The sequence below is a fragment of the Elephas maximus genome, chromosome 3, assembly GCF_024166365.1.
Source record: "Elephas maximus indicus isolate mEleMax1 chromosome 3, mEleMax1 primary haplotype, whole genome shotgun sequence".
Lineage (NCBI taxonomy): Eukaryota > Metazoa > Chordata > Mammalia > Proboscidea > Elephantidae > Elephas > Elephas maximus.
Window position 1 is genome coordinate 136010312 of NC_064821.1, and position 72089 is coordinate 136082400.

General features: G+C 39.4%; 1 protein-coding gene across 1 annotated transcript; it reads left to right on the forward strand.

Annotated features, from left to right (window-relative positions):
* The first annotated feature begins 12943 nt into the window (after positions 1-12943).
* On the forward strand, positions 12944-49568 carry CLCA1 (chloride channel accessory 1). Its single transcript, XM_049875982.1, has 14 exons — positions 12944-13124; positions 16754-16894; positions 17064-17211; positions 27002-27107; positions 31377-31554; positions 34361-34579; positions 35367-35594; positions 38887-39061; positions 40927-41033; positions 43198-43413; positions 43984-44245; positions 45316-45486; positions 47657-47896; positions 49042-49568. Exons 1-14 carry the CDS (start codon positions 12963-12965, stop codon positions 49452-49454), a joined length of 2766 nt encoding a protein of 921 aa, XP_049731939.1. The 5' UTR covers positions 12944-12962; the 3' UTR covers positions 49455-49568.
* Positions 49569-72089: the final 22521 nt, after the last annotated feature.

Genomic DNA, 72089 nt, shown 5'->3' on the forward strand with positions numbered 1-72089 from the left:
AGTCAATTCTGACTCATAGTGACCCTATGTTGTTGCTGCTGTTAGGCGCCATCAAGTTGGTTCTGACTCATAGGGACTCTATGAACAATAGAACAACACACTGCCCAGTCCTGCAGTATCCTCATAATACTTGTTATGCTTGAGCCCATTGTTGCAGCCACTGTGTCAATCCATCTCCTTGAGGGTCTTCCTCTTTTTCACTGATCCTCTTTACCAAGCATGATGTTCTTCTCCAGGGACTGATGCCTCCGAATAACATGTCCAAAGTATATGAGATGTAGTCTCGCCCTCCTTGCTTCTAAGGAGCTTTCTGGTGGTACTTCTTCCAAGACAGATTTGTTCATTCTTTTGGTGGTCCATGGTATATTCAATTTTCTCCACCAACACAATTCAAAAGCATCAATTCTTCTTCAGTCTTCCTTATTCATTGTCCAATTTTCACATGCATATGAGCTGATTGAAAACACTATGGCTTGGGTCAGGCACACCGTAGTCCTTAAAGTGACATCTTTGCTTTTTAACACTTTAAGAGGTCTTGTGCAGCAGGTTTGTCCAATGCAATGCATCTTTTGATTTCTTGACTGATGCTTCCATGTGGGTTGACTGTAGATCCAAGTAAAATGAAATCTTTGACAGAGTATAACTGCCCCATAGGGTTTCCAAGGAGCAGCTGGTGGATTTGAACTGCCAGCCTTTTGGTTAGCAGCCAAACGCTTAATCACTGCACCACCAGCCCTCCTTTAGTGGGATAATTATGGTAAAATGCTAAGATAGGGGTGTGTGGGTTTCAAGTCCTCAAATGCTTTTCTCATTTTACAGAGTGGAAATTGGAGGTTAAATGAGTAATCCAAAGTACTGTGCTAATTAATGGCAGACCTCAGACTAGAGCCAGGTTCTCCAACTACTAGTTCTCCCCAATCTATTTAAGAAGATGCAAGGCATATGCAGGGGATTACACCTAGAAATAGTTCTTTCAAAATCATTTAGAAGGAGAGCATGTCTGGCTTTAAAGGATCTAAATTTCTCTGTCTCTTGGGTGCAGGAATGGAACAAATGAACTTAAGTCCAGAAATTAGTGAATTGGAAAAGGTAAAACTAGGGGATACTAGGATGTTAAAGTGACAAACTAAAATATATTTTATAGGATAGGACAGTGGTCTCAATAAAGTGGGTAGGATGAACAATGTGCAGTGGTCGTGAGGGCGTGAAAGCATTAGATAACAGGAAGAATATGGCAAATATGGGCAAATATTGATTTAGAGATATAGACAACCAATAGAAAGAGCTATTATAAAGTGAGTGACTTGATTCTCAATAAATGATAACAAATATAAACAGAGAACACTTGGGCCAAGGAAAATGAGAAACTGTGGAGCTTTAATCACTGGCAGAATGCTGCATGAGTAGTAACATGATTTAATATTTAACCCTATATTGCAAAAGAAGGAAAAATATGAGCCATGTTGTCTGAGAGAGGGAAGATAAATCTAAGAAATGAAGAAAAACTTTAGGGCTCAAGTCCCTCCAAGTTAGAAGGGCTTGGTAAAAACCTTGGGTTTCCATTGAAGTTTCAGAAGGACCACATTAGGGTTAAAGACCATGTTCTCAGACTAAGAGCTAACCCTAGAACCAAAGACAAAACTGAAATAAATACATCTGCTCTCACAAAGCCTAAAATTAAGTCTTTGCAGGATCAAGCTAATTTAATTGCTGCTAGGACCAGAGGAAGATAATATAATCCAGAGTCTCTACAACATACCATCCATATATGCACAATAAAGACTAGCATACAAGCAAGAAACTGTGCCTATAGTTAATAAGAATAAAAATCTGCCAATAGAAGAAGACCTAAAAATGATCCAGATCTGGAATTAGTAGACTTTACAATAACTATTATAAACATGTTAAAGAAAATTATTTTAAAAATATGAATATAAAGGATAAAGAGAGGAGAAATTTCAGCAAAGATGTGGAAATTCTTATGACGGGAACCAGTGAGTACCCTAAAATTGAAAAAATACAATTTATGAAAAAATTTTTTTTGGATAGGATGAGCAACAGATTGGTGCTACCAAAGAAAAGATCATTTCAAGGCAAGCCAATAGAAATCATCCAAATTAAACCACAAACAGATAAAAGGTTTTCTTAAATGGACAGAGCCAAAATGACATGTGGGACAATATGCATGCAAATGAATCCCAGAATTGGAGAAGAAAGAAAATGGAACAAAAAATTATTCATTGAAATATTGGCTGAAATTTTTCTAATTTGATTTAAGCTCTCAACTCATGGATCCAAGATGATCAGTGAACATAAAATAAGATACATATAAAGAAAATAATACCTAGGCCTGTCATCAGACTGATGGCGGACGATTAGAAGCATTGGCAATCAGAAGACAATAAAATGACATATTAAAGTGCTAAAAGAAAAACCTGTCAACATAGAATTCTATACCAGGAAAAGTATCCTTCAAAACGAAAGCAGGTAAATAAAAGCTGAAATAATTTTTTGCCAGAAAGAAATGCCAAAAGAAATACAGATTTACAGGAAGGAGAGAAGGTCACCGGAAGTGGTAAATAGGTGGGGAAATATAACATATTTGTTTTTCCTTCTGTTGATTTTTTAAAAAGACAGTCAGCTGTTTAAAGCAAAAGCAGTAAGAATGCATGACAGCATTTATAACATATAGAGAAGTAAGATATATGCCAATAAGAACACAAAGATGATAAATGAAATTATACTGTTGAAAGGTACATACATTATACATAAAGTGGTATAATGTTAATTAAAGGTAAACTGGAATAAATTAAGGATGCAAATTGCATCACCTAGAGCAAGCGTTAGTAATACAGAAGTGCACATCTAAAGAGCTAATAAAAATCAGCTGCCATCAAGTCAGCTCCAACTTACAGTGACCACATGGGTGTCAGAGTAGAATTGTGCTTGGTAGAGTCTTCAATGGCTGATTTTTTGGAAGTAGGGCACCAGGACTTTCTTCCAAGGCATCTTCTGGGTGGACTCAAATTTCTAACCTTTTGATTAGTAGCTGAACACATTAACTGTTTGCAACACCCAGGGACTCCTAATATAGAAGATAAAATGAAACATTAAAAAAATACCCCATTAGTCCAAAAGAAAACAGGTGAAGAGAAAAGAGCAAAAAGCAGAGGGGACTGAAGTAAGTCAACAGCAAAATGATATGCTTACAGCCAACCAAATCAATAATTATATTAAAAATAAGTAAACAGTGCAACTAAAAGGCAAAGATTATCAGACTACATAAAAAGAAAAGCAAAACTCAACGATATAGAATTTACTATAGATATACTTTAAATATAAATACAAAGAGGTTGAAAGTTAAAGCATGTGAAGGTAGGGAGTTGCTTGAAACAGGCAAGAGAGAGCTTTCTAGAGACACGAACATGGCTTATCTCTTGATTAGGTTGGTGGTTACATGTGTGTACACATTTATCAAAACTCATTTATGTACACTTGATCTGTGCAATTTTACTCTATGTAAATTTTGTCTAAAAAACTTGGTACAAATGAACTTTTATATCCTCACCTGCTAACAATATTTATAGCAGTGGTTCTCAAATCCCTCAGGGGACATCGGGCAATGTCTTTAAATGTTTTTAATTGCTGAAATTTGGAGTGGGGGCGGGAGGGTTGTGTTACTGGCATCTAGTGGGTAGAGATCAAGGATGTTGCTAAACATCCTACAAGTCACAGGAGAGCCCCCACAAACAAAGAACATGCAGCCCAAAGTTTAAATAGTGCTGAGATTGAGAAATCCTGCTTTATAAGAATATTTGATGCCTGAATGTAAGGAAAAATGACTTCACTGAGGACACAAAACTGGAAGACAGCCATCATTGGTTTGAGGGAATATTTGACCCTTGTGAGAAGAGCCAGATTTAAATGAAGTTAAGAAGCCAAGAAAAGAGAACTAAAATTAAAGTGATCCATGATGGGAGTGGATTTATAAGACTGGTAGAAAATCTCAACTGAGGAAAAAGTAAAGAAGGAGATATAAAGTTTGGGTGGATACTGCATGATGAGTTAAGATCTGTGAATGTAAAATATAGGGAAACAGAATTAAAAAGAGCCCAAGGGGAAGTCAGATAAGTAGTGGGCTCTAAAAGAAAGGAGAATCTGATTTCTTGTGTAAGTATCATAGGAAGTAGAAAAAGCAGAAATTCGGCACAAAGACAGAGACAAGATAGGAAAGTTAGAGGTGGAAATTACGGAATACATGAGGAAAGGGCACTCAAGAACATCATGTTTATATTAATGAAGGTAATAGAGCTTGTCCCTAAAGGCCAAAGGAATGCTTCCCTCTATAAATCCCTCCTGCACTTAAAACAGATAGCTCTTATCGGCAAGTCAGTTTCTGGGAGGGGTGAAGAGTGACCTATATGGTGACCAATTTTTTTTCCTACTCCCTCTCAGCTCCAGGCTGTTGAGTCTTATCAAAAAGCTGCCTTCTGAGAACAATGGCCTCAAGGGCATAGGAAAGAAGTTATCTGGTACCACAGGCAATTGCTTTCTATCTTCCTGGCTATGTGGAACAGAAGCAATATAAATTAACAAACATTCAAAAGCAATACTTTTTAAATTGACATGAGCCCTCTTGGCTTAGTGGTGAAGAGCTCGGCTGCTAACCAAAAGGTGGACAGTTTGAATCCACCAGCCACTCCCTGGAAACCCTATGGGGTAGTTCTAGTCTGTGCTATAGGGGTTGCTATGAGTTGGAATCAACTTGACAGCAACGGATTTTTTTTTTTTTTTGGTACTTCATATCAATACAGGAAAGAAGCAGCAAGAGTATAAAGAAGATAAAAGGAAAAGAAGATAGTGAAACAGAAGGATAAAGTTAAAAAAAATACTAGAAATCAAGAGTGGAGAAGACAGGGCTTCCTCTCATATGTTAACATGTTAGAATTTCAAAATAAGGATCTGAAGTCCAACATTCTTAGTTTTATTTATAAATTTATTTCAATTACTATAGTAATACATGCTATTATAAAAAAATTAAAAACTATTTAAATTTTTTATAGTAAAAAATTTATTATATTTAAAAAAACAAAAACCAGTTCCCGTCAAGTCAATTTCGACTCCTGGCAGTACCAGGTATGTCAGAGTAGAAATGTACTCCATCGGGTTTTCAATGGCCAATTTTTCAGATGTAGGTCACCAAGCCGTTCTTCCGAGATGCCTCTGAGTAGACTCGATCTGCCAAACTTTCAGTTAGCAGCCAAGTGCTTAACTGTTTACCCCACCCAGGGACTCCTATAAAAAGTATACCAAAAAATCCAAACTGTCAAGTCAGTAACAACTTACTGTGATCCCAAGTGTTTCAGAGTAGAACTGCTCCAGAGGTTTTCTGGTGGCACTGTGGGTAAGCTCTTGACTGCTAACCAAAAAGGTTGGTGGCTCGAACCCACCAGCTGCTCCACAGGAGAAAGATGTGCAGTCTGCTTCTGTAAAGATTTACATCCTGTTGGGGCTGTTCTACGATGTCCTATAGGATCGCTGTGAGTCAGAATCGACTTGATCTCAATGGGTAATCTTTACATCAGTACTTTATTCCACAGAACCACTGGGTGGGTTTGAACCACCAACCTACTGGTTGCTGTAGTTGATTGCAAACTGTTTGTGCCACCCAGGGATCCATTAAAAGTATACATATAAATAAATAAAAATATGTTTAAATAAGATGGATGTTAAATAAGTAATCTTACTTTTATCTCTTCCTTATTAATTGAAACTTGGGTTATTCAAGTTCTTGCTATATAACATAGGCTTTCAGGGTTATCCTTATACATACAATCTTGTGCACCTGTGCGAGTATATATGTAGGGTAAATTTCTAGGAGTGCAATTTCTGTGTAAAAAGTACATACACTTAAATGTCTGTGTTAAAAGATGCATACAATTAGAAGTACATACACTTCAATATTGCCCTCCAAACATTTGTACCAATTTTTCTTCCATCAATAATGTATGAATGCCTGTTTCCTCACCCTCTTTTTACCATTACTAAAGCGGGTACTGGTGATGCAGTGGTTAAGAGCCACGGCTACTAACCAAAAGCTCGGCAGTTTAAATCCACCAGACGCTCCTTGGAAACCCTCTGGGGCAGTTCTACTCTGTCCTATAGGGTCGCTATGAGTCAGAATTGACTCCAGAGCAATGGGTTTTTGAAGGGGGTAATGAATAGGAGGCGAAAGCAGGAGTCTTATTGAGGCATTGCATGGAAAACAGCTTAAAATTGACTCAAACATCCAAGATCTTAAAATCCACCTTAGGCATTCTTATTTGCTGTCACCTGATTCAAAGCCCTCAGCTTTCCCTGCGTTGTTGACTCTTCTCCAATTTCTTCCTCCAAGGCTAAGGTTTAGGTACAGGGCTGGAGAGAGGAAGTAAAAAGATACTTTGTTTATTGAATAAATACAAAGTGCCAGGCATTGTGCTAGCTGTGTTGTATTTGCTTTTTAAATTGTTTTCAATATTCAAAATGCAAGCATAGCATAGCTATGATCATAAAAAGTAAAATTTGAGACAAAGGTATTACTAGAGATAGAAAAGACATTTCATAATGATAACTCTATAACAATCTTATATTTGTATGCACCAAATAACATAGCTTTGAAATATATAAAGCAAAAGTTGACAGAACCGGAAGAGAGCAAGAGACAGAGAGAGAGAGGGAAAAGAAACAGACAAATCCATAATCACAATTAGAGATTTTAACACATTTCTCTGTAACTAAAAGAACATGCCAACAAGAAATTGGAACAAAAGAAGATACCCACTGTTTCCACTTATATTCAGTATTGTGCTGGAAGTTCTAGTTTGGGCAATAAGAGAAGAAAAATATATAAAAGACAGAAGATTGCAAAGGAAGAAGTAAATCTGTTATTAGCAGATGACATGCCAAAAGAATCTATAAACTACTAGAAATGACACGTGAATTTAGCAAGCTCACTGAATACAAGGTCAATACATAAAAATCTATATTTCTATATACTGTCAATAAACAATTAGAAAATAAAAATTTGTAAAAATGTCATTTACAATAGCACCAACACACACACACACACACAAACACACACACATACACATACTCCTTTGAATAAATCTAATGACAGATATGCAAGACCCCTACCTTGAAAACTGTAAAACACTGTTAATACAAATTAAATAAAACTTAAATAAAGACATATACCATGTTCATGAATTGAAAGACTCAATACTGTAAAGATATTTATTCTACCCAAACTGATCTATAGATTCAATGTAATCGCATCAAAGCCCAGCAGGATGTGTGTGTGTGTGTGTGTGTGTGTGTGTGTGTGTGTGCGTGTGTAGAATCCTCAGATGATTCTAAATTTTATATCAAACTGCAAAGGACCTAAAATAGCCAAAATAATCTTAAAGAAGAACATATCTGGAGTGCTTATATTATCAGATGTCAAGCTACAGTAATTAAGACAGTGCACAATTGAAGTGTGGATAATCAAAGAGACCAATGGAACAGAATAGAGAGTCCAGAAACAGGCTTTCACATTTGCAGACACCTCATTTACAACAAAAAAGCAACTGCGATTCAGTGGGGGAAAGTATGGTTTTTTTTTTAATAAATGGTACTAGGTCTATTGGCTATCCATAGAGGAAAAAAATAAGCCTCGAATTGTACCTTTATGGAGTGAATGGTGTCCTCAAAAAATATATATTGAAGGCCTAACCCCTATATCTATGAATGTGATCCTGTTTGGAAATAGGCAGGAGTGGATGACCCAGTAACCAAGGTAAGCACAGGCTTATCTGTGCTTACCTACTAATCTGTAGTGAACAATTTCACAGGAGTTTCAGCACGTCGTGTTTACTGGGACATCTGTCCCTGTCAGGGATTGTAAATTTGAAAAGAGGCTTTTATTCTGTAGCAAGGTGCTGTGGGGTTGGAAGAGAGAGAAATTCGAGCCATACCTAGAAGCAGAATCTTTGATATGATGAAAAAAGGTGAAATTGTTCACTATAGATGATCTGGTAAGCAAGGCAAGCACTGTGCTTATCTCGCCTGCTAGACAATGCACCCCCAGAAATAGGGTTTTTCTTTTGTTATCAGTTAAGTTAAACTGTAGTAGGGTGGGTCCTTATCCTAATCCCTTCTGAGTGATATAAAAGCGGACAACAGACATGAAAACAGGTACAAACAGACAGGAGAGTGACAGACACCATGTGACAATGGAGGCAGATACTTAAAGATACGAGCAACAGAGTGATACCAAGGACTGCCGGCAGCCACAAGAAACTAGGAGAGGCATGCAAGAGTTTCTCTCTCAAAGCTCGCAGAGGAGTAAATACAGCTGAGACCCTGATTTGGACTTTTAACCTTCAGAACTGTGAGAAAATAAATTTCAGTACCACGAAGTCATCCACTTTATGGTATTTTGTTATGGCAGCCTTAGGAAACTACGATAGCTACCTTACAGGATACAAAAACAATAACAATAATAATACAAGATAGATCATAGACCAAATGTGAAAGGCAAATCAATAAAACTTCTAGAATAGAATATTACATAATGTCTTCATGAACTTGGGTAAGCTGTCTTAAATACGACACAAAAAGCACTACCTATAAAAGAAAAGATTAAATTGGACTCCGTTAAAACTAAGAACATCTGTTCATCCAAGGACACTACTAAGGCAAGCCATCAACTAGGAAAAGATATTTGCAATACATATATCAACAAAGAACTCATATCTAAAGCATATAAAAACTCCTATAAATCCATAAGAAAAAGACAACCTAATTAAAAATTGGGCAAAAAGCCTTGAACAGGCACCCAACAAAAGAGAACATCCAAATGACCAGTAAGCATGTGAAAAGGTACTTAAGAACATTAGTCATCAGATTAAAATTAAAACCACTGTACGATATGAATACACTCCCATCAGAATGGCTAAAATTTTGAAGACTGGCACTACCATGTACTGGTAGAAATGTGAAGCAACTGATACAGCCACTTCAAAATTGTTTGTCAGGATTAAAGCAAAAATATTCCCTGAAGTCTTCTTAAAACCAAACAATAGTTTAACTTAACTAGTAAAGAATGTCTGCCTTCAGCATTGTGCTCTTTTAAGATCTATCTACATAGGATCAAATTGACAACAACAACTTGAAAGATTAGATAGGAAATTTAGTGGGCAATGCAATTATGTTAATGGGGGGGAACAACTCAGAAAAGGGGGATAAGAATAGTTGCAGAACTTGAAGAATATAATCATTATTACTGAATTGTATGTGTAGATATTGTCGAATTGGTGTATGTTCTGCTGCGTATATTCTCAGCAACAAAAGAAAAGGTTATGTGAAAATAGCCAGACGCAAAAGAATACCGGTTGCTGTTGAGCTGGTTCTGATTTATAGCAATCCTATAGGACAGTAGAGACCACATTAAATTAGGCCCTCTCCCTGGAGGAAGCTGAGAAGAGCCAGTGGTTGTTAGGAGATAAGGCAACTGTGGCAGCAGGCAGGACTTTCCATTGAGCAAGAAAGCAGCCAAGGCCCGGTTGGCAGGAAGGCCACACAAATCTGGGAGGGCACATAAGCTGAGTCCTTCACTTCAAGTCATGGCTGTCATGGCAACTCCAACAGCCACAGCCCAACAAGAGCAGAACAGCTAAAGGCTCAGATCTCTCAGAAGTAAAGGGCTGGATTACCTCAACAGACAAGCAACACAGACCAGCCAAAATGCTGGCTAAGGGAAATCTAGAATAGGTAGGGAAGGAAGGCAATACCTATGATGGCCTTAGACCAGCTTTAGCAGTGGGCACTGAAATTTATTTCAGTAGCTCTCTTGTCTTAGGTATTTTAGGAGATTGCAGTTGGCTACCACTTCAAAGTAGAGCCTATGACTGGTTGGACTTGTATATTCTCTCAGGGAAAAAGTGAGTTAATTTGCACTCACAAAAAAAAAAAAATGCAAACCCAAATTATAATATTGGAGCTTGATATGATGAAAGGGCATGAGTGGATCTGAGCAGCTCAAGGAGTGAACTGTATGGGACGCACCTTATTGAACTTCCTCAGATTTTCTTGGCTCCATCTGCTCCTAGACGCTCAGTCACTTGCTGGACCTCCAACACCCTGTTGCTGTCTAGTTGATTCTGACTCATAGGGACCCTATAGGACAGAGTAGAACTGCCCCACAGGGTTTCCAAGGCTGTAAATCTTTAAGGAGGCAGACTGCCACATCTTTCTTGTACAGAGTGGCTGATGGATTCGAATCACTGACCTTTCAGTTAGCAGCTGAGTGCTTAACCACTGTGCCACCAGGGCTTCTTTGCTTGACCTCAGTCACTACCAATTCCTTTCAGCCCCAAGTGGTTCTGCTGCCTGAGGCCAACCAGGCATCACCTGGAATCCCTGGTTCTTCCCACACCACAGGGCATGGGATATCTCTTTCCAAGCAGTTGCTGAAGGGGCAAGAGAACACAGCCAGGAAGTCCAAGGGAATTGATTCCAAAAAAAACAAACCTATTGCGGTTGAGTCCATTCTACCACATAGTCCATTCCAAATCATAGAGAGCCTATAAGGCAGAGTGGAACTGCTCCATAGGGTTTCCAAAGCTGTAAATCTTTACAGAAGCAGACTGTCACATCTTTCTCCCACAGAGCAGCTGCTGACCTTTCACTTAGCAGCCATGTGCTGTAACCACTGTACCACCAGGGCTCTGGGAGTTGATTAACTGTAGGGAAACAGGGGATGAGATGGTACCAAACATTCTCCCTTCTCCCCTCCAATGGGCTGTTCCAAGTCACGGTTTCCTTGTGTAGTCTTTCAGAAGATATCCACACAGTAGGGCAGGTGCATCTGTGGGGTGACCTGCTGGCTGTCTTCATTGGGTGGCAATGGTCAGCATAGCAATGCTTCTTCTTTAATTTTTTCCCTGGCTTTCCCTGACTTGTTTCCCCTTTCCCTCACTCTCATTACTCTAGGATGATTAAGCTCCCAATTAAATCAGTAGCACATAAGCTTGCCTTGTTGTTGTTAGATGTACAACAGCACAAAACACCGCCTGGTCCTGTATCATCTTTATAATGGTTGCTATGTGTGAGCCCCTTGTAGCAGCTACTGTGTCAATCCCTCTCATTAAAGGTCACCCTCTTTTTTGCTGACCGTCTATTTTACCAAGCATAATGTCCTTCTCCAACAATTGGTCCCCCCAATGACATGTCCAAAGTAAGCAAGATGAAATCTCACCACCTTCACTTCTAAGGAGCATTCTGGTTGCATTTATTCTAACACTGATTTGTTCATTCTTCTGGAAGTTCATGGTAGATTCAATGCTCTTCATCAACACCATAATTCAAATGCTTCAGTTCTTCTTAAGCCTTCCTTTTTTATTGCCCAGCTTTCACATACATATGAGGTGATTCAAGCTTCCGTGGCTTGGGTCAGGCACATCTTAGTCATCAAAGTAACATCTTTTCTTTTTAAGATTTTAAAAAGGTTTTTTGCCACAGGTTTCCCCAATGCAATGTGTCATTTGATTTCTTGACTGCTGCTTCCATGGGTGCTGATTGTTGATCCAAGTAGAATAAAGTTCTTGACAACTTCAATTTCTTCATTATTTATCATGATGTTGCTTATAGGCTCAGTTGTGAGGATTTTCATTTTTTTCACATAGAGGTGTAATCCATACTGAAGATTGTCTTTTACCTTGCCTTAGGCTCTGTTGTTTAGGAAACCCAGGTGAAAACACAGACACACATAGCTGGGAATCTGAGATTGTATGCTAAAATATTTTTTTGTTCATAAGTATAATAAATGCATGCATGTTTTTATATATAAAAGCATATTTGGGGTCATCTGGACAATCACTTTATAACTGAGTACTTCCACTCTATTTTTGATTGTTTAAGATAATGTTATCAATAAGTACTAATTTAATTTTTATGAACCAATGTCAAAGAAAAGGGACAGACAAGATAAAACTGATGCATACCACCATGTGAAGTCAAAACAAAGCGATAGAATGAAGATACATTTCAAGTAATTTGAAGACAGGATAGTGGTGGACCAACTTGAATTTTCATCCGAGATTGGGCAAACTGGAGAGAACCTGTGCAGTAGCTGACAATCCGAATTCATATTATGAGTAAATTTAGTTTCAGAAAAATAATTTAATGGTGTTAACTTTAGTTTTATTAACTGGCAAGGGTCATGGAATAGAGGAAGCAGAAGTCTGAAGAAGAAAGCTGAGGGAGCTTGCTTTGAAAAAAAAAAAAGTGAGATATAAATTTTATCTTCTCAGTCCATTATAACATCTTCAGTAACATCTACATTGCTAGTCAATGCTTTTGGTGTAACTGAATTGTCTAAGGGGAATGCCATGAGGTGCTGGGGTTTATGTCAAGGTCGAAGAGGAATAAAAATAAAGACCATCATGGGGGGATAACTGGATATATGGGTTACATTCAATGAATGCTTATTGAATACAAAAATCGGTCAGGCCTCCACTAGGCGGGCAGGTGTGCAGGATGAGGTTGGGTGGGTCTGTGCCCATGGTTGGGCAAACATTTGTAAGAAGTAAACAAGTCTTTCAATGTCTAAGCTGCTTATCACCAGTGAGTCCTTCCACTGAACAGGGTGTAGCCTCCCCCACCCTCACTTCAAACATCTGGCATAGCTGAAGGCAAGATCAATGCTTCTTTCAAAATAAATATTTAAAAGTACACAGAGTTGAAGACTCAGTTACAGTTCCTCATACTGAAGACAAACATATAGTGAAACAATTTTGGGTCAAGGAGTTGAAGTCTTGTGACAAACCGTCTCTGATAACATGGGAAAATGTGTGTCTATGTATTCATATATATAGGGCAAGGAAAGACACCTGCAAAACCAACATTTTCCAGAGAGAGGAATCAAAGGGAGATGTGCAGCAATGGTGCCATTTAAGACCTCTGTTTTCATCTTGGCCCTTCACCTTCTGGAAGGGGCCCTGAGCAACTCGCTTATTCAGCTGAATAACAATGGGTATGAAGGCATTGTCATTGCAATTGATCCTAATGTGCCAGAAGATGAAGCACTCATTCAACAAATAAAGGTAAACCCAAAAGATAAGCATCTGTACTTTTCTTAAATAATTAAGCATCACGTTGTCATAGAGACAACATGAGTTCTTGAACCCAAACTGGGCAAACCTGGCAAGTTATTTTCATGTCTCTGAGTCTCAGTTTCTTTTTCTGTAAAATGGTAACAAAAAATACTTAACCATTTGGAATGCTGTGAGGAATGGCATGATAAATGCAATGCACATAATCCAGGCCTTGATAAGTTGTTGGTGCTCATTGAACGGCGTCTATATTTATTAGCTGTGTTTCATCGAAAATTACGTAGTTCTGTACTAGGGCAGTCAGCTACACTTAGCAGTTTCTGTGAGATTCCTGATTTTACCATTGGCACATACCAGATTCTCCCTTTATTCTTATAATTGCAGCTCGCCTCCCTGTGATCCTAGTGTAGGAGCTAAAATGCAAATCTCTGACTTAAAGGTCAACACTGATCCTTCCAACAGGGAGAGCCTGCATTTTATTACCCTCAGTGCAGAGGATCTTCTCAGGGCTGCCAAGTGGCAGCATCTCCCTTGCCCCTCCCTCCATGGGAATAGGGAAGCCTTGGGAAGAAGACTCTTCCTATCCGAGCAAAGGTGTTTAACTGTTACAAAGGTGGGAAGATTAGAGAAGTCGTAGTCAAGAATGGAATACTTTTGAGGTGTTCTTGCAGCAAACAGCTAAAAATGAGAGGGGAATATTCTATAAAAGACCACCCTGGAATCTGGTTGTAACATATCCAGAGCTAGAATTGTGTAATGACTAAGAGTACTGATCTGTGAAATGAGGGTAATAATAGTACCTTCTTCACAGAATTTTGTGAGGATTCAATTTTCAAAAGCATGTACATAAGGGGAAGGAGGAGGTGAAGGTATGTGGAAACTCTATGTGTAATGCTTACAAACCTTCTGTAAGTCTAAAATTATCTCAAATTAAAAACAATAACTAAAAAAATGCATGCACAGTGCCTAGCACATAGTGAGGACTCAATAAATGGTGGACATAGTCATTGGCCACCAATGCCCCTTTAGATTCCTCTCCGACAGAAGTGGCCACTCTTCTTAACCACGCCAATGGAATGATAGCTGTTTTTGGGCAAAGCTCGTGAGTGTGTAGCCCAGAAGCTGATAGATTTCTTGCTCTAAACAGGGGCAAACCAAAAAAGGTCAGATTTGGAGAGAACCACCTTTACCACCAGGAGGCAGTGGTGGTGGTGGTGGGAAAGTTTACCTGTTTAATCCGAAGATTGTCAGATACTGCTGTCATTGGTAAAACGGAAATTTGTACCTTTTGAAATCCCTCTCTCAACAATCAGAAACCTTGGTTTAATTTTTGATTGCTTCCAAACTTTGGAAATAACATCATCAAAAATGAAGTAGCCACTTAGAGCACTAGACAAGCAAATGGGAGAAAAAATGTGCCCAGTATGTTGCTGTCCTTGACCAGACAATCAGTGGGGTTCAGGAACATGTCAGAAGGAGACCATTGATGCTTGCCTCTAATGACAATGGTAATATAAATGTAATTGTATGGTGCTTTAGAGCTTTCGAAGTGCTTTAACCTCATTATCTACAGGGTTTTCATCATGAGAAATGTACTTCTGACTACAATTATTAAGTTGGCTTTCTAGTATGAGCCCTAAATGAGTTGAGTGTGAGGTAGGTTGGTTTCCACCATTGCCTTCTTTGTAACAGGAATATTTAAAGATTTAGGTGCAAAAACTGAGTAACGTAGGAACAGTGAGCTCCTTCCCATTCAATGCTCCAGATCTTCAGAGTTAAGGGACCTCACCATGAGCTTTGCCTCTTTTCCCAACCACCACTCAATTTCTGATCCAGTAACCTTCTTTTTGTGGATGTTGTGGTCGTCTAGTATCCTTGTGAGGTCAGAAGCCTCTAAGTCAGTTCTTAAAACAGTTCCTAACTTGCCCTGCAGCTCTCCATCAACAACTGCCTCATTTCTCCATTTCCCTTTAATTTATGGCAAAGCTTCTTCACCCCCTCCATTTTCTCATCTCCCACTTTCTTTGAGCTTTTGCCTTCATTCCACTAAAACCACTCATCCATGTTGCCAAATCCATTGCCTAGTTTTTAGTCCTTATCTTACCCGATTGCTCAGCAGCACTTGACACAGTTGATCACTCAGGAGCGGATTAACCTGTAAGCACGGTATGCACAGGCTTACAGCAAGCAAGGTACGCATGGGCTTAAATGTGTTTACTTACTAATCTGTAGTGCACAATTTCACATGGGTCTCACCATATCAAAGATGTGAAACTGCGCTACAGATTAGTAAGTAAGCACAAGTAAGCCCGTGCATACCTTGTTTATTGAGTAATTTGTCCCTGCTCTTCTTCCTGAAACACTCTCATCCTGTGGCTTCTGATTTCCTGGCCATGCACTGGCTGCTCCTTCTGAGTCTCCTTTGCTGGTTCCTCCTCTTCCCGCCACTAAATGCTGGGGACCCCCAGGGTTCAGTCTTCGGCTCTTCTTTCCTCTGTCTACACTCATTTTGGAAGCCAGTGCATCTCAGTCCTAACAGACTCAATGCCCCTTCTATAACATTATCTTGGATTAGTCTCTACTATCTTGTTATGATGTGTCTCAGGGAACCTGCACGGGCATTTATAATTTAATACCGCAGCTCTCATTTTGGACAAATAAAGTTAGGTGGCATTTGAAAAGAAATTATATAATTGTACCACTTCCTTATATCTGACTCTTAGTACTGTATGAGAAATAAATATTACTATACATTTAGTAAGCCACGGAATTATTATAGGACTCAGTGGGCGTTGGAGTCATATTCTCTTTACTTTGAGTTTCTCTCTAGTTCTACTTGCTTTGCGAGCTTGAGACTTATACTCTCTAATTCTGTTTCTCACTGAAAGGTTTACCAATCTTCAAAGGACCAAATGAAATGAAACTAAAATAGCTAAAATTTTTTTAATATGCTAAGTTGCCATGACTCAGGGTCAACTCCAGGGAAACTAGCAACAGCAACAACATGTGCTAAGTGCAGTCAGTGTGTGGTAAAAATGGGTAAACACTACTAACTGGAAGGCTGGCAGTTCAAACCCACCCTAAGGCACCTCAGAAGAAAGTCCTGACGATCTCCTTCCTAAAGATCACAGCCACTGAAAACCCTACGCAGCACAGTTCTCCCCTGAAACAAATCGTGTCATCATGAGTCAGAATCAACTCAACGGCAACTGGATGTGCCAAGTAAATATGACTCCAAGTACTTCACATGCTTAATTTCATTTGACCCTCACAGCAACTTTACGAGCTAGTCATCAAATATTTTCCATTTTATAAATGGGGAAACTGAGGTTCAGGAGAGGTTAAGAAAATTGCCTGATATCCACAATAAGCTGCAGAGCCAGGATTGGTGTCTGACTCTGGAGTCTGCGTTGCTAACCCTTACACTCTGTTGCAGAGTACGTGGTAAGTGCTCGAAAACAAAAAAGACTAGCTATTACTTTTAATAAAGCTATTTCCAAATTTCCTCTTCCCATCTTAGTGAATATCTCATTTTTGAAAATGTGAAGTACAGATGATTGGTGACTTAGTTCATTTTCAGCCATAACTGTGTTTGTTATGCATGTTTCCTTTCTTCCCAGGACATAGTGACCCAGGCATCTCCATACCTGTTTGCAGCTACAGAAAAAAGATTTTATTTCAAGAATGTTGCCATTTTGATTCCTGAAAACTGGCAGACAAAACCTGAGTATGTGAGACCAAAACTCGAGACCTACAAAAATGTGAGGATTTCAAGTTCTTTTTTCAAATTTATTTTTCTCCTGTAACCCAGACTTTTAAATCAAAATATTCTAGAATCAAATGAAATTATTTGAAAATACTCCAATACGAATCAGGTTAATTCATCGACTGAAATTCTCTGATATTAAAAGTTTTTTTCTTAAATTTCAGGCTGACGTTCTAGTTGCGGAACCTGATACTCCGGGTAATGATGAACCCTATACTGAGCAGATAGGAAACTGTGGAGAACAGGGCGAAAGAATTTACTTGACCCCTGACTTCTTAGCAGGAAAGAAGCTGCATGAGTACGGGCCACCAGGTATGGTACTAGATGAAATAGCCTCCTGTAGGCCTCGTAATGTCATACTGTTATGTTCATGTGGGTCAACGGTAGCATTATTCTTGTGTAAGGACATATAGGCCAAATAAACTACAGTGTTTTTACACTATATTGTATTTTTATGGTACCAGACAACCATAAATAATTTAATATAGATATATCATTATTCAATTGTAAGGTAGATGTGATCATAATGTTAAAATGCAGAATAACACTGAGTCAAATTCCACATGCTAAAACTTCATCTCATTCCACATCCTGAGATAAAGGATACTACTGGTCAGCCAGCAAAGCAGTTATTCTCCTTACTGTTTTCTAGAACATTTTTCGTTTTGTAAGATGTGACAAAACTGAAAAAATATATATATTATCCTTTATGCTGAGGAACATGTTAATGCCACTTATATCTTTTTAATTTCCTTATTTTTTTTTAACAAGTTTTATTGAGCATTGCAATTATCTTGGGTTTCATATCTTTCAAATTCATTTTTGAAAATTGAACACTTTCTAAACAGCAGCCACTTTGCTAGGCATCGAGGTTATAAAGGTAAATAAAATACAGCACCTGCTGTCAAGGAGCTATAGTGTGGGAGTTAGTCAAATAAATGGACAGAAAATTTAATTAGGCTTCTACGGATCTTTGAGGTGGCGCCTCTGAATGAATGGAACCTCCTGTCTGCAATTCAGGTGGTAGCCACCAGATGGCGAAGATGCACAATGCTCTCAGACTTTTTTGTGCATTCATATTATAAATCTTGTTAATAACATGCAGATTCTGAGCCAGTAAGCCTGGGATGGGGCTCGAATATCTTGCAGAACCCCAAGAAATAAGATTGCAGAGAGGAGCAAGGCTCAAATCATGCCCCGTTAAGGAGTTGGGCTTAACGCTGAGCACCATACGGGAACCACTGAAGACTGGATACAGAGAGAGGACTATTGGGTGGCTGTTGCAGCAATTCAGAAGTTAGAGGTGGGTAGCCCAATTAAGTGGCAATGGTACTGCTAGGACAATGATAGGTCAAAGCAAAAAGGCAGAGGTGGAGTAGGCAAACCTGGAGATTTTATTAGATATGAGCTACGAGGAAGAAGGACTTCTTGAGGATGCTGCCCTGGCTGACCTGTGGAAGCCTCTGACTCCCACAGCAGCCTGTGCTGACCTCCAACATTGCAGTTGTACTGCCAGGCCCTAGACCATGAGCTATGTGAGGACAAGGCTGTTGTTTCATATTTTTATGAATAACTATCTGGCACCTACTAGGTGCTCACTTAAAATTTGAAGAGCCAAAATAAGCATTCCTACTTTATACTTTCAGTTTTCATATTAGATTTTTCTAAGGAAATCAAATCTTCAATTTTTTTAAAATTGTGCTTGAGGTGAAAGTTTACAATTCAAGTTAATTTCTCATATAAAAATTTATACACATATTGTTGTGACCCATTCAACCAGCTCCTATCCCTTTCTGCCTTCTCATCCCACCTCCGAACAGAAGCTGCCATTTAGTCTCATGTATCTACCCAAACTAAGAAGCACACTCTTCACAAGTATGTTTATAGTTTATAGTCCAGTCTAATCTTTGTCTGAAGAGCTGGCTTCAGGAATGGTGTTAGTTCTGGATTAACAGAGAGTCCAGGGTTCCTCTAGTCTCAATCAGACCATTAAGTCTGGTCTTTTTCCATGAATTTGAGTTCTGCACCACAGTTTTTTCCTGCTCTGTCAGGGATTCGCCTGCTGTGTTCCCTGTTAGGGCAGTCATTGGTGGTAGCCGGGCACCATTTAGTTCTGGTCTCAGGCTGCTGGAGTCTCTGGTTTATGTGGCCCTTTTGTCTCTTGGGCTAATATTTTCCTTGTTTCTTTGGTGTTCTTCATTCTCCTTTGCTCCAGGTGGGTTGGGACCAACTAATGCATCTTAGATGGCTGCTTACTAGCTTTTAAGACCCCAGATACCACTCGCCAAAGTGGGATGCAGAACATTTTCTTAATAAACTTCGTTATGCCAATTCACCTAGATGTTCCCCAAAACCATGGTCCCCAGGCCCCTGTCCCTGCTACCCTGTCCCTTGAAGTCTTGGCTGTATTCAGGAAACTTCTTAGCTTTGGGTTTAGTCCAGTTGTGCTGATCTCCCCTGTATTGTGTGTTGTCCTTCCCTTCACCTAAGATAATTCTTGTCTACAATTCCCTCCCCACTCTCATAACTATCAAAGAATGCTTTCTTCTGTGTTTAAGACTTTTCTTGAGTTCTTATAGTAGTAGTCTCATACAATATTTGTCCTTCTGCAACTGACTAATTTAACTCAGCACAATGCCTTCCAGATTCATCCATGTTGTGAGATGTTTCAAGGATTCATCATTGTTCTTTATCATTGCGTAGTATTCCATTGTGTGACTATACCATAATTTGTTTATCCATTCATCCGTTGATGGGCACCTAGGTTGTTTCCATTTTTTGCTATTGTGAACAGTACTGCAATGAACATGGGTGTACATATAACTATTCATGTGACGGCTCTTATTTCTCTAGAATATATTCCAAAGGAGTAGGATTGCTGGATCGTATGGGACTTCTATTTTTAGCTTTTTAAGGAATTGATTTCCAAAGTGGTTGTACCATTTTACATTCCCACCAGCAGTGTATAAGTGTTTCAGTCTCTCCACAACTTCTCCAATGTTTATTATTTTGTGTTTTTTTGGATTAATGCTAGCCTCGTTGGGGTGAGATGATATCTCATTGTAGTTTTGATCTGCATTTCTCTAATAGCTAATGATTGTGAGCATTTCCTCATATATCTGTTAGTTGCTTGGATGTCTTCTTTGGTGAAGTGCTTGTTCATATCCTTTGCCCAGTTTTTAATTGGGTTATTTGTCTTTTTGTTGTTGAAGTTTTGCAGTATCTTGTAGATTTTAGAGATTAGATCCTGATCAGATATGTCATAGCCAAAATTTTTTTCCCAGTCCATAGGTTGTCTTTTTACTTTTTTGGTGAAGTCTTTTGATGAGCATAAGTGTTTGATTTTTAGGAGCTCCCAGTTATCTAGTTTCTCTTGTGGTATTTGTGCATTGTTAGTTATGTTTTGTATTCTGTTTATGCCATGTGTTAGGGCTCCTAGCATTGTCCGTGTTTTTTCTTCCATGATATTTCTCATTTTAGATTTTATATTTAGGCCTCTGATCTATTTTTAGATAGCTTTTGTGCATGGTGTGAGGTATGGGTCTTGTTTCACTTTTTTGCAGATGGATATCCAGTTATGCTAGCACCATTTGTTAAAGAGACTGTCTTTTCCCCATTTAATGGACTTTGGCCTTTGTCAAATATCAGCTCCTCACAGGTGGATGAATTTACATCTGGATTCTCAATTCTGTTCCAATGGTCTATGCATCTGTTGTTGTACCAGTAACAGGCCATTTTGACTACCATGGTAGTGTGAGGTAGTCAAAACAGCCTAGTACTGGTAGTGTGAGGCCTCCCACTTTGTTCTTCTTTTTCAGTGATGCTTTACTTATTCGTGGCCTCTTCCCTTTCCGTATAGAGTTGGTGATTCGTTTCTCCATCTCATTAAAAAATGTCATTGGAATTTGGATCAGGATTACATTCTAACTGTAGATCGCTTTGGGTAGAATTAACATTGTCACAATGTTGAATCTTTCTATCTATGAGCAAGGAATGCTTTTCCACTTATGTAGGCTTTTTGGTTTCTTCAAGAGTTTCTTGTAGTTTTGTTTGTATAAGTCCTTTATGTCTCTGGTTAAATCTCCTAAGTATTTTATCTTCTTGGGGGCTATTGTAAATGGTATCGATTTGGTAATTTCCTCTTCGAAGTTCTCTTTGTTGCTGTAGAGGAATCCAGCTGATTTTTGTATGTTTATCTCGTATCCTGATACTTTGCTGAAATCTTCTATTAGTTCCAGTAGTCTTCTTGTGGATTTTGGGGGGTTTTCTGTGTATAAGATCATGCCATCTGCAAATATAGATACTTTTACTTCTTTGCCAATTTGGATGCTCTTTATTTCTTTATCTAGTCTAATTGCTCTGGCTAGGACCTCCAGCACAACGTTGAATAAGAGTGATGATAAAGGGCATCCTTGTCTGGTTCCCATTCTCAAGGGGAATACTATCAGGCTTTCTCCATTTAGGATGATGTTGGCTGTTGGGTTTGTATAAATGCCCTTTATTATGTTGAGGAATTTCCCTTATATTCCTATTTTGCTGAGAGTTTTTATCATGAATATGTGTTGGACTTTGTCAAATGCCTTTTATGCATCAACTGACAAGATCATGTGGTTCTTCTCTTTTGTTTTATTTATGTATGGATTGCATTGATTGTTTTTCTAACTTTGAACCATTCCTGCATACGAGGTATGAAACCCGCTTGGTCATGGTGAACTATTTATTTATTTGATATGTTGCCAAATCCTATTGGCTAGAATTTAGTTGAGGATTTTTGCATCTATGTTCATGAGGGATATGGATCTGTAATTTTCTTTTTTTGTGGTGTCTTTACCTAGCTTTGGTATCACGATTATGCTGACTTCATAGAATGAGTTTGGGACTATTCCACCCTTGAAATACTGTTAGTAGTACCGGTGCTAACTCATCCCTGAAAGTTTGGTAGAATTCTCCAGTGAAGCCATCAGGGCCAGGGCTTTTGTTGTTGGTGGTGTTGGGAGTTTTTTAATTACTTCTTCAATCTCTTCTTTTGTTATAGGTTTACTTAGTTGTTCTACCTCTGTTTGTATTAGCTTAGGTAGGTAGTATGTTTCTAGAAATGTCTCCATTTCCTCTAGGTTTTCAAATTTGTTGGAGTACAATTTTTCATAGTATTCTGTTATGATTCTTTTAATTTCAGTTGAGCCTGTTGTGATATTGACCATCTCATTTCTTATTCACTTTATTTGCTTCCTCTCCTGTTTTTCTTTTGTCAGTTTGGCCAATGGTTTATCAATTTTGTTGCTCTTCTCAAAGAACCAGGTTTGGTCTTGTTAACTCTTTCTCTTTCAATTCTTTTTTCTATTCTCTATTTCATATTTATCTGCTCTAATTTTTATTATTTCATTTGGTGCTCGAGAGCTTATTTGCTGCTCTCTTTCTATTTGTTCAAGTTGTAGGGTTAATGTTTTGATGTTAGCCCTTTCTTCTTTTTTGGATATGTGCATTTATTGCTATAAATTGACCTCTGAGCACTGCTTTTGCTGTGTCCCAAAGGTTCTGGTAGAACATGCTTTCAATCTCTTTTGTTTCTGTGAATTTCTTTATTCCATCCTTAATTTGTTCTATAACCCACTAATTTTTGAGCAAGGTGTTGTTCAGTTTCCAAGTGTTTGATTTTTTTTCCTTGCTTATTCTGTTATTGATTTCTACTTTTATGGGTTTATGATCAGAAAAGATACTTTGTAATATTTTGATGTTTTAGATTCTGTTAAGGCTCGCTTTGTGGCCTAATATGTGGCCTGTTCTGGAGAATGTTCTATGTGCATTGGAAAAGAAAATATACTTGGCTGCTGTTGGGTGGAGTGTTCCGTATATATCTATGATATCAAGTTGATTGACTGTGGCATTTAGGGCTTCCGTGTCTTTACTGAGCTTCTTTCTGGATGTTCTGTCCTTCACCAAAACTGGTGTGTTGAAGTCTCCTACTATTATTGTGGAGCTGTCTATTTCTCTTTTTAATGCTGTTAGGGTTTGTTTTATGTATTTCGGAGCCCTGTTGTTGGGTGTGTAAATGTTTATTATGGTTATGTCCTCCTGGTGTATTGACCCTTTAATCATTATATAGTGTCTTTCCTTATCTTATCCTTTGTGGTGGATTTTGCTTTAAGGTCTGTTTTGTCAGAGATTAATATTGTTGCTCCTGCTCTTTTTTGATTATTGTTTGCTTATATATTTTTTTCTATCTTTTGACTTTTAGTTTGTTTGTGTGTTTGAGTCTAAGGAGTGTCTCTTGTTAGGCAGCATATAGACAGATTGTGTGTTTTTAATCCATTCTGCCACTCCCTGACTCTTTATTGGGACATTTAGTCCACTTACATTCTGTGTAATTGTTGATAGGTACGAGTTTAGTGCTGTCATTTGATGTATTTGCGTGTGCGTTGTTGACAGTTTCTTGGTTTCACTGAATTTTCTGTGCTGAGTCACTTTTCTTTATGTATTTTCTTTTCATCTTTTTCATTGTTGTTGATTTTTTATTTGCTGAGTCTTTATGTTTTTCTTCTTCTTTATTCTGATGTGTAGAATTGTTAGTTTCCTTTGTGGTTACCTTAATATTTACCTGTATTTTTCTAAGTTTTAAACAATCTTTGATTTCTTGATATTGCCTTGACTTCCTCTCCATATGGAAGTTCTATGACTACATTATTTAATCCCTCTTTTTTGTTTTAATATTGTCATCTTTTACACATCAACATCTCTGTTTCCCTATTTTCAGTGTGTTAGCTTTGATTTATTTTTGTGATTTCTCTACCTGGGTTGATATATGGTTGTTCTGTCCTGTGTTCTAGTCTTGGGTTGTTATCTGATGTTATTGATTTTCTAACAAGAGGACTGCCTTTAGTATTTCTTGTAATTTTGGTTTGGTTTTTACAAATTCCCTTAACTTCTGTTTATCTGGAAATGCCCTAATTTCACCATGATATTTGAGAGACAGTTTTCCCTGATATATAATTCTTGGCTGGCAATTTTTCTCTTCGGATTTGTATATGTCATCCCATTGCCTTCATGCCTGCATGACTTCTGCTGAGTAGTCCGAGTTATCTTATCAACTCTCCTTTGTAGGTGACTTTTCGTTTATCCCTAGCTGCTTTTAAAATTCTCTTTATCTTTAGTTTTGGGACTTTCTTTTTGGATCTACCCTGTGTGGGGTTCAATGAGCTTCTTGGATAGATATCGTCTTGTCTTTCATGATATCAGGGACGTTTTCTGCAACAAATCTTCAACAATTCTCTCTGTATTTTCTGTTATTCCCCTTCCCAATTTCTGGCACTCCCATCTCTCATAGTTTATTCCTCTTGATAGAGTCCCACAAAATTCTTAGGAATTCTTCATTTTTTTAGTCTTTTATCTGATTTTTCCTCAAATAAATTGGTGTCAAGTGCTTTATCTTCAATCTCACTAATTCTGACTTCCATTGCCTCAGTTCTGCTCCTCTGACTTTCTATTTCATTGTCTAATTCTGAAATTTTATTGTTAATCTTTTAGATCTCTGTCTGCTGTCTTTATGGATTCTTGCAGCCTGTTAAATTTGTCATTATGCTCTTGTATAACCTTCTTGAGTTTCTCTGTTACTTTGTCTGTATGTTCCTTGGCTTGGTCTGGGTTTTGCTTGATCCCCTTCCTAATTGCTCAAAGAGCTCTGTATATTAATCTTTTGAATTCTACCTTCAGTTATTGTAAGACTTTATCTTCCTCAGTGAGGTTTCTTAGTTCTTTGTTTTGGTTGCTTGCTGAACCCAGCATGGTCTGCCTCTTTATGTGATTTGATATTGACTGTTGTTTCTGAGCCATCGATAAGTTATTATATTTATTAATTTTATGTTTGCTTACTGTGTCCTAGCTTTGTGTTTTGTTTTGATATGCCTAAATAGGCTGGTCACGTGAGCTACTTTGATTAATGGTGTCTTTGAAACTCTCACGTGCTGTCACCAGATGGTTAGAGCTGTTACTAGGTATGTGAGCCCAAGAATCCATTTACTTTTCTTGTGTGAATTCCACTTAGGTGTCCAGGTCATCGCTCACGGAACGTGTGGTGCAGGCTGTCACCTATAGTCTTAGATGGGCAGGGCTACATAGGGGTGATTGGAGTTGGCACAGGTATCTGGTTGCAGTATGGGATTATGTGGTGAGCAAGGTAGGAGGCTGACGGCTGATCCTGAGTGCCTGAGTGGAAGGAATGTCCCTGTTCCCTAGAGTTCATAGGTGGGTGGGTTTTGCAGCCAGACTTTGGGCACCCAGTGCTGTTGGCTGTAAGGACTGGGAGGCACCACTTATTCTCAGACCTCTGTCATGGGTAGCTAGGTGGAGTAGATGGAGCCACCATCCTCAGACCCTGATGTGGGTAGGTGAGGACCCTGCTTAATGGCCAGGGTGGTGTCAAATGTCATGAATCTGCCACCCCTCCTTAGCTGTTGCAGTTGAAAATAGGCTTCAGGTATTGTCTTAGTCATCTAGTGCTGCTATAACAGAAATGCCACAGGTGCATGGCTTTAACAAAGAGAAATTTGTTTTCTCACAGTCTAGTAGGTTAGAAGTCCAAATTCAGGGCATCAGCTCCAGGGGAAGGCTTTCTTTCTGTTGGCTCTGGAGGAAGGTCCTTGTCATCAATCTTCCCCTGGACTAGGAGATTCTCCACATAGGAACCATGAGTCCAAAGGATGTGCCTGCTCCTGGCATTGCCTTCTTGGGAGTGTGAGGTTCCCAGCATTCTGCTTACTTCCCTTTCTTTTTTATCTCTTGTAAGATAAGTGGCAGTGCAGGGCCACACCCCAGGGAAACTCCCTTTACATTGGATCAGTCATGTGACCTGAGCAAGGGTGTTACATCCCTAATCCTCTTTAACCACAGACAGAGAGTATGATTTATAACACACAGGAAAATCACAAAACAGGACAATCACACAATACTGGGAATCGTGGCCTAACCAAGTTGACACATATTTTGGACGGACACAATTCAATCCATGACAGGTATACATACCCTGTTGTACTGTACTAATGAGGGCCTACACTGTTGAAATGGGCCCACACAGGTCTAAGCAGGGGTGAATGGCATTCAAAGTCTGTGGACCCCTTATGCCTGTGCTTAGGCAAAGGGCTGTGCCTGCCCTGAGTTCGCAGCTTAGGAGAGCTGGCAGATAATTTTTTTCTGTTTGTTAATTTGTTCTCTCTTCAAAGCATGGAGAATGCCTGGGAGCATGCAATGGGCCTACTTCCAGCCCAGGGATTGTGGCAATCGCTGAAGCCAGACTGGGACCAGAGCAGAGCAGGGAGAGGGAGGGTAAAGGGGGAGAGAGGTACTTCCCGGGGTAGCGGGGGGGAAGGGTTTTTTTGGTCCCACACTACAGGTTAGATTCTTGCACTTAACTTTCACAGATTCAGCACTGCTTCTCCCTGGTTTCAGAGGCTTGAGCAGACTCTGGGCCACTCAGTTTCTTCTGAGATGGAAAATGCATCCGGAGCACTACTGCTTGCCTCAGTTCACGCATGCCGGCCAATTCAGCCTGTAGGGTGCTAGCCAGGTCAGGTCTGGCAAATCCTCGCTACTTTTGAACTGTCTCTCCCTCCCCTGCCATTCAGCCGGAGTCCTCAACTTTGTCTTTGGTGTTCATGGCTTCTAGATTGTCATATATAATCAATTCACTTGTTTTTTCAGGTCTTTGTTGTAAGAGGGACCACAGGAAGCATCTGACTACTCCACCATCTTGGCCCCACCTCAGATCTTTAATTTTTTTAATGAACATAGCAAAGCATAATAAATGTTCAGAAGAAATGTCTCCTCCCAGTGTGACAGGGTGATTTTGCCATTGTTACTATAATTATAAGGAGCCCTGGTGGCACAGTGGTTAAGTGATCAGCTGCCAATGGAAAGGTCAGAGGTTCAAACCCACCAGCCACTCCATGGGAGAAAGATGTGGCAGTCTGCTCATGTAAAGATTACAGCCTAGGAAACCCCATGGGACAGTTCTACTCTGCCCTATAGGGTCACTATGAGTCCCAATTGTCTTGATAGGAATGACTTTTTGGTTTTTGGATTGTCATCAGGTGTTTAAACTATTTTTCCACAGGTAGGGCATTTGTCCATGAATGGGCTCATCTACGATGGGGAGTATTTAATGAATACAATAATGACCAGAAATTCTACTTATCCAATGGAAAAAACAAAGCAGTGAAGTATGTATATTTTGACTTAACTTTTCCCAAACTATTTTCAATTGTAACCATTTCTCAAATTGATTACTTTTAAAAATACCAGTCTTCTATCTTATTTTCTATCTATAATTCATTTTCTCTAGTGCCTTCTTTTTGTATTTATTGTACCAACTATAAGAAATCGACAATTGCGATGTTCAATGTCTCCTGGTGGCCTGTACTTAAAATTAAAGCCAGAATCAGGGATAGAAACAGAGCTTATAGGACTTCTTCAGTGCCTTGAGGGCAGAATGATATCTGTGTGGGACACTATGAGCGTATCTGGAAGGGACTGTGGAGTTTACCCAAAAAACAAGCCAACTATTAAAACAAAACAAAAAATTTCTCACAGTTTAAGTTAAATCCAATGTGGTGTCAGCAGAAAACTAAACAACTGGGTAGCACTTTTGGCTCCCATGGCTTCACGGGAGTGTTCTTGCAACACAGTTTCAGTATATATATAAACTGTTTTAGTTAGTACAAACATAAAAAAAGGGAACTTATGATTTTATTTTAAAAAGCTAGCATGATTCAGGTAGTAAAACCTGTTAGAGGCACAATTCTGGGGACACAGTTCTCTGAAAAGGTAAAGGCAAATTTTTTAAAATAAAAGGATAGTAAACTAGATTTGGCAGAATTAAGGGAATAACAAACATACTAAGGCCAAGTAGAGTGTCTTCCAGAAATCCACAAATTTTGTAATTACAGGTAAGCAATTTTTTTTAATTGATACAAAATATCAAGAAGAAAAATGAATGATTATGCCAACAGAGTCTCAAAAGGAATTTGATAAAATTCCACACTTATTCTTGAGTTAAAAAAAAAAAAAAGACTATTTTCAAAGAGGTATAGATGTTGCTACAGCACCCCTCTGTACTTCTACTTCCAGTCCCGCTCATCTGCTGGCTCTTAAAGGAGATGGGCTCAGCTTTGGTTCATTTCTTTATTTCACGCAATTGCTTCCCCAGGGGGATAAGAACTCAGCCTTGGTTTCACATTTCTCCCTCAAGAGCATTACTTCTCTTTACTTTTCCCTTTCTTTATTACATCAAACTCTGTCAGCTTGGTCCACTTGCACTGTATCATCCCTCATCATTGGATCTCCTTAGGCACAAATAGACACCAAGTACATCACTGATGCCTAAAGCCATGCACAGCCTACCAAATTCCTTCAACTTGTACGCTCCGCACCACATAGACCAGAGTCTAGGGTCACATCCCTGATGTGATCATGTATTGGGTTGGTCTCTCAAATCTCCATTCCAAACCTGCCATCTACCTTTCTTGTTTCTCTTTTTTAAGATTCCAAGCACCTAGATACTGTATATTTTCCTTGAAGGAAAAACTGATTAGTACAAAGTCCTTTCTAGAGATATTCTAGAAGCATCTACATACATGGCATGTTCTTCCTTCCACTGATAATTATGCATACCACATTAGCAAAGCTGACATGATTGCCATGTCCTAAAGACATATTATTATTATATGTTAATAATATGTATTGCCTCTTACCTTCCAAACTTTATTATTATTATTATTAAGGCCTGCAAGCAATTGCAAAAATGGCAGTATTGCCCATGACAGATGGTTACTTCTTTAAAATTATACAGAACATCTATTGAAAGCCAACAGCCAATATAGTATTTAATAGTGAACCACTAGAGACATTTCCAAGAATAAGATAAGAAGGGCCACTATTACCACATTTATCTAACCTTGTTTAGGAAGTTGTAGCCAATGCAACAGCACATGAAACTCGGGGTGGTTGGAAGGGGGAATAAGAAAAAGACCATATATAGATGATACATGGTCCAGTTACAAGACCCAAGGGAATAAATTGAAATTAAAGTTAATAAGAGAATCAGTAAGTGGCCAGATACAAAATTAATAGTCAAATTGCTTTTCCATATATTAATAATACCCACTTCAGAACTATAATAGAAAAAATACCCCATTCAATATTGCAATTAAAGGTATAATAAAAGTAGGAATACCTCTCAGGAAAAAGGTGGAAGACATATTAAACTATAAAACATTTCTAAAGGATTTAAAAGAAGACCAAAGTTCCTTGAGACTTTTAATTTATTGAAAATACAAATTCAATCGAAATTAATGTGTAGGTCTCATTTTAAGAATACTAGAGTTCATTCAGTAAGGTAGCTAAGAACATTTCTGAAAAAGAAGATTAACAAAGGGGGGATTTACTTATCAAATTTTAAAATATACTGTAAAACTACATTAATTAAAATAATTTGGACTAATAGACACTTGCCTACATAATAATTTACTATATAAAACTGGTAGAATCACAAATCAATAAAGAAAGAATTTATTAAGGTATCAGGACAATTTATAACTTTGTGGGAAAAAAATAAAAAGACTCTCTTCCAGTTGGATAAACATGCTAAGCAAGAAAAGAGAAAACATAAAAAAAACTAGAAGAATATTAATAAATATTGGATCCCTATGTGGTAAAGGTCTATCTGTGCACTGAAGAACTGGAAGAAAACAGAAAAGTATAACTAAAAGAAGGCTAAATTTGGCTATATATGACTTTACAATTTTGTTGTACACAAACCAAATATAAGCTAAATAAAAAGGTAAACAACAGACAGAAAAAGAATTTTGCAAAAATAAAAAAGCAAGCATTCAAAAACTTAATATTCTAATATATAAAGAACTTTTACAAACCATTTAGGAACCAATAACACCCCAACAGAAAAATAGACAAAGAATAGATAAATCACAAAGGAAGGGATAAGAATGGCCAATAAACATATTTTAAAAAGTTTGGACTTATTAGAAATGAAAGAAACCCAAATTAGACAATAATGAGAATCATTTATCTCCTCGTTAGTTACCACCAGTGGGATGAGAGCTCCCACAGATGGTTGTTAGAGGTATAAATTGGCCTAACTTTTCTGGAAAGCAATTTGGTGACACATCAAATCTCTAAAGTTTTTCCTATTTTTTGACTAAGTAATTTCATGTTTAATCTATTCTAAAGAAATAACTGAATGAGCTGTATGAACAGGCTTCAAAATATTCAAACTTTTGGATCTGATACTTCCGCTCCGGGAATAGATTATACTTGAAACTACAGTCAGAATTTTATGTGAAATTTTGTTTATTCATTGAAGTGTTACTTTTAGTACTGACAAATTGGGGAGAGGGGAACTAAATTAAATAATCAAACTAAATTTATATTATAGTATCAAAGAGATAAATTTATTAAAATCTTGTTCTGAAAGAATATTAATAAACTAGATTTTTAATACTAAGTTTGTAAAAGGAAGAAAAGAACTATGTGCACTGTCATTTTGATACATGGAGAGAGAAGGAAATACTTTAACATGTTAACAGTAGTCTACTTCTAATGGTGGGAGATGATATTTTTCTTTTATTCTTTATACTCTTCTGCTATTTTCCATTATTCTCTATAGTATTCATGTATTGGTCATATACTAAAAAAATAAGTACAATTAAAAAATAAGACGTGGGGAAAAAAGTATTCTATTTACAATAGCAACAAAACCTGTAAAAATAAAAATTTAAAATATTTGTGAACATACACAGGGTCACTGTGAGTCGGAATCTACTCGAGGGCAGTGGTATGAACATACAGCAACTATGCAAAAGCTGTATGAACTAAACTAATGAGCGGGGCCGGGGTGGGGGGAGGAAGGACAAGAAATGTCAGCCAATTATTGAAACTCTTTGCCTTTGAGTCAATCGCTACCCTGTATGGCAGAATAGAGCTGCCCCATAAAGTTGCCAAGGAGCACCTGGTGAATTCAAACTGCCAACCTTTTGGTTAGCAGCCTAGCGCTTAACCACTGCGTCACCAGGGCTCCAACAAACTGTTAAAACCAAAAAAAAAAAACCAAACCCAGTGCCCTAGAGTCAATTCCGAGATAAAGGGCAGCAAAAAGAGGGCTCCTGGTTTTCCAGGAATGAGGGGCATGGATTAGTAGGTGACTGAAGACTGTGGTTTTTATTAAATCTAAACCATAAACCAGATTTAGCTTTTCTGCTGCAGAGAAACAAATCTGGATACCATCCGGGAGCCCTTCACATACTTCCTGGCAAACTGAAATGACTCTGATGAGAACTTAACAATTTCTCTATTTGAAGGGGACGTATTTGTTTCTTGAATTATGAGAGGAAATCATAGAAAAGGCCGTCTGTCAGAAATTGAGCAGAGTCTGACCTTTTGAAATGCCTGAACATCTAACCTTAATTTATTTTCAGGTGTTCGGGAGCTATTACCGGTAAAAATTTAGTAAACAAGTGTCAGGGAGGCAGCTGCATCACGAAAGCATGTAGATCCGACAGAGTAACAGGGCAGTACGAAAAAGAGTGTGAGTTCATACCTGATGAACAGCAGACCGAGAAGGCTTCCATAATGTTTGCGCAAAGTATTGATTCTGTAAGTACTTTGGTCTTTTTTTTTTCTTCCCTCCCTAGACTCTTGTGAATTTAGTGAGATTTTTGCTCCAGTGCTGTGAGAGAGGATCCAAATTTAGGGAAACCATCAGTGGGCAGCTGATTCTCTGTGAAAAACCACCGATAAAGTCTTATCTTCTCTGACCCCGCCCCTTAGGTCAATTCTTCCAACTCCATCACCTCCCTCCCACTAGCTTTTAGTTTAAGTGCTTAGAATTATAGCCCTGGTGGCTAGTGATTAAGAGCTATGGCTGCTAACCAAAAGGTCAGCAGTTTGAATTCACCAGGTGCTCCTTGGGAAACCCTATGGGGCAGTTCTACTCTGTCCTACAGGGTGGCTATGAGTCAGAAGTGACTGGACTACAACGAGTTTTTTTGATTGTTTGTTTTTTAAAGGTATACAGGCACAAAAATTCTTGTGCCTGTATAAAAAAAGAAATTTACCCAAGGTTTAGATAATTCAGTAGCCCTTAATTTAACTTTGAGAGAGTTCTTTCCAGCCTGCGTATTTGTTTTTGGTTGTTAACTGTAATGTTCTGACTTTTTAAGAGTGTTGATGTTCTTAAAGAATTTGTACTTAGTTATAGTGGCTTTAAATAGTTTCTAAATGGCTTTTTAATGGTTTTGTTTATGATCAACTGGTCCTAAAGTCGCTATGAGTAGGAATCGGCTGGAGAACAAAGGGTTTGTTTTTGTTTTTCTTTTTTGGGGGGGGTGATCCTAAAGTGAGTTTGACTTAATTATCCATGTTAATGCTAAATACGTATACCTCAGCAAATTTGCACAAAATAAGATTAAAACTATCAGTTAACTGACTTTAGTTAGGAGTCCCTCTTCCAGTTTATTTACTTAAAATTATGTTTTTCTTTTGAAATAAAGAGTGAAATAACTTGCAAAAGTCATAACAATGTGGCATGAATTTTAAAATTTGATGTCCTTTCCCCAGAACTGTTCAGAAACTTCTAAGAAAGGGCTCAGATTATTTTAAATTAGTCAGAGTTAAATTTTATGTACAGTCTGGTTTGGAAACTTCTGCCTAGGGGTTACACGAGTTTTTCAGGTTCCTTGCCTGAGAAGGAGCCCATATTAATAATATGGAAGCAGTACCAAAATAAATGACCTGAAAATGAAAAGGAAAAAAAGAAATGTTTTATAGCTGATGATTACCATCCAAATTACTAGACCTCTAGACATTTTTTTTTTAGACATTTAGGATTTTTAATGGAATAATAATACTGTAAAGTCACTGAGGGGAGGAACTAAGAAGAACATACTTTCTTTGTAGATTGTTCCTCTTTTGTAAATCCCCTGTGAATGCATAAGAAAGAGAAAGTAACCATCATTATTGACCGTATTGTATATGTTGTCATTTAATTTTTATATAATAATTATTCTCATTTTACAGATAAGACAACTGAGATGAAGACAGATTAAGGTTACTCAAAAAATAACAACAAATGTATTTTGAGCTTTTATTATATGTCAAACACCAGGCTAAGTTTTGAAGAAGAAAAATTTAATGGGAAATGTTTCTGCCATAGTTGGATTTACAGCCTAGTAGGTGCACTACGAAGTTAAAGGGACCTTATTAAAGTCTCTACAGAGTGCTGTGAGGGCACAAAGCGTGGAGTGAGAGTTCTCTGGGGAAAGGGGAGGAAATGATAAAATATTTTGAAAGTGACCTTTTGGCTGAAACATGAAGGTAGAGTTCACAATACAGAGTATGGAGAAGGAAGAATTTCTTGACAATGCAGGACTCATGAGCAAAGACATCGAGATATAAAACAATCTGACAAGTTTGGAGGTTTATAGGCTACAGCAGGGAGACTAGAGTTGGGAGATTAGCGGGCTGGAAAGCACAGCTAGAGTAAGGGTGGACAATGAAGTAAAATTCAGATCCCGGAGGTTGCTGTTTGCTATGTGAAGGAGTTTGGATTTTACTGTGTGAGCAATCATGAGTCACCAAGAGGTCTTAAGGACAGGTGTAAAATGGAAAATCCCTCTGGCAGCTGTGAGATAGACTACTTGGAGGGAAGCAAGATGGGGGAGTCATATAGGAGACTGCAATAGTTTGAGAAATTGCAATGGCTTGAATGATGGAGATTCCACTGGAGAAGGATGGACTGAAGAGATAGTGAAATGTATTGATCTCGGTTAGGAGGACTTGGGTGGCTAGGTGGATGGCAGTGACATTTATCAAGCTAGGAAATACACGAGGAAGAACAGAGTTGGAGGAAAGGTGATGAGTTCAATTATGAACACTTGGAGTTTGAGGTGCCTGTGGGACATCCAAGTGGAATTTGGAGACAGCTGGAATGTTGGGTGTTGAAGGTTGGAATACAGGGGCTTGGTAAATGAGTGGGAAGTAAGGAAGTGGGGTTTGGTGGTAAAAGAATGGAGAGATACGATGGCACCAAGAGAGGAATACTGGGATGTGGGTGGCTTGAAGAGAGTGGTGGTGGTTTGAAATTGCAAATTTGAGGAATAGGAAAGAAGCCACCTAGAGGAGATAAATGGATTGCTGAGGAGCACTAGGAGTCCAATGAGGCTGAAGACATCGTTTTGATTGGAAGCCTGTGAATTAGAGATTCTGGGGTTTTCCCCAGCAGTGCTCTGCAATCTGAGTATGGATTGAACCAAGGTTATGTGTTAGAAAGGCAGATTGGGGAGAAGGGCAAGGGGGTTAAAATATTTTTTTTAATGTGAGTTTAAAATATTTTAAAATCAAATTGGTAAAGATTTTAGCTAGTGGTTTACTGTTATCTTTATCATTTTATTGACAATTACAGGTGGTTGAATTCTGTACAGAACAAAACCACAATAAAGAAGCCCCAAACATGCAAAATGAGAAGTGCAATCTCCGGAGCACATGGGAGGTGATCAGCGATTCTGAGGACTTTAAGAAAACCACTCCTATGAATACACAACCACCCAAGCCCACCTTCTCGTTACTGCAGATTGGACAAAGAATTGTGTGTTTAGTACTTGATAAGTCTGGAAGCATGGCGGTACGTTCAACGAGTCTCGTTCTTCTGGAGGCTGCTCACAGATATGCTTACAATATGATAGAGCAGAACCTGGAACTGGCTGGGAATAAACACAACCCCAAGGGTCAGAACACTTACAACAACACTGCCATCGGAAACATTCACCTTAACTTTATTAAACAAAGATTCAGCATCAACTGTTTTATTTGCCAATTAAATTAGCTTTCAATGTATAAGCAAAGATCTAATGAATTACAGAAGCTTAAATTTTTTTTTATATTGTATTGAAAAATATATGTATAGGTCTAGAGAACTATTAGGAGTCCCTAGGTGGCACAAACAGTTAAGCCCTTGGCTACCAACTGAAAGGGTGGAAGTTCGAATCCACTCAAAAGTGCCTCAGAAGAAAGGCCTGGTGATCTGCTTCTGAAAGGTCACAGCCATTGAAAACCCTATGTAGAGTTCTACCCTGAAACACATGAGGTCACCAGTAGTTGGAATCAACTTGACAGCAAAAAAAACAAAAAACAAAACAGCAATGTTACTAAAGCATTGTGCTAAGGAGTGCCTAATTTGGTTTATCATTTGCTATTTATACAACACAACGTTGTTTGTGAAGAGCTCTAAAATTCTACACAAAGATGCTGCTAAATATAAATGAGAAATATTTCCCCATAGAAGGATATGCATCCTGTAAGCTTGTCCGTTGCATCGAGGCAGCCACTTCCAGATTCCCTCTAGCCTGTTCTGTTGTTAGTCTGTCTATCTAAAACCAATCTGACTGTTTTTCTTCTGTTTCTGCATTCAGATTGGTGACCGCCTTAATCGACTGAAACAAGCAGGCAAACTTTTCCTGCTGCAGACGGTTGAGCAAGGGTCCTGGGTTGGAATGGTGGCATTTGACAGTGCAGCCTACATAAAAAGTGAACTACTGCAAATACACAGCAGCACTGACAGAGCTGCGCTCGTCAAAAGCTTACCGGCGGCAGCTTCAGGAGGCACATCCATCTGCTCCGGGCTTCGATCGGCATTTACCGTAAGTCACACTCCCCTATTACAGTTTGCCAGTGGTTACGGTTTGTTTCCTGAGTAATTTTCATTTCCGGTGGTCTCATACATGTATAGGGCCTAATTTGAACATTATTAGTCCAAAAATGTACCCTGACAGGGCAGGGCAATGATTCAAATGATGCAAAGACACAGGTCTCTAAAGCTTTCTAACTAATTTGTTCATGTTTGTGTGCTTTCATGCATCTGTGCATTCATGTTTTTCTGCACGCATGCCTGCATCAAGGTACGCATGGTGTGCCTTCTACATGCCAGATACTATGGTAGGCATTAAAATACTATGAGGGTCAAACACACAGCGTCCCTCCTGTCACAGAACTTATAATCTTATTAGAGGAGACACATTGATCACAGTTACGCAAATAAGTGTGTACTCATAAACCATAACGAGTGCTATGAAGGAAAGGTACACAGAGATATGGTAGTCTCCTAGTGGCAAGAAAATAAGCTGTGAGTTATGGTTATACTTTGGGGCAACTGAACACTCTAAACTGGATGTTAGACATCCTTTTGAGCAAGGAAATGGTTTATTTATTGAAGCAGGAGGCCTCAGGAACTGTAGACTATGCTTGCATTGATTTGAAAGATCTCATCTGAGCAGTCCTGTCATCCCTCTACTTAGATATCATCATCAACAAAATTAAGAAAAAATCCCCCAGCTAATATTTAATTCTTCCATAATATAGCTCTTACCTCTCTTTCCAAACTTAAACACTAGGGATTCTTTTCTAGGTATCTTATGATTAAGCAAATTGAATCTCCTGTCCTTAAGAGCTTCCACATTTTTGCCAGGTTAGCTCCTCACCTAGAATCTCTCTTTATGCACCATACTCTCTCTCTCTGTATATGTATACATATAGCCCTGGCGGTGCAGTGATTAACAGCTCGGCTGCTAACCAAAAGATCAGCAGTTTGAATCCATTAGCCATTCTTTGGAAACCCTATGGGGCGGTTCTGCTCAGTCCTATAGGGTCGCTATGAGTCAGAATCGACTCAACAGCGAAGGGTTTGGTTAATACATGTTGTTGTTCGGTGCTGTTCCATCAATTTTGACTCATAGCGACCCCCTGTGACAGAGCAGAACTGCCCATAGGATTTTCTAGGCTGCGGTTTTTATGGAAGTAGATCACCAGGTCTGTCTTCCACAGAGCCACTGGGTAGGTTCGAACCATCAACCTGCCGAGGACTTAACCATTGGACTTAACCACTAGGGTTCCTTATGCCGTGTATGTGTGTGTATATATATATATGGAATACAATCAGAGAGCCTCATGAAAAAAGAGCAAGAGGCTAAAAGAAGTTGACTGGCTTAAGATTTCAGAACCTCCACTGTATCTTGGGCACTGCTGCTCCCTCTGCCTGCTTGTGCACACAACACACATCAATGAGGCAATTCCAGATTCCCAAGCAAACAGTAGGAACATTTAATTTCCAGTTCATGCTGTTGGATGTAAATTCAACCATTTCCTCAAATTCTGTCTGTTCCTCTGGCTATTTTCTTCCTCACTGAAGGTCCGTTCCCTAAAGGCACCTCCTGTTACATCCACAGTCAGCCGCAAACCCCTTCTCCAGATGCCTGTGTGCATCTGGGTTTTATGGTCTCTGTATTGACTCAAGATTTGATTAGAGAAGCAAATGAGGGAGAAAAACTGGCAATTAATTCATGGATGTGTCCTTCCAGACTCCTGCTATGCAAAGCCCTAGGAGCGATGGCTAATGCCAGGTGGTGTGGTGGTGGAGAGAGAACTTCTAGATCTACATTTTCCACTCAGATGGGTGAGAAGGAGAGTGTGAGGGATGCCATCAGAATTTAGAAAGCTCCTCCTCCCCAATCAAGTCCGGATGTTGGGTCAGGGGAGCTTGTGTGACTTCAGGATGATGAGATAAAGGGCCTTGGGTCCCACACTGTCCTCAAGATCCCCACTGGTCGCTGCTGCAGGACCTGGTTAGGTCTGACCTGGGTTCCTTGCAGTGGTGTCTGCTGAGGTGTGGCCATTAGATTCTGGCGTGTTCTCTTGGCTTGATCAGGGCCCTGTGGTCCTCCCTGGAGGACTCAGCTCTACTCTGGCTCTCACTCTTGGAACAGAGTCCTGCACTCCACCACATTCTCCATCTAGTCCCCAGCCTGGCTGTATACCCCTCAGCCTCCATGGCAGGATTACCTATTCTCTCACCTGCCAGCTCTTAACTTGGCTGCTTTCTTTTTCCCCCTAAATGACATGTGGGAACTTCTGGATGTTTTCCATGACATGTGGCAGTGATGGAGAATGGGGCAAGGAAATCCAAATTGGGCTCTTCCTCTGGCCTCTTGGGTCCTGCATCTTGGTCAGACCAAGGCCAGAGCCACAGCTGAGAGGCTTTTGGGCTCCTTTACATAGCAAGTAGTCACAGTTCTGCTCTTTTCACATGTCACCAAGGCCCTCCATATGGCAGCCTCCACTTAGAGTTCAGACAGGGAGTAAGGCAGGAGCTTTCTCTGCTTGCAGCTTTCCTTTCAATCTATTTAACACACCTCTTTTTTCTGAGATACTTCTGGTCCAGAGAAGGTAGGTTACACATATGCTTGATTTTTTGTGCTCCCCCCTCCCCCCATGTCTCTCCTTTCCATTCTTTTTTGGAGACTAGAAGGAGTGGACATCATCTTCCTCTTCTTAAATAGATAATACTCTTCTTTTATTGAATTCTTTATATTATAGAGTAGAAGCACTATAATCTTATCCAACATTGGCAGGAGTATCCTCTCCTCCTTATGTAAAAAACTGTAATCTGAGCCAAATACGAATAGCTCAGATATAAATGTCATAGGATAACTAGGAACTGGGGATTAATAGGAACAAGAATGTGTTGCAGAGGGATATTGAGACTTGTAACAACTCATATGTGATGAGCACTGACCAATCAAAACCAATGCTAGCCATAGACAACTAGGATGGTCATACTAGTATATATCATCTATATGATAGAAAGAAGAAAACCAGAGTAACTTTCTTTGGTGCTACCTCATTGCTGTCCATCCCTGAAACTGTCATGCATCCCACTTGATAGAGCCCTTTCTGGATCAGGCTTGCCAAGAGAAAGCCCATTGCCAAGTTCCATGAATGCCACTGATTTAAAACTGTATATTTCAAGTCAGAGAGGTTACTTTTCATAGAACTTTTGTTTATTCCTCTAAATATCTCTTCTAGTTCACTGTGAGTGCAGTTTCCAGAAACACCTTGGCCATCCTGAGTCTGATAACTCACCCTGAATTCTGTCCTTAGGTGATTAAAAAAAAATACCCAACAGATGGATCTGAAATCGTGCTGCTTACGGATGGGGAGGACAACACTATAAGTGGGTGCTTTAACGAAGTGAAACAAAGTGGAGCCATCATCCACACAGTTGCCCTGGGGCCCTCTGCAGCTAAAGAACTAGAGGAGCTGTCCAAAATGACAGGTAAAAGATGAGCTGCTGAATCCCACTGCACTGTCTCTCCCACCAGACTGGAAGCTCCAGGGGCTGGAAGTGGGGAGAGGGGGGCCGATGGGAGAGATGGAGATAATCTGATTGTCAACTAGCTGCCTTAACCCCAAATGGCCATCAGAACTCACTCACCGTTTTTTTTTTAAGGCCTTGATTCTAGGACTAAGGAAACCTGGAGAAGATGGAACCAGAACTGCAGCCTAGAGAGGACTCAGACTCTCTTCCCAGGCACTTTTTAAGGACTGGGGGAGAATCTAATAGGTTAACCAGGAAACACTCACTTCCAGTTGGCAGCTGATCAAGAGACCCAGGGGAGATAGATAGCAAGCCACTAACGAAAGAACACCATGATGCAAGTGTGATATTAGCAACAGAAAGTATAGTGTACAACAAAGAAGGGAGCCTGTAGCTTTACCTTGGGGAGGGAGAACAGTACAGGAAGATGACATCTGAGTTAGGCCTTTAAGGAAGAGTAACAGGAGAGGGACAAAGGGCATGGAGAACAATACAGTGTGGCTAGAGCACAGCAGGGGGCAGGCAAAGATGAGGGAATGAGGTAGGTAGGAAGTGGTAGAAGGTCACTCTGAAAATGTAAAATAGAATGCAGTTTCTCTTTCAAACATTAATTTACTGTGCTTCTAGTTCTTATATACAGACATATGGTTAAAATAGATCTCATCAATTATTATGCTGAATTGCCTTCTGAGGCAGCTAAAATGACAAGACTCTTTGCTCCTAACACTACCTGTCTTAGGCCAGGTTTCCTAGCAGCAGAGCTTGAGAGAGGGATTCAAGGGAATGTAATTTATAGAGAATGCACTCTCAGCAGAACGGGTGGAGGGGAGCAGGATAGGACAGGAGGAGCTGAGCATGGATGTGGACTTAGAGTCTAGCTGAAGCCTAACACCACAGGAAGCTCTAGGTCTGGAATTGCATCACAGAGTCACAGACTTAGTCCCACCTTGAGGCAACAGGGCTGGCCTTTTGGACCCCTGTGTCCATCAGTCATTAGCTGTGGACTGTCAGGGTGGCACAGGGATGAGGGGACGTGTCCTCTCCCTAGCTGGTGTGGCCCCCTTTTGATAAGGTCAGTCTTTGAAAAAGGGAGCAGCTGTAGGTCATTAGCAGCCACCAACAGTTACAGCAGCTAAGGATAGACACATCTGCCCAATTAGAGGCTCTGGGTGGGTATCAACAACATTACTATCATACCTTCCTTACATCTGGATGGCTTTTCATAGTTTAAAGGTGCTATCACATCACGTATCCTAGTTCCACCTATTCTAAATGGCCCAGACTGCCAGGTATTCCGTAAACTTGTTATTACATATCATAGTTTTCTATAATTGTCCATTTATCAACTGTTATTTCACTGTGGCCACATGTATGTCTTTAACAGCTCTCCCCCCTTCCAATCTGCTGACTCTGATTTTGGGAAAACCCAAAAGCCAATCTTGTTAGAATTATGTCTCAAATAAGAGGCTATCAATCAATAGACTTGGAATCAGGCTTAATGGATTCTCTCATATGAAGGTGCATGACATTTAAAACATGATTTCTTGATATTAATTTTGGCTTGTCAGAGGTTCATGGCTGTTTTGCAGATAACTGAAGTGGCCAGACAACTGAGAGGTTGCTGTAGCTATCATTTACTAAGATTTAAATATTTGCATCAGCTTCGGAGTTAATCTGGTACTTGTTTGACTTTTATCTATTAACACTAATAAATAATACAATGGAATCTTTACTTTCTATATTCTGCTATCTTAACAATAGGTAAAATTTGGCAAATACTTGTTTTCTAGAAAATAACTTCTGACAATGTAATTGCATTTTAGGAGGCTTGCAGACATATGCTTCAGATCAAATTCAGAACAATGGCCTCATTGATGCTTTTGGGGCCCTTTCATCAGGAAACGGAGCTCTCTCCCAGCGCTCCATCCAGGTCTGAGTTCTTACCTTTGGGTTTTTCATGCTTATACATAATCATAACCAAGATGGAGAACTTAATGGTTGGCAGTCTTAAATTCTATATTCTTCCAGTAGTGAATAAAGTTAAAATTCAAGGTTCATCCTGATATTAGACATTATTCTTAAAATTCAACACTAATCACTTAACGCTTGTTTACTTGTGTGGAAACAATATTAACTGAGTTCCTCATACAAATGAGCAAAATAAAATTCTGTGACTCCAAGAATTCTTTTTTAACATCTGTTAATAAGCACGTATAGTAATATAATTGGCTTAGGGTTTTCTTCAGAGTAGATCATCTCAATTACAATTTTTCTGGGACATGTGTTCAGAGAATACTTGCTCTGTTTTTCCACTACCTCAAACCCCTGGTATTTGCCAAGATTTTTATATAATGGACTGAAAGTCCTTTGTATTGTGAACAGCCTGTGTAAATCCAGACATCTGGATCCTGGTCCTGGGTCTGCCATTAACTTTTTACCTCAGGCAAAACATATAACCTCTTTGGGCCTCAGTTTCTTTCTCAGCCAGGTATGAACCAGAAAACCGCCTTCTAGTTCTAAAATTTCAAGAAAACCAAATTGCCTTAAAAAATTTGGGGACTATTAAAAAAAAAAAAAGGCAAATATATTTTAAAATGCTCTTTTACAGTTTCTTTAGTTTCAGAAATTACTCGTATACATTTCGAAACAAGAGCAAGTAAACAACCAGCACTCACAGCTGTAAGCTGTAGCTTTTATTATGAAAGTTTGGATGAACATAAAGGAATACTGTAATAGCAAAGCCTAATAATGACGTATTTCAAAACAATAGGGTTTCTGGTCTCGTGTTGTAACATCTATTCACCCAAGGAAGACAGCAATTATATTCATCTGAGTTATCCTAGTTCAGATTCAGAAAATTAAATGCAACGACCTGCTTTGAAAATGGGAAGAATTTGCCTTAGAAAAATAATCAAACTGATGAAAGGACAAGCTTACAGTCAGGCAGTTTCTGCCTGTTATTTTTGTATTTAAGAATTCTAACAAGGAGAGAGCCAGAAGAATGATCAGGACTCATATACTGACCGGCCACAAGAACCCAGATCTAAAAACTCTTTACTCTCTCTACATACAAGATCTTAATCTATCTGTGAAATTAGAAAGTATGGCTTCATGACCAGTCCATCTTATCTCCTAATAGGTACCAATTTCATGACAATAAATACTTATCTAGGAGATAATCCTCAAAGCAAATTTTCTACAAAAGCCTTGTTAATCCTTCCCCCTCTCAATTCCCGCTCTTAGGCACCTTCATTCGACCCCACCCAGCAAATCAGCCTTGGGCAGTGATTTATGTATCTTCACAGGACTACAGCAGTACTTGACCTGGCGATTAGTTTTTGTAATTCAAACAACCTGTATGTGGGGAAAAATAAGTCCCAGATAGTCCTTTTAAGGGTTTATAGTCTAGGAAATGAGATGAGCTATATATACAAATAGGTATAATGTAAAGCACAATGTGATGAATGTTAAAGGACTGATAAAAATAAAATCCCATGGGAGTTCACAAAGAGAGATTATTTTTAGCTGGTAAATGACATGGTCATCAGAAAAAACTTTGTGGAAGGTAGTAATAGGGAACCCAAGGTTGAGATGGGAGAGTGTTGACATGTCCTGAGGTTGTGAACCAATGTCATAAAACAATATGTGTACTAACTGTTTAATGAGAAACTGTTTAACGCGAAACATTAGAGGAAGGTTTAACTACTTTAAACCTTCATCTAAAGTACAGTTAAAAAAAAAGAAAAAGCTTTGTGGAGGAAGTGACATTTGAGCAGAATGTTGCAGGATGGGTAAAGTTTAGGCAAATAGAGGTGGACATAAAGACTTTCAGGAAAACCAAAGAGGATGATAAAGGCATACAGTCAGGAATTTGTTTGAGAAAGTGGTCTGGTTTGGGTATAAGAATGAAGATTGTGCAAGTTAAGGCTGGAAAGGTAATTTAGAACTAAATCATAAAAGGTTCTAAATACTAAGACAAGGAGTTAGGCATCATTGGAGGATTTTAATGGGCAGTTGGATGTCGGGGCAGAATGAAAGAGACCATGTGACGGGAACTGTACCCTGCAGAGAGTAAATAGCTGTTTTCTTAACAGCTTGAGAGTAAAGGATTGACCCTCCAGGACACTCAGTGGATGAATGGCACAGTGATTGTGGACAGCACCGTGGGAAATGACACTTTGTTTCTTGTCACCTGGACAAAGCAATCTCCCCAAATCCTTCTCTGGGATCCCAGTGGAAAGATACAGAATGGCTTTTTGGTGGATGCACAAACCAAAATGGCTTACCTCCAAATCCCAGGTACTGCTAAGGTATGAAATCAGCTTTCTTTCCTTTATACAATATGGCAAGATAAAGTTTTTGCACAATTATTGTAGCTTTTAAACAGTTGGTAGTTGCTAAGGGGAGTGACAGTATTGAATCAAAGACAGAAAAAGGAAAAATCTCTACCCAGTGGAAATCATTCAGTATGATAGCAAATCAAGAGAAAGGAAATTGATGCTATTTTGTGCAGGTAGTAAAGGGAAACCCTTCAGATTACATAGCAGTCAAGATGCAAAATAATTCCTGAAACTTTGGGATCATGAAAACCATTTCTTCTATGTTAGGAATCCATCAATTTAATTCTTTTCTTGAGAAAGCAAGGATATGATAAGAACACAGCTTTCAGACTTCATTTTTCTAACTAGGATTTTCTTGACATAAGAACCATGTGGTAAGTCCAACCACAGAAAGTCTCCCTTGGCTGACAGACTATCAAAGATGCTCAGATCTTCTTCGATATGCTTGCATAAGACAGGTTTTTTTAATAGGTGACACTGAAGAAGGGTATGTGCCACCTTCAGTTACTAACTGGATATGTCTCTATTTGTTTTGGTCAGGTTGGCATTTGGACTTACAGTTTGCAAACAAGCTTACAAACCTTGACTCTGACTGTCACCTCCCGCCCATCAAGTGCTACCCTGCCTCCAATTACAGTGACCTCCAAAATGAACAAAGACACAGGCAAATTCCCCAGCCCTCTGATAGTTTATGCAAATATTCGCCAAGGAGCCAAGCCAATTCTCAGGGCTGATGTCACAGCCGTGATTGAGTCAGCCAATGGAAAAACAGTTACCTTGAAGTTATTGGACAATGGAGCAGGTAACCACCCAAGAAATTGGAAAACACACCTTTCCCAAGAAGCAACCAGGAAATTACAGAAGGGCGTGGTTTGTTAAGGGCAGTTAGAAACAGGGAGCCCAGCATTAGGGGTTGGGATGGGAGAGTTCTCTGCTTCCCCACAATTCATATATTTCAAAATACTGGAAAACATGAAGAAGGACCTATCTTTAGCTTCTGCAAACCCAAAATGCATTACAGGCTCAAGCCTTTTAGGCTCAGAGACTCTAGGGAATTTCCACAGAGTATTCCAAACCCAAAAAAGAAGGGAGGGAGAATTTAACAGTGATCATGTGTTATGTGCTTTGCATGTGCCTGTATGTGTGTGTCTCTTCATCACACACTTTTAAGTATTATTATCCCTACTTTAAAGATCCAGAAATTGAGACTCACACATTTAGAAAGTAGCAGAGATGGGATTCAAGCATGGTTCCTGTATGACTCCTGTATCCATGCAGATTCTGTATCAGCTTGCTCCCAAAGTGAAAATCTTGCCCATTATTTTTGTACTTAAGAACTGTAATTGTGAGAGATAATTCTACATTTCCTGCTAGAAGAAATTTGACTGCTTACTGTGATGCAAATGAACTCATTAGAACAAATTTTGTAAACTAATTTCCTGCATAAATATACACTGGGAGAAATTGTGAATTTTATTAAATAATATATCACATTTTCTTCTCCCAAATCATACACAGCAATTCTATTCCATTCAACAAATACTTATTGAGTAATTACCTTGTACCCAGGGTAGGCTAAGTGTGACAGAGGCACATGACATGATTTCTGATATCAATGGATTTCAATGAGAAGGACAACTCTTCAGGAAGATAAGACATACACATGTGAAACCACACACACTCACAACACAGGGAACATCAAAAAGAAGATAGTAGGCCTCATCCTTAACATAGTCAAATCCTAAACTCTCTTCAAGATAATGCTGTATTTCTCTTTGCTGTGGAAAATATTAACCCATAGATGTGTTGGAAATATAGAAGTGCCCAGTTACCTTTGAGATGTTTATTAATTCTGTAATTTCCCCCCTCAAGGTGCTGACGCTACTAAGAATGATGGTGTCTATTCAAGGTATTTTACAGCTTATGATACAAATGGTAGATACAGTTTAAAAGTGTGGGCTCTGGGAGGAATAAATGCAGCCAGACAGAAGGAGATACCCCAGCAGAATGGAGCCAAGTACATATCCGGCTGGATTGAGAATGGTAAGTAATTTGTAATAACAGACCTGGCTTGAGTCAAAGGCTTGGGATCAAGAGGAAATCATTAAACCTGTGAAGCAGAACAATGCAGTGATTAGATCAGGGTTTCTCAAGTCTGGCACTATGGACTTTTTGAGCCAGACAATTCTTTGTTGGGGGAAAGGGACTGTCCTGTGCATGGTAGAATGTTTAGGAGCATCCCTGGCCTCTACTCATTATGCCCGTCAATCATGATAATCAAATAGGTCTCCAGGCATTGTCAAATACACCTTAGAAGGAAAAATCCACAGTTGATAACCACTAGATTAAATGTGGTTTTTGGCTGCCTTGGTTCAAATCCCAGTCCTCTACCAAATTAAGTATTTCAGGTAATCTCTTTGTGCTTTTTTTTCCTCAGTTATAAAATAGGGATAATACTGGTAACTCTCTCACAGAATGGTCATGAGGAAAAAAAACAAGGAAACACATCTAATAAGCTGTTTCTAGTAAAGAGGAAATACTCTATTAATGCTTGTTATATTTTTAATAAATTTCAAAACATTTTTAAGGAAGCTCTTTCCACTGATATTATTAGCATTTCCATAGAACCAAAAAGTACAATTTAGTGCTTTTTGCTTACCTACATCAATATCATTATCATTGTCTCCCTTTTCCTCTTCTGTCCCCCTGCTTAGACCAGGCAGAATAGTAGATGAGCATAATACCAGTCATCACACTAAGACCACATGTAAGCAGGTAGGAAAATTTTGCTCCATGAAACATGACTACATACGGCTCTTTGTTTTAAACACTTGCCTTGGACTGAAGTGGGAATTGGAATCAAGACTGAGTTTTAATGTGTTCCAGGATTTTTGATGTGTTCCAACAATCTCTACTATGTCCTGGACAGACCGTTCTCCTGGTGCTGGGGTGTAGTAAGGAGAATAGCTTCTCCAAGAAACTCCACTGCCCTCTTTACCTGGGCATGTACTCAGTAAAGGGACGGCTCTCCTAGATATGGTGTCCCTTCAATCAAAGGTTATCACAGGGAAAACACTTTAAAAGATACCATTGCTTCCAAAATTCTTTCACATATTTCAGCTTATTTTATTCTCATTTGCCCTTTTCTTAGAGCTAGGGGAAGGAGGAAGAACGGGACTCATTTAGTGGCTGTGTCTAGCATTGTGCTTAGTGTTTTACTTACTTAATACCTTTAATACTCCTAATGGGGAAACAAAGGCTAGAAAGGTTTTTAGTCTATATAGCTAAAAGTGATAGCATCAGCCTGGCAATGGAAAGCCATGTTCTTTTCTCTATTCTTTGATGTGCCTTAACATCAAGACAGACAATCTCTAGTGGTGGCAACCTGAACCTACCAAAGCACCCACTTCATCTTTGCCCAAGACCAGATTAATGTGTACAAAGATTAATCTGTCTTACCAGATAAAAATTTTGAGAAGTAGAGTTTATGAGAGAGTATATAATGGAATATTCTTATTAAAAAGAGAGTCTGAAAACTCTCTTAGACTGAGCATTTTTTTTAAATCTCAGATTTACTTTTATGTAACCTGTCAACAAGAATGTGAAGGGTTTGTGTTGCTCTAATAATTAGGTTCTTGTGTATTTATTGAGAATATTAGGAGTCTTTCAAAAGCCTAAAATTTTGAGACTCCTATCATGAAACATCTCATGCAAAACTGTCATATAATTAAAGAAAGATAAAACACAAACACAGAAAATGTAAAAGGAAAACACAGGAAAAAAAAAAAAAAAAAAGGCAATACTTAAAAGCCCAGATGATTAATTTACTAAATAAATAGGAAAGATAAAGAAGCCTACAATGTTATCTAACTGGAAGAAATTTCTTGAGGTAGTCTAAGAAGGTTTAAAACAGAGGTAGGTTTTAAACTGATCTTGTAGAAGTGTAGTATCAGGATAGGCAAAAAGACGGGGGAAAAAAATTCCAAGACAAATATCATGAAAATAATTTTCAAAAGCTGATTCTACTAAATATCCAGGAAATATGTATTAGATGAAGAACTGTGATTCTTGCCTTGTTCCCTCTGATCCAACCTGATTTGGAGGTCTTGTCATGAAAAAGTTAAAATGAATTTTTGTATGGGAGGGAAGAAGGGGAAGGAGAGAGTAGGAAGAGGGTCTAGATAGCCATGTGTTGAGAAATTTTCTAATGCAGGTGAAGTAAAATGGAATCCACCGAGACCCGAAAATAATGAGAATGATCTTCAAGACAAGCAAGTGTGTTTCAGCAGAACATCTTCTGGAGGTTCATTTGTGGCCTCCAATGTCCCAGTGGCTCCCATACCTGACCTTTTCCCACCGTGTCAAATTACTGACCTGAAGGCAGAAATCCAAGGGGGCGAGCTCATTAATCTGACTTGGACGGCTCCTGGGGATGATTATGACCATGGAAGAGGTAAACTGAATGTGGTGTGGACCCAGTAAAGGAGTTTACCAGCCAAGCAAAGGTATAGAAGGGGGTGAGACAGGCAGGAGTGTTGTGATGCATGAGGGGGGCAAAAGGCAAGAAGGATCTTGAATGTCCTCTGAAATGTAAGTTAAATAAGAGATGTTTAGAATCTGAAAAACATTAGGAGTAAGAAGTTTCAGCCAGGAGGACGAAACCTCAGTTTTTTCTGAAATCTTGCCAAACAGTCCTTTAATAAATGCGCTGCCGTCGAGTCCATTGCGACTCATAGTGGCCCTACAGGACAGAGTAGAACTGCCCCATAGAGTTTCCAAGGAGCGCCTGGTGGATTCGAACTGCCAACCTCTTGGTTAGCCGCCGTGGCACTTAACCACTACGCCACCAGGGTTTCCAGTCCTTTAATAAGCCCTCTATATTCAGTAGTGGGAAACCCTGGTACAGTAGTGGTTAAGTGCTACGGCTGCTAATCAAGAGGTCGGCAGTTCAAATCCGCCAGGCGCTCCTTGGAAACTCTATGGGGCAGTTCTACTCTGTCCTGTAGGGTCGCTATGAGTCGCAATGGACTCGACGGCAGTGGGTTTGGTTTTTTTTGGTTTATTCAGTAGGACTGGGAAGAGAGTATAGAAATCTATGGGCAGAGCTGTCCCTTGAAAGTAACCTCAGGTCCCACCAGACTTTGCCTCTCAAAGGGTGGTCCTCCAACTAGCAACATGGGCATCACCTGGGAACTTGTTAGAAATGCAGAATTTCACACCCAATCCCAGACCTACTGAACCAGAATCTGCATTTTAAGATCCCTGGATAATTTGTATGTACATTAAAGTTTGAAAAGCACCAGTATCAGAAATCCCTCTATAAATAATGAAGTAATAAACTGTAATTAAACAATCTCTTCTCTCAGCCATGACTCATGCCTAGAAATGTTTACCGAAGCTTTAAGTCATGCCTGATCTCTGTTGGTTAATGCTCTGTTGGGATGTACAAACAAGAATACAGAAAAGATATTAACACTTGTAAATATGCACCATTGATTACACTTATTCACTGGAATCTTATGGGATGGGGTACAATTTCTAGCAGACTTAAAAACTTTAAGATTTGAGAATTACAGTTCATGTTCTTTTTGTTTTTAGCTCACAAGTATATCATTCGAATAAGCACAAGTATTCTGGATCTCAGAGACAAGTTTGATGACTCTCTTCAAGTAAACACTACTGATCTGATCCCAAAGGATGCTAACTCTGAAGAAGTCTTTGTATTTAAACCAGAAAACTTCACTTTTGAGAATGGCACTGATCTCTTCATTGCAGTTCAGGCTGTTGATAAGGTCAATCTGACGTCAGAAATATCCAACATTGCACGAGTATCTTTGTTTATTCCTCCAGAGGCTCCTCCAGAGGCTTCTCCAGAGGCTCCTCCAGAGACATCTAGTCCTTTTGTCCCTTGTCCTGATGTTAGTATCAATAGTACAATTCCTGGCTTTCATATTCTAAAAATTATGTGGAAGTGGATAGGTGAATTACAGCTAAAAATAGGCTCAAACTGAGTTTTTATGAGGTAAATAAAATAAATCATCCATTCTTTTTTCAATTATAAAACTTTCTAAAATGCATGTTAGACTTCCTGTAGAGGATGATATAATGAAATAAAATGCTGAACAACTGGGTACATACATGTAAAAATTATTTATCTGTTCAAATCCAAAAGTTCAATCATCTCTCAGTCTTTTAGTGATGATTTAATACTAGAAAGGAGTGCCTGCACCTATAAAAACGAGTATATATTAACTCATTTTAAAGAGCTTTGCCAATTAAAAAGAGCATATAACTGCAGTTAACCTAATGTAGTTGCTAAAATTTATTCATATTAGTTTGTTTTCTTTTGGTAAAAGATGCCAGAAATGGCCAAGTCAAACTATTTAAATGTAAAAGGTATGGCTTGATGTGGAGGAGTTTTCACCAATATCACCAGGAATATGTCTTCTTTTCTCTCGATTTGGGCAAGGCTGATGAATTTAAGAAAGGGAATACATTATAGAAAGAAACAGTAGCATGAAAAAGCTTCCACAAGCATGGAAATGTATGCTGTGCAAATGAAATGGCAAATCTGTGATGCTTAAAGCCACAGAGGTAGGAGTTGAGCTGGGAAAGGTAGGTTGAGCCAAGTGTGAAGAAAAAAGTGATTGAGAAGAAAATAAACATTGTGTACTTTGTGCCAAGAGCTCTACTAATGCCTTACATGCATTACCTCATTTAAGGTAATTTAGTTTGTTCAACAAACATTTATCAGCTGCCTGCCACACTCCAGGTCTGTGCTAGGTCCTAAGAACACAAAGATGAGTAAGACTTGACCTTTTTTTTGAGGCAATAAAAAGCATTTGTGATTTCTTTTTTTTTAATCAAGAGACAAATATGATCAGAGCTGTGCTTGAGAAGGGGGCTTGGAGGACCTCATGAAGGGCTGAATAAAGGTAAGGGAGGTTAGAGACATGACAGATGAAAGGAGAAGAAGAAAAGGATAAAGGGGTACAAATATAGATTTACCAGTCTGCGAGTCCTGATCAATGACTAATCACAGGTTACAGCGCCTCCAGTTCATTAGCAAAATGGGCAGCTCTCTTTGTAATTGAAAACAAAATATTTAGGAGATTGTTTCTACGTAGACCCAACATTTATTTATTTATTTATAGACCTTCCTCATTTCTAAACAAGATCTGAGGTAGCTTAGAGATGCATACAAGAAACATAATAAAAAATGAAGAAATGAAGTGAAGTGAAAATTTAATAAAAGCCAGAGGAAGAATCAGCGCATCCAATTGCTAAAGCCAGGTCACACATTTCATTTTGAGCTTCCAAGCAGATAGAGCAAAGGGGACATGTACAGTGATATGATTAACAGAGTCTACAGTTAAAAGCAAACCAGAGACTCAGGGATAACATGGTTTTTCCTAGTCCCGACACACAAGAAGTTTCCTTCATGAATCCTCAATCGTGATACTATCGGCCTTAGCAATACCCACATAAGAATCACAACAGCGAGTTTAATGTGGCACTGTCGCTATATTCTTCACTGTAAGCCAATAAAGTAACACCGCAACATTATTCAGGACAGGCAGTTATATAAGGTCACAAGCAATGCAGGCCTACAAAATAGCTCTTGAACTTGTTGCAAAAATAAAATTTGGAGTGAAAGGATCATGTTTCCCTCAGGAAGTTCTCTAAGACTAGTACTTCTTAGGTATGAGTTTGTTACAACTGAACAACAGAGAGTTCCAAGGCTAGGAAAATACTGATGTCCTAAGATTCGGTATAGTTGAGTGAGGGCACATCCAGATGCTTTACCAGCCATCTTGGCAGAGGGTCAAGTTGGAGCCCTATTCTGAAAGTTACAGAACCAAATTTACCTGGCCCACTCACCTGCCCCATATGGATAAATTTGTCTGAGGCCCTTAATTCAGAGCCTTAAGACATAGCTGCCATGGATGTAGCCTGTAAATTTTCTAAAGAATTTATTCGTTGAGGTTTTAATCTCCCATTTGAGTGAACTCAGCGAAATGTGGAGTGGGATATAGTAGAGAATGGAGTAGGGGATCTGATATGACTTGAGAAAAGAAAAGAGGTAAATTCTAGCTGTATGGATAATACAGAAAGTAGAGAACAGCAAAGGAAAAATGTTTTTATGTGCTCTGGGCTATGGAGCACCATCTGGGAAAATGAATCTGGGTCATATGTAATAAAACAGGCCAAAATTTTGTTTTATTCCATCATTCCCTCACAGTGACCTTAGTTTTTTGAGCTTCTAATAGCTCAATTAAATAAGTAGGTAAATCTAATGAATGTGTCCTAGACATTGGTAAGGGATATTGATTTATTCAAATAATTTGGGACTTTCAAATAAAAGCCTACATCTCACCTAAAGTTTCGGCAACCATAACTTCATTCCACCTCTACTTCAAATGCCTCTCTGCCACCTTTTCTTTACTGAGCCTGGACTCACACTGGTAGACTCCTATTCCCTTGAGAAGAGGCTGCTCATTCTCCCAATTCCCAAATACCAGGGGTGGGGTAGAGTGACGTATTCTCCAAGCTCCCTTTCATCAACTTGTAAACTAAGGCATTATTCATTCCTCTGATCTTACATTTGTGGGGGGAAGAGGCTTAATTCTGTGCCATTGATCTATGCCACCCTACATCATCCCTTTTCTTCATTATCATCTGCCAGTCTCATCAAGACAGGCACCTGAGTCACAGCACTCCTCCCCCGTCATGTACTAAAATCACTCAGAGTGGCAGAATCTATACAAATGAGTCAATATCTTAACCTCAAAAATCCTTGACCTTCACTCTCACCCCACTAAACTTTAGCAAACTACTGGGTTGAATCATGAAAGTACCTTTTCATAAGTTAAAAAAAAAGGGAGACTTCTGGCAATTCCACATGGTTTGATCTAGCTCACTAATACCATAATCTTGACCTAGTAAGGACCTGGAACAGCCTCACCTATGAAATCTTAAAATCTAGCATCCTACTTTCTGGCCACAACCTCCTAACCATTTCAATTGCTCACTTCCTATTCCACTGAATTGGCTTTGTAATTTCATGATGACCTCCAATCGCTTGACTCATCTTTTTTACCCAGTCCATTATCTCCTTTTCTACATAGCCCCTAGAAGCCTTATGTCACTTCTAGTTCTCTCTTGCCAGCTCCTTCAACTGCCTCATCCACTTATTCTCGTACTACATCTGCCCTGGAAATCCCTAGCTTTGTGTTAAGCATACTATCTGTGCACTTGAGGCATTCATTTATTTATTCAGCAAGTTTTAAGTACCCACATTGTATCCTAAATGCTGTGTTCGGTGCTAAGGATACAATAGGTAAACAAGCTAGACACAGTTTCTGCTAGTGATGAATTTATATCCAGTGGACATATAAGTAGGCAAGCAGCCAATTAACAATGCACAGTATGTATGCACTATTTTAGGGCCTAAAATAAAAGTGATGCTTCCACTTTCATGATGTCTGCTATAAGTCTAAAATAAGCAAAGAAAACCAAGAGAAAGAAGAAAAGCAAAAATACCCCCAGTAAAACCTCTATTTCCCCCAAATACTGCTACATCTTGATATTGGTCATTTGGAGCAAAATCTACAGCCCATAACACTCTATGATGACTGTAGGGAGCTAATTCTTTCATTCAACAGATCATACTCTAGTGATATCAACACCAGCAAAAGAGAAAGAACAGTGGTGAGAGCAAGAGCGAAAGCACGCTCATGGAAAGAGAATACAAGCACTCTGATATTTAATCATAGTTTAAAACAACTATCTGAAATATGATCTCCATGGATTCTACCTGTTCCCAATAACTTTACATGGTTTCGGGCTTTTGAAGGAACGACAAAATCTTTGCAAAGAACTTAGAAGAGATAACTATCTAGACCAAGTATGTTTGTTAGGGTGATTTGTTAAAATAAAGAAAGAGAAAGACAAGTCAGCAAAACAGTGTTCAAGGGGCTTACAGTAAATTTTCACATAAACAGTCTAATAATGAGGGCAGGGAATTCAATGAATTAGCATAAGCAATGTATAACTAGTTAGTGTCAAGTCAACTCTGACTTGTGGCGACCTATGTATGTCAGGGTAGAACTGTGTTCCATAGGGTTTCCAATGACTGATTCTTTGGAAGTAGATCTGCAGACCTTTCTTCTGAAGCACCTCTGGGTGTACTCGAGCTTTTAACCTTTCATTTAGCAACCAAGCACATTAACTGCTGGCACCACCCAGGGGCTTCAAACAATGTATACTCATTGCTGTGAAATTGATTTCGACTCATAGCAACACTATAGGGCAGAGGAGCACTGTCCCAGAGGGTTTCCAAGCAGCAGATGGTGGATTTGAACTGCCAGCCTTTTGGTTAGCTGCTGAGCTCTTAACCACTGTGCCACCAGGGCTTCAAAACAACATATAAAACCCCCCCAAAAAACATTGCCAGGGAGTGGATTCCAACTTATAGCGACCCTACAGGACAGAGTAGAACTGCTCCATAGAGTTTCCAAGGAGCATCTGGTGGATTCGGACTGCCGACCTTTTGGTTAGCAGAAGTAGCACTTAACCACTACACCACCAGAGTTTCCAAACAATGTATAGTTACTGCAATCGAGAAAAATTTATTTGGCCCAGTTTCCTGGCACCCAAGAGTTGCAGAATGGACAGTATAATTCAAACTCCGAAGGGCATATTAAGCTCATGAATGATTCAGGTAGGCACAGGTAAACAGCCCTGGCAACCGCGCCCACACAATAGATGAAGAATCCACTCCACCAGTTCATTTAGATGAAGGTCTTATTATCTGGGATTTGCAAAACCAGAATACTCCCACCACCATCCCACTACCCCGTGATTCTGGTAGGGGGTGAGGGGTGGTGAGAGAGGGAAAAGTAAGCAGGGTTTCAGGACCTTGACCAAGAAGAAAATTATGTGACATTATCACCATCTGCACTGGTTTTATTATCTATTAATAGCCACCATTTACTGGGTTTTTACTAAGTGTCAGGCGCTAAGTGCTTTACATATTTTATTTACATTTAGGTCCCCTCCTAATATTTGCAGAGCCTGAGGCAAAAGTACAAATGTGGGCCAGATACCACGTGTCTAAATAAGCAAAAATTATAATCAAGTCATCAAGCTGTTAAATAAAATGTGTTTTTCTCCTAACTTGATAAATATACTTTAATAATGACCTGGAAAGCCAGATTCAAATTTAGAATTCTTGGACTGTCTTAGGCTGGGTTCTCTAGAGAAGCAAAACTCGTAAAGTGTGTAAATATATAGACGGGGAGGTTTATATATGAAAGAAATGGCTCACATAGTTGTAGAGGCTGGAAAGTCTCAAGTCCATGGGTCAGACTGGAAGCTTCCTATGACTCATGCACCCATAGGAGCTGAGGAACCCAAGATCAATAGGTCAAAGAGCAGGGATGTGGCTCACAGGCTGTGGAGACTAACGAATTCCAAGATTGGCAGGCAAGACGGTAAGTAAGCTGCTAGCTCCAGTTCCAAGAACTAGAAGTCTGATGAACAGGTGCCAGCTTCAGGACCTAGAGTGAGTGTCTTAGCCTGGGTTTTCTAGAGAAGTAAAACCAGTAATGCATATAAATACATATAGAGAGATTTACATTAAGGAAACAGCTCACACAACTGTAGGAGTTGGAAAGTCCCAAGTCCGTGGATCAGGATAGAGGCCTGTCCCAATTCACGGAGGCACGGAAGCTGGTGAACCCAAGATGAGCAGGTTGGAGAGCAGGGATCCTGCTCATAGGTTGTGATGGTCAAGGAATCCCTAAGGTCGGCAGGCAAGACTGCAAGGTTTCTCCTGAGTCACATACCTACAGGGGCAAACCCAAGATAGGCAGGTCAGGGAGCAGGACTCTTGCTTGCAGGCCCTGAAGATCGGCAAATCCCAAGGTGGACAGGTAAGCTGATACCTCAAGTCCCAAGAACCAGAGGCCAGACAAGAGACAGCTGCTGGATCCAGAACAAGCCAACCACCTTTGCAAGGCGAGGAGGAAGGAATCAGGTGGTGGAAGGCGAAGAGATGAAGGCTGAGGGGGTGGGAAGCTGTCACAGGCCCTGCTCCCACCAGTACCACTCAGCAGATTCCATCATGGGGGTGACCACATATCAAATTTCAACAGGAAAGTGACCACAACATTATATAACTTCCAAAACACTGAGAACCATGGTTCAGCCAAGTTGACACACAATCTTAACCATCACAGCCCACCCCTGTCAACTTGGCATCTGTACACATCTCCCCAAACCATACATAATCTCTGAATAAACACAATTACAAAGTTATATTTGCGCCTAACATGATACAACTAACACACGCAAACCAAAAATGCACTAGCCCCTTTTACATCTTATATTTTATAAGTGAAGAAAACAAAAATATCTGATGCACACATACAAAGCAGAAATACTCATAACAATTATGGTCCTCACTCCTGCAACTGGTCAGGTGGCCGTAACTAGTATTTAGAACTACCTTCTTCTACCGCCCACTCTGTATTCCCTTTGCCCTCAGCAAGCACCTCAGCTGGTCGTGGTTCTTTGCCTGGTGGGGTAACCAAACCTTCATCCCTGAAGGGTCTGGGCCATTAGTAGTAATGTCAGAATTGGATTGGTGTAGTTTTCTATTGACTTTAATCACAGGACATGTAGTACTAAGAGACGCCCTAAGGAATCTCCTGCATTCCAGACATACTTTTCTTTACCTCCATTATATAATATCAGTCTGATTTTCTCTTGGTAGTCTGGATCAATCACACCAGCCAGTATGGTAACTCCCTTCTTTGCCTGTTGATCCAGAGGCATAAGGAGCCCAAAGTGGCCAGGTGGCATTCTTAGCTTCCAGTTCAATGGAATCAGTGATGTGTCTCCAGGTGGGAGCAATCCTCCCTTTGGAACTAAGACCTCTAGGCCTGCAGAGCATAAGCTCATGGGGACAGGAAGCAAAAATCTTGCAAGTGGGTCACTAGAGGTAATAGTGAGTGGTGCCACTCCCATTTCCACTCCCTGAATCCTGGACCCTTGAATCCTTGAACATTGCCCCAACTCTGCAAGGTATTGCCACCTAGCTGGCACCGCAATTGTGTCTTTAGGAGGCCATTCCATCGTTCTATCAAGCCGGCTGCTTCAGGATGATGGGAAACATGGTAAGACCAGTGAATTCCACAAGCATGGGCCCACTGCCACACTTCATTTGCTGTGAAGTGAGTCCCTTGATTAAAGGCAATGCTGTGTGGGCTACCATGATGGCAGATAAGGCATTCTGTAAGTCCACGGATGGTAGTTTTGGCAGAAGCATGGCATGCAGGGAAGGCAAATCCATATCCAGAGTAAGGTCTATTCTGGTAAGGACAAACGCTGCCCTTTCCATGACAGAAGTAGTCCAATGTAATCAACTTGCCACCAAGTTGCTGGCTGGTCACTTGGAAGGATGGTGCCATATCAGGGACTCGGTGTTGGTCTCTGCTGCTGGCAGATTGGGCACTCAGCAGTAGCTGTAGCCAGGTCAGATTTGGTGAGTGAAAGTTCATGTTGCTGGGCCCATGCATAACCTCCATCCCTGCCAGCATGGCCACTTTGTTCATGAGCCCATTGTGCAATGACGGGAGTAGCTGGGGAAAGAGGATTAGTGATTTCCACACAACGTGTCATCCTATCCACTTGATTGTTAAAATCATACTCTGCTGAGGTCACCTTTTGGTGAGCATTCACATGAGACACAAATATATTCACTTCTTTGGCCCATTTGGAGAGGTCTATCCACACACCTCTTCCCCATAAATCCTTGTCTCCAATTTTCCAATCATGTTCCTTCCAAGTCCCTGACCATCCAGGCAAACCACTGGCCACATCCCATGAATCAGTAGTATACAACTGCACATCTGACCATTTCTCGTCCCAAGCAAAATGAACAACTGGGTGTGCTGCTTGAAGTTCTGCCTATTGGGAAGATTCCCCTTCACCACTGTCCTTCAGGGAGGTCCCAGAAAGGGGCTGTAGTGATGCCACTGTCCACTTTCGAGTGGTGCCTGCATATCGTGCAAAACCATCTGTAAACCAGGCATGAGTTTTCTCTTCTTCAGTCCACTGGTCAAAAGGAACTCCCCATGAGGCCATAGGTGCAGACTGAGAGATGGAAGGTGATGTGACAGGAGTAGAGACCTTGGGCATTTGGGCCACTTCCTCATGCAATTTACCAATGTGACATCTTGTGGGAGGGAAAGGCAATCAAGGTCCTTGCGGACTAAATTATAACATAGGGCTGGAGAATTAATGTAGCTCTGAGGTAGGCAAGTGAAGGTGTATTGCTGGCCTTGCCAGCTGAAGACAAACTGCTTCTGGTGGTCCTTTGAAATAAAATGAAATAGGTATGGAGAAAAAGGCATTTGTAAGATCAATAACTGCATACCAGGTACCAGGAAATGTATTAATTTGTTCAAGCAATGAAACTACATCTAGAACAGCAGCTGCAATTGAAGTCACCACCTGGTTAAGTTTTTGATAATCTACTGTCATTCTCCAAGATTCATCTGTTTTTTGCACAGGCCAAATAGGAGAGTCAAATAGGGATGTGGTGAGAATCATCATCCCTGCATCCTTCAAGTCCTTGATGGTGGCAGTAATCTCTGCAATCCCTCCAGGAATGTGGTATTGCTTTTGATTTACTATTTTCCTAGTTAGGGGCAGTTCTAATGGCTTCCACTTGGCTTTTCCTGCCCTAATAGCCCTTACTCCATTTGTCAGGGATCCAATATGGGGGTTCTGCCAGTTGCTGAGTATATCTATTCCAATTATGCATTCTGGAACTGGGGAAATCACTACAGGATGGGTTTGGGGACCCACTGGACCTACTGTGAGATGGACATGAGCCAAGACTCAGCTAATAGCCTGACTTCCATATGACCCCACTCTGACTGGCCGGCCATATGATGTTTTGGGTCTCCTGGAATTAATGTCAGTTCAGAGCCACTATCCAGTAATTCCTGAAAAGTCTGATTATTTCCCTTTCCCCAGTGAACAGTCACTTTCATAAATAGCCATAGATCCCTTTGGGGAAGGCTGGGAGAGAGATCAACAGTATAAACTTCTGGCAGTGTATTAGAGTCCTTCCTTAAGGGGACCTGGCCTCCCTTTCATTCAAGAGGTTGCGGGTCTTTAAACTCACTCAAGTCTGGGAATTGATTGAGAGACTGTGACTCTCTATTCTGGTGATTTGAGTTAGACTACTATTCACCTGACCTAGATTTCATCTGTTTGTACAGATCGATTAAATATTTAGTAGGTTTCCCATCTATTTCACTCCTAGAGACACCATGACTAAGTAGCCAAAGCCATAAGTCCATATGAGTCAGACTATTCTGATTACTGCTTTGATTCCACTGTCTATTACTGTAACCACGCCCACCTTGTCTTTGTCAATTGAGTGCAGCCACTTTGCCCCTACTACTATGGGATCCAATCAGCCCACTGTAACGAGGTGTCTTAATTCAGTTAGGGCAGTTCCCACTGTCGGATCTGATTTACAAAAAATAACAATCACTGCAGCCTTCAAGGATACTGGGGCTCCCTTCACAAATTTGTTCCTCACAGTCGTGGTAAAAGGTGTGTCCTCTGGGCATTCCATGTGTGGGTCTGTGGGTGTAACCTGACAAATCCACTCTACCATGCCAATTTCCCTAAGCCTTTGGATACCTTCTTCTACAGTACACCAAGGCAGGTCTGGTACTTCAACTTTGTTTAATGTAGGCCACCATGTAATCCATGCCTCAGCAACCCAGCCAAACAAACTATTAGATCCTTTCCTAACTTCTCAAGCTGAAACATTGAATAAAGAATCTGTGCTTAGTGGACCCATATCAATAAACTCAGACTGATCCGTCTTTATGTTCTTTGCACCATTATCCCACACCGTTAACAGCCATTCCCACATATAGTCCCCAGGTTTCTGTCTATACATATTAAAAAAGTCAAGTAGTTCTTTTGGAGTGTAGTGTGGCTCCTCCTGGGTCACATTTTGTACTTCACCTTTTGGGGCTGCAAAGTTGTGCTGACTTTCCGTATATCGTGTGTTGTCTTTCCCTTCACCAAAGTTAACACTTGTCTACTGCCTAGTTAGTGATTTCCCTCCCCAACCCTCCCCTCCCTCATAACCATCAAAGATTGTTTCTTGTTATGTGTAAACCTTTTCGTGAGTTTTTATAATAGTGGTCTCATATAATATTTGTCCTTTTGTAACTGGCTTATTTCACCCAGCATAATGTCCTCCAGATTTATCCATGTCGTAAGATGTTTCTTGAATTTATCATTGTTCTTTATTGTTGCACAGTATTCCATTGTGTGTATGTACCATAATTTGTTTATCCATTCCTCTGTTGATGGGAACTTAAGTTGTTTCCATCTTTTTGCTATTATAAATAATGCTGCAATGAACATGGGTGTTCATGTGTCTATTCAAATGATGGCTCTTATTTCTGTAGGATATACTGCTAGGAGTGGGATTGCTGGATCATATGGTATTTCTATTTCTAGCTTTGTAAGGAAGTGTCATACCATTTTCCATAGTGGTTGTTCCATTTTACATTACCAGCAGTGTATGAGAGTTCCAATCTCTCCACAACCTTGCTGGCATTTATGTTTTCTGAATTTTTGGGCAGTGTCATTCTTGAAGGTGTAAGATGGTATTTCATCAATGTTTTGGTTTGCACCTCTCTAATAGCTAACGATAGTGAGCATCTTTTCATGTATTTCTTGGCTGCCTGAATGTCCTCTTTAGTGAAGTTTCTGTTCATGTCCTTTGTCCATTTTGTGATTGAGTTGCTTATCTTTTTCTTGTTGAGTTGCTGAAGTTTTCTATACATTTTACACATTAAACCTTTATTAGATATGTCATTGCCAAAGGTTTTTTCCCCAGTCTGTAGGTTCTCTTTGATCCATTTTGAGTTATTTTTGTGTATGGTGTGAACTATGAGTCCTGTTTCATTTTTTTCTTATGGATATCCAGTTTTACCAGCCTCATTTGTTAAAAAGACTGTTTTTTCCTATTTGATGTACTTTGGTCCTCTGTCAAAGATCAGTTGACCATAGGGAGATGGATTTACATCTGGGTTTTCAATTCTGTTCCATTGGTTTATGTGTTTGTTGTACTAGTACAAGGCTGTTTTGACCACCATGATTGTATAGCAGGTTCTGAGATCAGGTAATGTGATGTCTCCTACTCCTACTTTGTTCTTTTTCTTCAGTACTGCTTTGCTTATTCAGGGCCTCTTTCCTTTCCATATAAAGTTGGTAATTAGTTTTTCCATCTCATTAAAGAATGCTGTTTGCTTTTGGATCAGGACTGCATCATATCTGTAGATCACCTTGGGTAGGATTGACATTTTCACAATGTTGAGTCTTCCTATCCATGAACGTGGTATGTTTTTTCCATTTATAAAAGTCTCTTTTGGTATTTTGCAATAGTGTTTTGTAGTTTTCTTTGTTAGGTCTTTTATTTCCCTGGTCAGATTTCTTCCTAAGTATTTTATCTTTTTAGGAGCTATTAAAGGAGCCCGGCATGCAATGGTTAAGAACTCAGCTGCTATCTAAAAGGTCGGCAGTTCCAATCCACCAACCAATCCACAACCTACCCTATAGGGCAGTTCTATCCTGTCTTTTAGGGTCGTTATGAGTCAGAATCGACTCGATGGCAATGGGTTTGGTTTTTTTGTTTTTGTTTTTTATAAACAGTATTGTCTTCCTGATTTCCTTTTCAAAGTTCTCTTTGTTGGTGTATAGGAATCCAATTGATTTTTGTATATTGATCTTGTATTCTGCTACTCTGTTGAATCTTTCTATTAGTTCCAGTGGTTTTCTTGTGGATTCTTTGGGTTTTTTTTCTATGTAGTACCATGTCCTCTATAAATATAGTTTTACTTCTTCCTTTTCAATTTTGATGCCCCTGTTTCTTTTTCTTGCCTTTAGCGCTCTAGCTAGGACTTGCAGCACAACGTTACAAAGCAGTGGAGATAAATAACATCCTTGTCTTACTCCTGTCCTCAGGGGGAATGCTGAGCCTCTCTCCATTGAGAGTCATGTGGGCTGTTGGTTTTGTGCAAAAAAACAAATCTGTTGCCATCAAGTCGATTCCGACTCATAGTGACCATATAGGACAGGGTAGAACTGCCCCATAGGGTTTCCAATGAGTGGCTGGTGGGTTGAAACTGCCGACCTTTTGAGTTGCAGTTGTAGCTCTTAACCACTGCGTGCCCTTTATTATGTTGAGAAATTATCCTTCTATTACTGTTTTTTTGTGTTTTTATCAGGAATGGGGGTTGGACTTTATCAAATGCCTTTTCTGTGTCAATTGAGATGATCACATGATTCTTTTGCTCTATTTATGCAGTGGATTATGTTGATTGATTTTCTAATGTTGAAACATCCTCGCATACCTGGTATGAATCCCATTTGATTGTAGTGTACTATTTTTTTGATACAATGCTGAATTCTATTGGCTAGAATTTTGCATCTATATTTATGAGAAATATTAGTCTGTAATTTTCATTTTTTGTGTGATGTCTTTGCCTGGCTTCAGTATCAGGATTGTGCTGGCTTCCTAGAATGTATTCAAGAGTATTCCTTCCTCTTCTATGCTCTGAAATATTTTGATTAGTACTGGTGTGAGCTCTTCTCTGATGTTTGGTAGAATTTTCCCATAAAGCCATTCAGGCCACAGCTTTTTTTTGTTGGGAGTTTTTTTGTTTGTTTGTTTTACCTCTTTAATCTTTTCTCTTGTTACAGGTCTGTTCAGATTTTCTATCGCAGTTTGTGTTAGTTTAGGGAGTTAGTGTGTTTCTAGAAATTTGTCCATTTCCTGTAGGTTCTCAAATTTGTTGGAGCACAATTTTTCACAGTATTCTGTTATGATCCTTTTTATTGCAGTTTGGGTCTGTTGTAATGTCTTTCATTTTTTATTTGGGTTATTTGCTTCCTCTCTTGTTTTTCTTTTGTCATTGTGACTAACGATTTGTCGATTTTGTTGATCTTTACAAATAACAAACTTTTGATCTTATTGATTCTTTCCATTGTTTTTCTGTTCTCTAATTCATCTATGTTTGCTCTAATCTTTATTATTTCCTTTCTTCTGGTGGCTTTTTCTGTTCTCTTTCTATTTATTTGAGTTGTAGGACTAACATTTTGGCCCATTCTTCTTTTTTGATATGTACATTTATTGTTATAAATTGATTTCTGAGCACTGCCTTTGCTGTGTCCCAAAGGTTTTGGTATGGTGTGTTTTCTTTATCATTTGATTCTAGGAATATTTTGATTCCCTCTTTGATTTTTTCTATTACCCAGATATTTTTAAGCAAGGTGTTATTCAGTTTCCATGTATTTGATTTTTTTCCTGCCTGTTTCTGTTATTGACTTCTTTTATGGCCTTGTAATCAGAGAATGCTTTGTATTATTATTATTTATGCTTTGGATTTTTTGACAGTTGTTCCTTGGCCTAAAATGTGATCTATTTTGGAGAATGTTCCATGTGAGTTGGAAAAGGATGTATACTTTGCTGCTGGTGGGTGGAGTGTTATATGTCTATGAGGTCATGTTGTTTGATTGTGGCCTTTAGATCTTCTGTATCTTTGTTTAGTTTCTTCCTAGATGTTCTGTCCTGGGGACATAGTGGTTAAGAGCTACCACTGCTAAACAAAAGGTTGGCAGTTTGAATCCACCAGGCTCTCTGTGGAGTGGTTCTACTCTGTCCTATAGAGTCGCTATGAGTCAGAATCAACTTGATGGCAATGGGTTTTCTTTTTTTTTTTTTTTTTAATGGTATGTTGAAATCTCCTATTATTGTAGAACTGTCTCTTTCTCTTTAGTGCTGTCAGAGTTTGTTTTATGGATTTTGGAGCCCTGTCATTGAGTGCATAGGTATTTAGTACGGTTCTGTCTTCCCAATGGATCATCTTTTTAATCATCATATAATGTCCTTCCTTCTCTTTTATGATGGATTTTGCCTTAAAGTCTATTGTATCTGAGATTAGTATTGCCACCCCTTCCCCGTTTTGGTTACTGTTTCCTTGACATATTTTTCTCCACCCTTTGATTTTTAATATATTTATGTCTTTGTTTCTAAGGTACGCCTATTGTAGACAGCATATTGATGAGTCATGCATTTTTTAAAATCCATTCTGCCACTCTCTGTCTCTTTATGGTGCATATAAACCATTTGCATTCAGTGTGATTATTGAGAGATATGAGTTTATTGCTGTCACAGTGTTGTGTGCTTGCCTTTTTCGTGATGCTGATGTTTTCTTTGTTCCTCTTACTTTCTTGGACTGAATTCCTTTTGTTTGTGGATTTCCTGTTTATTTCTTTCATTATTATAGATTTTGTGTTTGCTGAGTTTATGTTTTTCTTCTTTTTTATTTTAATGAGTAGGTTTGTTAACTTTCTTTGTGGTAACCTTGTAATTTACACTTATCTTCCTATGTTTGAACCAGTCTTTTATTACTTGATATCACCGTGATTTCCTCTCCTTTTTGAAAATTCTATACTTACACCATTTACTCCCCCTTTTACTGTTTTGATGTCATCATTTACAGATTGACGTTGCTGTTTCCCTGTTTTAAATCTTTTAATTTTGTTTTATTATTAAGAGTTCTTTACCTAGATCAGTATCTGCCTGATGCTGTCCTGTACCTTAGATTCCAGTTGTTGTCTAATGTTTTTGGTTCTCTAACGGAAAGACTCCCTTTAATATTTCTGGTAAGTTTGGTTTGCTTTTACGAATTCCCTTAAGTTCTTTTTATCTGGAAATGTCCTAATTTTGCCATTGTATTTGAAAAAGAGTTTTTCAGGACATATTACTCTTGGTTGGCAGCTTTCTTCTTTCAAGGTTTTATATATGTCATCCCATTGTCTTCTTGCCTGAATAGTTTCTGCCAAGTAATCAGAGTTTAGTCTTATTGTTTCCCCTTTGCAAGTGACTTTTTATTTATCTTGAGCTGCTCTCAGCATTCTTTCTTTGTTTTTGGTTTTGGCAAGTGTGACTTCATATGACTTGGTGACTTTCTTTTGGGGTCTGTCCTATATGGGGTTCTTTAAGCTTCTTGGATGGTCAGCTTTTCATCTTTCATAATATTTGAAAAGTTTTCTGCCAGCAAATCTTCAACAATCTTTTCTATGTTTTCTATTTTCTCCTCCTGTCTGGAATTCCAATCACATGCAAATTTTTGCTCTTGATTATGTCTCACTTTTTTTTCTTGGTTTTGGCTATGTTTTCATTGTTTTTGTCTGTGTTTTCCATGGTTTTATTTTTTCTTTGGTTTTGTCTATGTTTTCCTTGATCTTTTCCCTAATCTCTTGGAGAGCCCTAAATATTAATCTTTTGAATTCTATATCAGGTAGTTGCAATGCTTTTTCTTCTACTAGAAAGGCTAACTAATTTTTTGGTCACTTTCTGGAGTCATCTTGTCCCACTTTTTTATGTTTTGATATTATGTGCTGCCTCGGAGCATTAAGGTATTATTTTCTTTATTTATTGATTGTATGTTTATTTGTTTTATCCTGCTTTTTTGTTTTGTTTTGAGAAGTCAGGGTGGGTGGGCCAAGCATGCTTTGCAGCTTCCTTGTCTGTAAGCACAATGGCTCTCACTACCTTGTCCCATTGGGCTGGACAGCAGCAGGCAGGGTGAACCCGCTTTGCTGTACACTGTTTTGGCAAGGTTGCTGAGGGTGGATTGGGTGGAAGCTGCCTGCCTCCTGTGTTGGTCCAGTGGTGTGGGAGCACTCACAGCCCCTTGCCAGATGGGCAGTGGTATTGGATGGAGAGTGGTACAGGCTCACTTTCCACCATTCAGCAGCTGGTTGAGTAACGATACGGGAGTGGTGGTGCAGGCCTTATGTGGCAGCAAGCCTGAGTGCCAGGGTTACTCTAGCCACAGTGCCGGGGTTACTCTAGGCATGGCAGGGGCCAGTGGGAAGGTGGTAAGTGGCATATAGGACTAGGTGGGAGGGAAAAAGAAAAGAGAGAGAAAGAAAACAAACAAACAAAAAAGGGGGCACAGAAGGACCCAATGGATGGGGTAGGGCAGACCTGGGCCCACCAGGAAGGGAAGGAGATGATGTACAGGGCTAGGTGGGAGGGAGAAAGAAGAAAAAAAAAATTAAAAATGGTCACACAGTGGGGGCTGGTGTGTGCAAGTGAGATGGACCTAGGGCAGAGGTGGGCCAGTGCGCTGGTGGCACTCTATCTGCAGTGGCACAGTGGGGGCTCGTGGAAAGGGGTGGAAAGGTGGCACACAGGTTTAGGTGGGAAGGAGAAAGAAAAAAATGGCAGCGGGATTGGAGCCAGTGGGTGGGGCTGGGGCAGACCTGGGGTAGTGGTAGGCCAGTGGCTCTCTAACCATGGTGGCATGGCTGGTTCACATGGGAATGGGGATACGGTGGCATATAGGGCTAGATGGGAAGGAGAAAGAAAAGGAAGAACGAGAAAAAAAAAATGGTGGCACAGTGGGGGCCAGTGAGTGGGAGAGACATGGACCAGAGAGCAAGTGGGAAGAGAGGAAGTGGCATATGGGACTCGGTGAGTGGGAGAAAGAAAAGAATAATGGCAGTGGGGTGGGAGTGGCAGAAAGGGGGGGAGGTGGCGTACGGATCTAGGTGGAAGGGAGAAAGAAAAAGAAGAAAGAAAAAAAAGTCACATGGTGGGAGGGAACAGGAGGGGCAAGGGCAGGTCTGAGGGTTGATATCGTATTGTAGGCCCCGGTGGTGGGAGCTACTGGGATGCAGGGGGTTCTTACTTCTATTTACAAGAAGAGTGAGAGGTGGGGAAGTATGTTTCTCTGGTTACCAGGTGCTCTATCTCCTGTTGGGAGCTCCGTGAAGTTGCCTTCCCATACTCCCTGGCCAGGGTCATTGCGGCTGTGTTTCAAGATGGCCATGCTGTGCCTTGTTAATTGGCAGGAGACCTCCACTCTATATCTCTCCTCATTCTCTGTTTTCCTTCAGTTTATTTTTCCATTCAGTGTTTGATCTAGTTCTTTATTCCTTCATTTGATGCTCACATTCCAGGATTGATGTTTGTATCTGTTTTACTTAATTTGGGGGGTCTTTAATTTTTTTTTTTTTTTACTGTGAAGGGTTGGCATGCTGTGTCTGTCTAGGGGCCATGGTGGCTCTGCCCCCCTACAATTCATATTTTGTAACTCATACAGCCACGTGTAGTTTAATTTTATCAGAATAATGGAAATACTACACAACATGAACTCAAGTGTTCTTATGGTACTCCTTGATATGCACATATTCTATCAACACTCTTTACTTTTGGTTTGTTGATGAGTAAGGGAGGACTGAAAGAAGGAGCTATGGGTTGCCCTGTCTTCCCCTTTTCTTCTGTGTCATCATTTTCAGTGAAAGTGGTTGGCTAATACAGTGAATTAAGAAAGAATACAATAGGGTTATTTGATAATCCATGTTTCTTAGAACACCACTGCCTCCTTTCTGTGTTGACAGCAGCTTCTGCTTTAAACAAAGTGTGCACTCTTGGGGCTGTCAGAGCCCCTGATTATTCAGTCTTGAATGTAACATGCTTATCTGTACTCGGTTTGTGTCTTGCTGAACTGTCACAAATTTGGGTCCACCAGAATTCTGTACTCATGAAGCATCATGAGTGCTATATCCAAATGGGGCATCAAGGAATGGCAGACACACATATTGTATGTTATCACATGCATGCTGTATTGTCCCATTGGACTTCACTTACTAAACATAAGTTCAAAGATAAAATTATTAAGAATTTCAAGGCAGCAGAACATTAAACCAGACATGAGGCCCTTCTGAGTACAGAGCCCTATGTGACTGCACAGGTTACACGCTTGTGAAGTCAGCCCTGGGAGAGGCATGGCAAGAGAAGGGCGAGAATTGGGCCCTCAAAAGGGAAGGGATATCATATCTAAAAGCTGTACAGGTTGGAAATTAAGGCTCAGAGTTGTCTGCCCGTGATCTCAACTAGAAGTAACTTAAGTAGTATATCAATTAGAATTAGTCTGGCTCTGGAGACCAACTTCTTTAATCAATCTATTATACTCCCTCTTGAGACAGAAGCCCACCTGTATACACTGGGCCAATACCATTAGTTCCTATTCTCTACTACTTTCAGGTTTTCATGTGTTCTTTTCCCCATAGTCAAGAAACATGTCCAGGTTGGTTCACTGGTAGGCTGACTCCAGGAATATAGTTGCAATTATACTATTGCTACTCGCAAAACATAAGTTTGATGGAGAGAGAGGAGGCAAATAACTTTCCTTAGTAGTAGTAATAATAAGAACACCCAATATTTACTGAGTACTTTTTTTACTTTTTTATGTGCCAGGTACTGCTCTAAAAGCTTCTGCTCTATTATCTCATCTTTTCTGCACAGAAACTCTATGATGTTGATAATATTATTATCCACATTTTACAAATGAGAAAACTGAGGCAAAGAGCAGTTAGACAAACTGATCAAGGTCACACAGTTAGTAAGTGACAACACCAGGATTTTGAGCTCAGGCAGTTCTGCTACTCTGAACCACCTCTTTCTACACATGGATTCATCCTTACATCAGTGAGATCTACTTGAAGCCAGGTGGTCACTAAAGCGGAACTTAAAATGACCCAGACTAAATGATCAGTAAATATTTCTAGAATAATAGTACAAGGAACTTCACATTTTAGTTTATCTAACATAACTGAAATCTCAAATTAACTAGTTTTTCTTACACTTTCCTTTTCAGAACAGAATTTTTAAATGTTCCCTTTATAGACCTAATTTTTGATTATGTTGCCAAGCCTCCATATACAGGAAATGCTTTACGTTTAATTCAATGTGCAGTGTACCTTTCTTATTTACATTTACAGTACAGCCAGGAACCAGGAAATAAAGGGAAAACCCCACTTTTTATGACTTACATAAGAACTGTATGTGTTATACGTAACACAGCTATTGACTTTAGAATTGCGTGTCAATTAAATTTACCAACTTAATGCACATAGTTAATCACCTAGCTTGCTTGTTTGTTTTGCTTTTCTGTTTTAAGACTGGATAGCGTGTGGATCAAATTTGCTGATTTAACACAACAGTTGCTGGTTTGTTTGTTGTGTTGCTCTGTTTTATTGCTGGAGAGGGTTGTATCTATGCGGAAACTCACGTTATCAAATATGCACACCTAGTAGTGAGTCAACAGCCCTGACTAAGAAGCAATGACAAAGGTAACCAAGAATAACAAACTGAAGATCCTAAGCCCTAGAACTGACTGGATCACTCAATTTCCTCACCTGAGAATGAGGGTATCTTCCAGCCCTAATTTTCTGTGTCCCAACAACTGGTAACAACAACAAAAATCCATGTTACTAAATTTAAATATATATATAGAACATAATTTTTATTTTTCAAACTAACAAAGATGTCTTTAACCATTAGTACTGGTAAAGTACAGTGAACTGTACGTCCTCAGATACTATCTCATGAACCATAAATGGGCATTGTCCTTCCAGAAAGCAATTGGCAATATCAAGGGCCATAAAAATCTTTATCCCTTGACGTATCAGTTTACATTCAGGTGTCGATCATAAGGAAATAGTTATAATTACAGATGAAAATGTTCATAACAGCATTATTTGAAAGAGCTCCAAACTGGAAACAATCTGAATATTTAAACAATAATAATAAATTACTATGTGTTCATGTGATAAAATTTTATTCATGTTTAAAAATGGGATTTATGAAATATTTTTACTGATATAATAAAATGCTTTAAAATATATATCCACTCACTAGGACACTGGGCAAATTACTTTTCTCTCTGTACTATAGCTTCTTTATCTATAATGTGGAAATAATAACAGTCCTGAATTCATAGGATCAATGTGAAGATTAAACAAGGAATCTAAGTACAGTGGCTAGAACAGTGCCTGGCACAAGGAAGCAGTCAATAAAAGTTATCTCATCACCTCCATCATCTTCATCCTCATTCCAAAACAGCCTTTGGTAGAATGCTTATAATATAATGTCCAGTTCTTAAATGTTCATAACATTGAATATACAGCATGGTCCTAATGGGTTAAGAAAAGAATATATACATGAAATTTTAGGTAATTAAATTTCTTCTTTAAGTCTTTTAATATTTTGATTTTTTTACAATAAACATGTATTATTTATAGCCAGAGCAAAGATTTCTACATATAAAGAAGAAACAATCTACGTAGTGCAAAAGTGAAGAAAAAAATTGAGAAACAGAAAACAGAAGTGATGATACCATAAATTCAAAATGGCAACAGAGAGGAGGTACTGGGAAAGCAGAAAAGAGGCAGAAGTGAGGAAAATGAGAAGAAACCGTTCTGCAGCATAAAGACATCTCAGGGGTCCCTGTCCCATGCAAAAGGCACACAGGACACCACATACCTTTATCAAACAAAAAAACCAAACTCACTGCTGTTGAGTTAATTCCAACTCATAGTGGCCCCACAGGACACAGTAGAACTGCCCCAGTAGGGTTTTCAAAGCTGTAAATCTTCAGGAAAGCAGACTGCCATTTCTCCCTCCAGTGAAGCAGCTGGCGGGTTCAAACGCTGACCATTTGGTTAACAGTCAAGCAGTTTAACCACTGCGACACTAGGGCTCCTTCACACATTCCTCTATAGAGATTAGCAAATCTCCAAGGATACTAGTGGTCTTTGACACAGAAGTCACCTGGAAACCCCAAAAGTTGATGCGCATGATGCTGAGCCAGACTTTGTACCTAAACTAGTTCTAACATTAATTAAAAGATGCCACAGAACCTCAACCCCAGAAACAGTCAGAGGAGGTGGCAAGTAAATGAGCTTTCTCCCCTCCCTTTCCCCAAGACTGATTAGCATATGAATTTATTTGGAAAATCACTCAAAACAAAAAAAGAAAAAGAAAGAAAGAAAATGTTGCACTTCCCCTCTGTGAAAATGCTTGTGTGCCTCAACAAAAATTTAGTACCTTTGGCAAAAGATTTAAAATAGATGATCCTGGCCTCAAACCATGGTGCCTACTGAAGGGTATTCATGAAAGCTCTGGTCACCTGTCCTCATTCTTAGGTCTCATTACATTACTCAAGTTACCTTTGATATATCCTAGTCAGTATGAATGTACAGGGTCAGCAAAAAAGAGGAAGAGCCTCAACAAGATGGACTGACACAGTGGCTGCCATGATGTGCTCCAGCATAACAATGACTGTGAGGATGGCACAGGACTGGGTAGTATTCCATTCTGTTGTACATACGGTTGCTAGGAGTCAGAACTGACTCGATGGTACCTACCAACAACAACAGTCAATATGAATAGAGCCATGAAAGTAGTTAAAAATTAAGTTTTTTAACTAAATGAGTTAGACCTGAGTTATCTGGAAAGTTCAGTGTTATTATTTATACCCAATAATGCCAGGCAGCCAAGGTTACAGTACAGTCATACAAATAAGGACAAGGAATATGGGACTGGTTGAGACTGGGTCTGTCAGAAGGGGCTCTATAGTAGCCTGATATACCTGACAACCAGAGTGTTTTCACCTGGGACTATCTCAGACTTCATGAAATCTTCCCCCAGGTGTTTTTAGCACCTTGTTTAGATTGAAAAAGTTGCCAGTAAAACTGAATCTGTGTTGGTCTCCTGGGTAATCTTTAGTCAGACTGTTCTGAGTTTTCTCTCAGGGATTTACTTTGTGAAGGAGAAACAGTTTAGCTGCCTTCCAGTAAATCTTGGACTACATAGGGAGGGCCCTTGGCATCTCTAGTTACATTACAATCCTAATAGACAGTTGCTGCTTTGGAAACAGTCCAGCCATAAAGGAAAGTGTTCAGAAAATGAAAGGCAAATGCTTACATGTAGACAAAATAAGCTTTGTTCCTTAAAATTACTGTGCCATAAGAATAATCCAGATCAATGAAATTGCAGGTCATATAACAATTCAACCAAGTTCAGTAATGATTTCTTGGTGTATCTCCTCTTTCTTTCATTTCTTACTTTGTGTGACATGTCCTGTAAATTTTAAATTTGATGGAACAGAAGTAATAAAAGGAGAATCAGCTGATACTGATTGGATTGACTGCCTTGTACAATGCCTAAAATAAAGTGTCACAGAGTATTTGGTAGTTGTATGAGCATTTGGACAGGGCAGAAAAACGGAGGAAGGTAAATACACAATCTCTGATTTTCCACAGTACAGAGTCTTGTTTTCTTATCCAGAGAAACTCATAATTTTCCATTTTTCTTTGCATATAAACAAAGTCCTCTTAAAGTCTTCCGTATTTAAAATTAGGGTAAATATCTTCATTTGTTTATTTGTTTGTTTTGGGCTCCTGTTTCTCTCTCCTATTTCTCATACCCATATTAGCTCCACACATAACAACCTCCCCCCACTTCCTGCCTGCCTGCACAATGCGCTGAACATTACACCCCCAAGCAGCAGAAGCAGGGCCTACCAGAGCCTCCCCAACACTGATTCCTGGCCCACTCTGTTGACCCTAGTATGTGCCACAAACAACCCATCCCAGCTCCTCCCTGTCAGCTGGATCTGCCCTGCTGCACCATAGCTGAGTGACTGGCCCTGCCCATTGGATAAGGAGGTGAAAAATAT

Bases quoted from the DNA above. Each gene is read 5' to 3' on its own strand.
- CLCA1 (XM_049875982.1), top strand. From the start codon at position 12,963: ATGGTGCCATTTAAGACCTCTGTTTTCATCTTGGCCCTTCACCTTCTG. The intron at 27,108-31,376 runs GTATGTATATTT...ATTTATTTTCAG, and splicing joins GGAAAAAACAAAGCAGTGAA to GTGTTCGGGAGCTATTACCG. The intron at 47,897-49,041 runs GTAAACTGAATG...TTTTGTTTTTAG, and splicing joins TGATTATGACCATGGAAGAG to CTCACAAGTATATCATTCGA.